The 60,948-nt window shown below is 49.2% G+C and overlaps 2 protein-coding genes across 3 annotated transcripts; both read left to right on the plus strand.

Annotated features, from left to right (window-relative positions):
- Window positions 1–24,088: 24,088 nt before the first annotated feature.
- Window positions 24,089–35,000, plus strand: NICN1 (nicolin 1). Of its 2 annotated transcripts, none has more exons than XM_038772334.1 (6): window positions 24,089–24,520; window positions 26,327–26,509; window positions 30,289–30,402; window positions 31,682–31,753; window positions 34,537–34,641; window positions 34,722–35,000. In XM_038772334.1, the coding sequence occupies exons 1-6, from the start codon at window positions 24,389–24,391 to the stop codon at window positions 34,761–34,763; spliced, it is 648 nt and encodes a 215-aa protein (XP_038628262.1). In that variant the 5' UTR covers window positions 24,089–24,388; the 3' UTR covers window positions 34,764–35,000. The 2 variants fall into 2 exon arrangements, with proteins under 2 accessions (XP_038628262.1, XP_038628261.1); XM_038772333.1 differs by having other exon boundaries at window positions 24,092–24,520; window positions 34,534–34,641.
- A 16,648-nt stretch (window positions 35,001–51,648) lies between these two features.
- On the plus strand, window positions 51,649–60,646 carry AMT (aminomethyltransferase). Its single transcript, XM_038772332.1, has 9 exons — window positions 51,649–51,729; window positions 53,057–53,224; window positions 53,645–53,725; window positions 56,100–56,231; window positions 56,476–56,554; window positions 57,293–57,438; window positions 57,714–57,894; window positions 58,129–58,284; window positions 59,348–60,646. The coding sequence occupies exons 1-9, from the start codon at window positions 51,649–51,651 to the stop codon at window positions 59,524–59,526; spliced, it is 1,203 nt and encodes a 400-aa protein (XP_038628260.1). The 3' UTR covers window positions 59,527–60,646.
- Window positions 60,647–60,948: the final 302 nt, after the last annotated feature.

The raw sequence follows: 60,948 nt of genomic DNA on the forward strand, positions 1-60,948 counted from the left end.
ACTAAGCACTGGGACACATCCAAGATAATCAAGTCAAATCCAGTTCCTGTCTCACATGGAGCTCTCAGTTTAAAGGGGAGGGAAAACAGGCATTTAACCCCCATTTTACAGATGAAGAAACTAAGGCACAGAGAACTTCAATGAGTTGCCCAAAGTCACACAGCAGGCAAGTGGCGAAGCCAGGATTAGGATCCAGGTGCTCTGATTCCCAGGCCCATGCTCTTTACACTAGGGCATGCTAGAAGAAGACAAGAAAACCCCCCAGCAAGAAATGGTAACTTTAGTAAATGAGCAAAATTGCTTTAATTCTAAACACATAGGAACTAGGAGTCATACACCCACTCTCCCCTCCTAGGCCCCCGCCAACTGATCCCAATCCAAACCCTCCCCACCCCTCGCACCCTTCCCCCTCCCTCCCCTCCCTCGACAGCTGCTGCCAAGTGTGGCCTCTGGAACCCCCGCTCCGTTTTAAGTAAGATCCCTTTCATCCTGGACCTATTCCTTTCCAGCTCTCTACTCCTCCTCGCCCTAACTGAAACATGGTTGTCTCCGGATGACACGGTCTCTTCTGCTGCTCTCTCCTGTGGAGGCCTCTTCTTCTCCCACTCCCCCAGACTCACCGGAAAAGGAGGAGGTGTCGGTTTCCTTCTCGCCCCCCAATGTCGCTTTCGCACTATCCCTCCTCCCCCTTCCCTTTCCTTCCCTTCCTTTGAAGCCCACATTATTCGCCTCTACCACCCCCTCCAGATTCTTGTAGCTGTCATCTACCGCCCTCTCGGCCCCACCTCCAACTTCTTTAACGACTTTGACCCCTTCCTCACCTTCCTTCTCTCCTTCTCCATGCCCACTCTGATCCTCGGAAACTTCAACATCCACATGGATATTCCTGACGACTCCTCTTCCACCCGCCTTCTATTTCTCCTCGACGCTGCCAACCTCTTCCTCCACCCCACCTCACCCACTCACCAACTTGGTCATACCCTCGACCTCATCATCTCCTATTGCTGCACTGTGTCCACCCTCACCAACTCTGAAATCCCTCTCTCTGATCATAATCTTCTCACCTGCCTCCTCACTCACACTCCTTTCCCCTGTAAATCCATATTACTCCCTCACAGAGATCTCCGCTCTCTTGACCCCATCCATCTTTCTGAGCACCTCACACCCCACCTCGCCTCCCTCTCCTCTCTACCCAGTCTTGATGATCAGATTACTGCTCTCAACTCTAGCCTTTCTACTCAGTTAGACTCACTAGCTCCCCTTTCCCTTTGCCGCTCTCGTACCACTAACCCACAGCCCTGGATCACTGCCACTGTCCGCCTCCTTCGCTCTTATGCTCGAGCTGCCGAACGCTGCTGGCGAAAGTCTAAACACCATGCCAACCTCGTTCACTTCAAGTTTATCCTTTCCTGCCTTAACTCAGCCCTCTCCTCTGCCAGACAAAACTATTTCTCCTCCCTTATTGACACCCATGCCCATCACCCCCGCCAGCTCTTCTGTACATTCAACTCCCTTCTCAGGTCCCCGGTTCCTCCCTCTCCTCCTTCTCTCACCCGCAACGATCTGGCCTCCTACTTCATTAACAAAATTAAATCCATCAGGTCCGACCTCCCCAAAGTCACTTCCTCCCCTCCTCCAACCCCCCGGCTCTCAACACTTTCTGCTACTCTCCCATCCTTTCCAGCAGTATCCTCTGATGAGATCTCCTCCCTCCTCTCAAGTGCTACTCCGGCCACCTGTGCTTCTGACCCCATTCCCTCTCATCTCATGAAATCTCTCGCTCCATCCCTTCTCCCCTCCTTAACTTCCATATTCAACCGCTCACTCTCCACTGGTTCCTTCCCCTCTGCCTTCAAACATGCCCACGTCTCTCCCATCCTAAAAAAACCCTCTTTTGACCCCACCTCACCTTCTAGTTATCGCCCCATATCCCTCCTACCATTCCTTTCCAAACTTCTTGAACGAGTTGTCTACACGCGCTGCCTCGAAGTCCTCAACACCTACTCTCTCCTCGACCCCCTCCAGTCTGGCTTCCATCCCCTACATTCCACAGAAACTGCCCTCTCAAAGGTCACCAATGACCTCCTGCTTGCCAAATCCAACGGCTCATACTCTATCCTAATCCTCCTCGACCTCTCAGCTGCCTTTGACACTGTGGACCACTCCCTTCTCCTCAACATGCTATCTGACCTTGGCTTCACAGACTCCGTCCTTTCCTGGTTCTCCACTTATCTCTCCGGTCGTTCATTCTCAGTCTCTTTTGCAGGCTCCTCCTCCCCCTCCCATCCCCTTACTGTGGGGGTTCCCCAAGGTTCAGTGCTTGGTCCCCTTCTGTTCTCAATCTACACTCACTCCCTTGGTGACCTCATTCGCTCCCAAGGCTTCAACTATCATCTCTACGCTGATGACACCCAGATCTACATCTCTGCCCCTGTTCTCTCCCCCTCTCTCCAGGCTCGCATCTCCTCCTGCCTTCAGGACATCTCCATCTGGATGTCTGCCCGCCACCTAAAACTCAACATGTCCAAAACTGAACTCCTTGTTTTCCCTCCCAAACCCTGCCCTCTCCCTGACTTTCCCATCTCTGTTGACGGCACTACCATCCTTCCCGTCTCACAAGCCCGCAACCTTGGTGTCATCCTCGACTCCGCTCTCTCATTCACATCCAAGCCGTCACCAAAACCTGCCAGTCTCAGCTCTGCAACATTGCCAAGATCCGCCCTTTCCTCTCCATCCAAACCGCTACCCTGCTCGTCCAAGCTCTCATCCTATCCCATTTGGACTACTGCACCAGGCTTCTCTCTGATCTCCCATCCCCGTGTCTCTCCCCACTTCAATCCATACTTCATGTGGCTGCCTGGATTGTCTTTGTCCAGAAACGCTCTGGGCATGTTACTCCAATCCTCAAAAATCTCCAGTGGCTACCAATCAATCTGCGCATCAGGCAGAAACTCCTCACCCTGGGCTTCAAGGCACTCCATCACCTCGCCCCCTCCTACCTCACCTCCCTTCTCTCCTTCTACAGCCCACCCCGTACCCTCCGCTCCTCTGCCGCTAATCTCCTCACCGTGCCTCATTCTCGCCTGTCCCGCCATCGACCCCCGGCCCACGTCATCCCCCGGGCCTGGAATGCCCTCCCTCTGCCCATCCGCCAAGCTAGCTCTCTTCCTCCCTTCAAGGCCCTACTGGGAGCTCACCTCCTCCAGGAGGCCTTCCCAGACTGAGCCCCTTCCTTCCTCTCCCCCTCGTCCCCTTCTCCATCCCCCTCATCTTACCTCCTTCCCTTCCCCACAGCACCTGTATATATGTATATATGTTTGTACATATTTATTACTCTATTTATTTTACTTGTACATATCTATTCTATTTATTTTATTTTGTTAGTATGTTTGGTTTTGTTCTCTGTCTCCCCCTTTTAGACTGTGAGCCCACTGTTGGGTAGGGACTGTCTCTATATGTTGCCAACTTGTACTTCCCAAGCGCTTAGTACAGTGCTCTGCACACAGTAAGCGCTCAATAAATACGATTGATTGATTGATTGATTTAAACAATCCAAGCAAACGGTTATGCAAATGCAACCAAAACAGGCAGTCCACTTGCTCCCAACCCTTATTTCAGAGATTTTTCATGTAAGTGCCGAAGTTATTCCCAGAGATAATTCAAACTATGATAAAGGGTACATCATGATAGAAATAGCAGTGATAGCAGCTCCTGCCGCTTCAGATTTTCTGGCTCCCTGACAAATGGAGAACTTCAATCTGTCACGAAATCTTGTCAGTTCTACCTTCACAACATCTCTAGACTCCGCCCTTTCCTTTCCATTCAAACTGCTACTATGCCGATCCAAGCACTTATCATTTCCCGCCTTGGCTAGTACATCAGCCTCCTCGCTGACCTCCCTGTCTCCTGTCTCTCCTCACTCCAGTCCACATTTCACTCTGTTGCCCGGGGCATTTTTCTGAAAAAACGTTCAGTCTATGTCTCCTCACTTATCAAAAACCTCCAGTGGTTGCCCATCCACCTCCACATCAAATAGAAATTCCTTACCATCAGATTTAAGGCACTCAATCAGCTCACCCCCTCTTACCTAACCTCTTTGATCTACTACAACCCAACCTGCATGCTCCTCTAATGCCAAACTACTATTTGTAGCTCAATCTCATCTATCTCGCCGCTGACCCCTCGCCCACGCCCTGCCTCTGGCCTGGAACTCCCTCCCCTTTCATATCCGACTCTTCCCACCTTCAAAGCCCTCCAAAAATCATATCTCCTCCAAGAAGCCTTCCCTGCTAAACTCTCATTTACTCACCCAAGCCCCATAGCACTTATGTACATCTCCATATACTCTACTATTTTCCTATCTGTAATTTCGTTTTGTGTCTGTCCCCCACTGTAGACTGTAAGCTATTGTGGGCAGGGATTGTGTCTGCCCACTCTATCGTATGGTACTTTCCCAAGCACTCAGAACATGCTCTGCACATAATAAGCACTCAATAAATACCATTGATTAATTTTTTGTGGTATTCATTAAGTGCTTACTTTGTGCCAGGCACTGGGGTAGGTACAAGATAATCAGGTTGGACCCAGTCCATGTTCCACATGAGGCTCACAGTATTAATCCCCCTTTTACAGACAAGGTAACTGAGACACAAAGAAGTGAAGTGACTTCCCCAAGGTCACACACAGCAGATAACTGAGTCAGAATTAGAACACAGATCCCTCTACTCCTAGGCCAATGCTCTATCCACTAGGCCAGGCTGCTTCGATTGATTGAACTCTACTGTCGTGTACTCTCCTAAGTGTGCTTTGTACAGGGCTCTGCACACAGTAGGTGCTTAATAAATACTATTGATTGATCGATTCAGAGAGCTCTGCAAGAAACTGACCAACTGCTGCTGTCACCAGCTCCCTTGAGTTCATGATTTTGCCAGGACCACAGCAAGAAGTGTCCCCACAGCCCTGGGAGCGGGAACTCTGGTTAAACTGGCAGCAACAGAAGCAGTTTCTTGCCTCAACTCCAGCTGCTGTTGTCCCTGAGTAGTCCAGCTGGGCGCATTTGTGAAGAGGGGCAAGGCTGGGAGACAACTGTGAGAGAAGCTGAGGGTGAGAGAGGGTAGTACTTCAGCTGAAACCTTGAAACGGGGGACAAAATTTATTTTCAAAAGTTTGATAATCACTGGAAAAAAGTCCAGAGCCAATGGAAGGAAACTCTTTGACAGCTTGCTTCCTCCCCCAGGATGGCTGTAGGCAGGACCGGCTTGGTTTCCTCCAAACTGGCTCTTTTCCAGTTCAGCTCCACTCAGCTAAGGGTGTGGCTGCTGTTGAGCTGTTTTGCGCTGCTCTCTTTAGTCCTCCCTTGGGGCCCAGCCCGGAGCTTGTTTCTCCCCATTTTCTACCCGTCCTTCACCCTATCACTGTTATTATTTAAAACAAATTTGTAAAAACTGTGTCTTCATTTCTAAACAAGCCTGTCCTGTGCCCCAAGGCTCCAACAAATAATATTCTTTTCTTTTTTATAGTATTTGGTAAGAGCTTATTATGCGCCAGGCACTGTACTAAGCACTGCAGTAGATACAAGTTAATCAGGTTGGACACAGTCCCTGTCCCACATAATAATAAGAAGAATAATAATGGTATTTGTTAAGCACTTACTATATGTCAAGACCTGTTCTAACCAATGGGTAGATACAGGCTGATAAGGTTGGACACATTCCATGTCCCACATGGGGCTCACACTCTTAATCCCCATTTTACAGATGAGGTAACTGAGGCCCAGAAAAGTGGAGTGAGTTGCCCGAGGCCACACAGCAGACAAGTAAGGGCCCCTTCCTTCCTCTCCCCCTGGTCCCCCTATCCATCCCCCCCCATCTTACCTCCTTCCCTTCCCCACAGCACCTGTATATATGTATATATGTTTGTACATATTTATTACTCTATTTATTTATTTACTTATTTATTTTACTTGTACATATCTATTCTATTTATTTTATTTTGTTAGTATGTTTGGTTTTGTTCTCTGTCTCCCCCTTTCAGACTGTTAGCCCACTGTTGGGTAGGGACTGTCTCTATATGTTGCCAATTTGTACTTCCCAAGAGCTTAGTACAGTGCTCTGCACACAGTAAGCGCTCAATAAATACGATTGATGATGATGATGAAGTAAGGGAAGAGCTGGGTTTAGAACCCAGGTCCTTCTGACTCCCAGGCACATGCTCTATCTGCTAGGCCATGCTGCTTCTCTATCTCTCTCTTAGTCTTCTTGCTTGCCTCTGTACTCTCCCAAGCACTTAGTACAGTGCACTGCACACAGTAAGCGCTCAACAAATACCACTGATTGACGATAGCCCCTCGGAGGCCGTCTAGCCAAGCTCCACCGCTTCCACCACCCCCTGGACGGGGCCATCTGCTCTCTCACCTGTCACTCCAGGGCCATCCCTGACGAGGTCCGTTCCTGTTGTTTGCCGTTCTCCTGGCAACAGGACCATGTGAAGGACAGATTATTCACGGTTGGATCCCAAGAGTTGAACTCCCGTAGCCCCCGCCCTGTCCGGAGAGCCACAATGGCCAATTCATTTTCCCCATTCGGCCACTGCACTCTCCCCACCACAAGAGCTTTCCCTGGCACGATGGGGAGGCAAGGGCAGCCAAAGTCAGACTCCCCCTCGGCCCCTGGGTCTGGAACAGGTCCCCTGCACCTGTCAGTGGATCTGGCCGGGCCAGGTGCAGCAGTTGCCTCAGACTTTGGGCCCCTTCTGCGGCAGCAGTTTCTGTTCCCGCCGTTTTGCCTTGCCCCTCGGTGAATCGCAGGCGGAGCCCAGCAAAGCCCCTTCCTGGCCTCTTGGTCCCTATACAACACAAAGAAAAAGATTTCAGAACTCAGACTTCACCGTATTTTTTGACATGGTGACCTCATTAATTCCTATTTATTGAATACTTACGATACGTTAGGCCCTGAACAGAACATACAGAAGACACTGCCCACTAAGGCACTGATGATTCCCATTTCAACAGGTTCTGCAGATGCTCTTATTAAAAAAAAAAAAAAGCCAATCCATCCTGTCTGGGCAAGTAGGAAAAAAAAAAAAATCTGTCCGTGAGGCCTCAGGGTTTAACATCTCCTTCTGCCGCTTATCAATGGTGTGGCCAGTGTAGCCAAAGCCCCAGGTTAAATTTGTGGGGAAGGGCTAGTCCCGGCAAGCGGAGGCAAAGATTTATTTGGAATTCTCAGTTGCTCAACTGAAAGTATTTTCCAATGTCTCAGTCCCAGGAAGAGGGCTAAGTTCAGGGGTTGGGGAACAAGAGAAATAGGAAAGGAATATGCCTCCTAATAATAATAATTGTGCTATTCGTTAATCAATCGATCAACTGTATTTATTGAGCACTTACTGTGTGCAGAACACTATAAAATATAATATCTGGCAGACATGTTCCCTGCCCTCAAGGAGCTTACATCTAGAGGGGGAGACAGGCATTAACATGAGTAAATAAATTTTGGATCTGGACATAGGTGCTGTGGGGTTGAGGGAGGGGAGAATAAAGGGTGCAAATCCAAGTTCAAGGGCGAAGCAGAAGGGAATGGGAGAAGCCAAAATAAGGGATTAGTCAGGGAAGGACTCCTGGAAGAGATGTGCTTTTGTTAAGTGCTTATTAAGGGTCAAGCGCTGAAGTGGATACAAATATATCAGGTTGGACACAGTTCCTGTCTGGTATTGAATCCCCATTTTACAGTTGAGGTAACCGTGGGGCCCAGAGAAGCCAAGTGACTTGCTCAAGGTCACACAGCAGGCAGGTGGCGGAGCCAGGATTAGAACTCAAGTCCACTGATTCCCAGGCCCACGCTCTTTCCACTAGACCATGCTACTCCTCATAAAGTCTTCATGGTTTGATTAGCAGATCTGGATTTAGGAAGACCCCGTCCAAATTCCATGCTTTTCATACCATTAGAGTCAGCTCATTCTGTATGCTGCTCTACAGACAATTGACTTCTGTAGTTCCCATTTGTCTTTCCTGAGGAACTGGCTCCCTGAAACTTCGTCGGAGGTCAGTTTAAGGTCTGAATGGAGAGACTCCACAATTCTCAGTCGTAATGGAAAGGTCATGGGATTGAGATCGGAGGCCCTAGATTCGAGTCCCAGCTCTGCCCTTGTCCTACCGTGTGACCTTGGGCAAGTCACATAATTTCTCTGGGTCTCTGTTGTAAAATGGGGATGAAATAGATTGTGAGCCCCTTCCCAGATACAGGGTAGCCTTGTACCTACCCCAGTGCTTAGCACGTAGTAAGCACGTAATTAATCCTGCTCGTACCTAGGAGAGATGGAATGGAAGAGCCCGGGCAGGCGGCGTGAATTTGCCAGTGAGCAGCAATGCATATATGTTGCTTTGATTAAGATGGGTCCAGAAATGATTCAACGATTGTGTTTCCTAAATTGATTTGCCAAGACAATCTTAGGGGAGGTTAGAGAACCAAGACATTTCTTTTTTCCCTGCATGTTTTTTTCTGGTACCTCTGTTAACTGAGCACATTGTGGTTACAGTGTCAGCAGTAGGGGCACAAATGGGAAGAGGGAAGTGATGAGAGGAAGTTTTTTTGAAAGGGCTGCCACCATCAAACATCGCTTACGTACTTTGTAATTTATTTATATTAAGGTCTGCTTCCCCCTCTAGACCTTAAACTCACTGTGGGCAGGGAATGTGCCTGCCAACTCATTCATTCATTCATTCAATGGTATTTCTTGAGCGCTTACTGTGTCCAGAGCACTGTACTAAGTGCTTGGGAAGTACAAATTGGCAACATATAGAGACGATTTCTACCCAACAGCAGTCTAGAAGCGGGGGACAGACAACAAAACAAAACATGAGGACAGGTGTCAAGTCATCAGAACAAACAGAATTAAAGCTAAATGCACATCATTAATAAAATAAATAGAATAGTGAATATGTACAAGTAAAATAAATAGAGTAATCTCTACAAACATATACAGGTACTGTGGGGAGGGGAAGGAGGTAGGGCGGGGAGGATGGGGAGGAGGAGAGGAAAAAGGGGGCTCAGTCTGGGAAGGCCTCTTGGAGGAGGTGAGTTTTCAGTAGGGCTTTGAAGGGAGGAAGTAATTGATCTTGTAACTCCCCCGGCAATTAGTACAGTGCTTGGCAGAGAGCAAGTGCTTAACAGACACCACAGTTATTATGCCGGCTTTTTCCAAATCCCCAGAGATTGGGGCAGGGGAGAAGGGTTAGGCAATTCTTTGCTACTATTTGGAACAATGCTCACAATTGGACAAACCTTCTGCTCTTCCCTCAAGCTTCGGCAATTTTTTTTCTTTTGACAAATCAAGGGGCAGAATGGAAGACTTTTGGATCCTTTGGCATTCCAATTTATTTGGCTCCCTAAGCCAGGTCTCATCCCAGTGGCAATCAGCAGGATTCCAACAGAGGTACCCACCCCGCTTCTGGAGTCATGGGTTTTAGCTGTTTCCTTCCCGGTGATCTGGAACCCAGCCCACTGTCCACCAGGCCAGGCTCCTCCTGAGTACTGGATGGGGTGCACCCAGCCCACTTTCCCTCCTGAGCAGCCCAGCCTCCCTACCACCTTCCCTGGCTCAGGGAACACCACCAAGGGGCTCTAATGGCCCCACGGCTGGGATGAAGATTCCGATGCAGATGAAACAGGGGTGGGGCGGGAGCAGAGCAGGAGCAAAATGGGCCTACGGGCTTCCTGGATCGTGGCACTGTGAGGGGACCGTCGCCAGGTGAGGAAAAGAGGTTTCTGGGCTGGGCTGGGGATGTTGCAATTCTCCCCTACAGCCCAATCCCAGCTACCAGATCTCCCCTCTTCTCCGGCCACCTCCCAAGTGCTTAATACAGTGCTCTGCACATAGTTAGTGCTCAAGAAATACTATTGATGGAGTGATCATTTTCTGGAGGAATTTCATCCTCATGAATGCTTCCTGATTGGCCACCTTATTGAGAGACGCCTCCTGGAAGTGTTGGTGATCACGTACACCTCTTCCCCCTTCCCCTCCTCCGCTGCTGACCTCCCCGGAGCAACATAGAAGGAAAGAAGGGGGAAAGAAGGGGGAGAAGGAAGGAGAGGAGGCCGGAGCCAAGGAGTGAAAACTCCAGAAATGTTATTAGTTAGGTGGATGCATTGATCCCAGGGTTCCTGGGGTAGGATTGGAGGTAGGACTAGTGCTATATGACTTCAAAAACGGCAGTCTCATCAACGCTGCCCAATCACCGCTAATGTTAGGATGGTGTTGAATGTTCAGTTTGCCTCAGACAGTTTGGGGATTACTGAAAATTTCTCTTTGGAAAATATGCTTGCCCATGCAGACATATCGTGTAAATGAGGATTCTGTTGGCATTTCTTTTCCTATTTGCTGTATGTTCCTCTTGCTGTACATCTCATTGTCTTTGTCTTTTATATTGTTTTTGTGCTTTCATCATTTCACTGCTCATTTTGAGTCAGTCACCTGTCCTCTCTCCGCTTGCTTATTCTTAGATTCGGAGAATTCTGCATCAAGCAAAAACTGCTCTCCCACTACACCCCGTCTCACATGACTCGTTCCTCTCATACCAACCTACTCACTGTGCCTCCTTCTTGTCTCTTTCACTGCCAACTTCCTGCTCATATCTTCCTTTCCACCTGGAACTCCCTCCGGCTTCAAATCTGGCAGACCACTGCTCTCCTCATTTGAATCAATTGTACTTATTGAGTGTTTACCATATTCACACCACTGTAGTAACCTCTTGGGAGAGTACAGCATATCAGAGTTGGTACACACGGCCCCTGCCCACAAAGAGTTTACAGTAAAGGGGGTAGATGGGCATTAAAGTGCTTAGTACAGTGCTCTGCACACAGTAAGCGCTCAATAAATATGATTGAATGAATGAATGAATTAAAGAAATTACGGATATGGACTTAAGTGCCATGGGGCTGAGGGTAGGGTGAATAAAGGGTACAAATCCAAGTGCAAGGGTGTAATCTATTTATTTATTTATTTACATTAATGTCTGTTTCTTCCTCTAGACTCTAAGCTTGCTGTGGGCAGGGAATGTGTCTTTTGTTATATTGTATTCTCCCAAGCACTTAGTACAGTGCTCCGTACACAGTAAGTGCTCAGTAGATACGATTGAATGATTGAATGGAAGGAAGAGGGAGTGGGGGAAATGAGGGCTTAGTCGGGAAAGGCCTTTTGGTTAATAAGGCTTTGAAGGTGGGGAAAGTAGTGGTCTTTCAAGGCCTTCTGAAATCATATTTCCTCCAGTTGGCCTTCCCCAATTAATTTCTCATTTTTGCACTCTACTTCTCCCTCAAGTACCACTTCAGCATTTTTGCAACACCTACCATTGCCCTTATGTAAATATACTTACACTCTATTGCTTCCTCCTATCTGAGACTGAGAGGCCCATGTGGGATGGGGCTGGGTCTGACCTGATTATCCTGTATCTACTCCAGCGCTTAATACAGTGTTTGGCATATAGTAAGTGTTTAACAAGTACAAATATTATTACTATAGTATCCCCCTCTAGATTGTAAACTCTTTGAGAGCTAGGATCATGTCTACTAATGCTACTGTACCCTCTCCCACGTGTTTAGCACAGTGGGATTTCAATTAATCAATCAATCAATCAATCAATTGTATTTATTGAGTGCTTACTGTGTGCAGAGCAGTGTACTAAGCGCTTGGGAAGTACAAGTTGGCAACATACAGAGACGGTCCCTACCCAACAGTGGGCTCACAGTCTAGAAGGGGGAGACAGAGAACAAAACAAAACATATTAACAAAATAAAATAAATAGAATAGATATGTACAAGTAAAATAAATAAAAAGAGTAATAAATATGTACAAACATATATACATATATACAGGTACTGTGGGGAAGGGAAGGAGGTATGGCGGGGGGGTGGAGAGGGGGAAGAGGGGGAGAGGAAGGAGGGGGCTCAGTCTGGGAAGGCCTCCTGGAGGAGGTGAGCTTTCAGTAGGGCCTTGAAGGGAGGAAGAGAGCTAGCTTGGTGGATGGGCAGAGGGAGGGCATTCCAGGCCCGGGGGATGACGTGGGCCGGGGGTCGATGGCGGGACAGGCGAGAACGAGGCACGGTGAGGAGATTAGCGGCAGAGGAGCGGAGGGTACGGGGTGGGCTGTAGAAGGAGAGAAGGGAGGTGAGGTAGGAGGGGGCGAGGGGATGGACAGCCTTGAAGCCCAGGGTGAGGAGTTTCTGCCTGATGCGCAGATTGATTGGTAGCCACTGGAGATTTTTGAGGAGGGGAGTAACATGCCCAGAGCATTTCTGGACAAAGACAATCCGGGCAGCAGCGTGAAGTATGGATTCCTGACTAAGCGGTCATTTCATCTATTCACCCGCCTTTCTGCATTACTTATGCATTTGGATCTGTACCCCTTAAGCTCATAATATTCACCCCACCCTCAGCCCCACAGAACTAGGGCTCAGAGAAGCGTAATGGCTCAGTGGAAAGAGCACGGGCTTGGGAGTCAGAGGTCATGGGTTCGAATCCCAGCTCTGCCACTTGTCAGCTGTGTGACCTTGGGCAAACCACTTAACTTCTCGGTGCCTCAGTTCCCTCATCTGTAAAATGGGGATGAAGACTGTGAGCCCCATGTGGGACAACCTGATCACCTTGTATCCCCTAAGCTCTTAGAACAGTGCTTTGCACATAGTAAGCACTTAACAAATACTGTCATTATCATTATTATAACTGAATTTATCCTTATACTCGCCCACTGCACTTCTCGGTGGTTTATTTTAATGTCTCTCTCCCCCTGTAGACCGTAAGCTCCTGGTGAGCAGGGATCGCGTCTCCCAACTCTATTATTTTGCATTCTCCCAAGAGCTTTGTACAGTGCCCTGCACCCAAGCAGCACTAAATAAATACCATTCGATGGATGAATGAATGAATGATCTGCACACAGTAAGCACTCACTAAAGACCACCGATTGACTGTTGATCGATTGAACTCGGCTTCCCGCAGCCAGTCAGCATCGCTCCCAGCCTTCCTCTTCCAGTTCTCGTGAAAGAGGAAGTTAGGACATGGGACCCACCGCCGGCATGCGTGGTGGGGACAGAAGCAGCTGCCGCTTTGGTGATTACTAGCATCCCCGCTGTGTATTGACCCGGATGGACCAGAAAAAGCAGAGAATGGCAGCGATGATGGCAAAAGCAGCAGCACGGCATTAGGCCCCGACCGCATTCTCAAATTTTGTGGATGGAGGCCTGCTCGGCCCCTGGACACCTCACACGATTTCCTGCTCGCCCGAGTCCATATTAGACGGGTGGTAACCTTATCGTTTAGCGAGGGGGGAGCAGAACAGGTTGAGTGCTAGAAAGCGAGGAAGTAGCCGTCGGAAGGCCCGGGGAGGTGGGCGGGCGAGCGAGCAGGCGAGGGCTGCTTGCTGGTTCTCACGTTACCCAGTGATGTAGTATGTTCTCTCCGGATTCTTTCTTTAATGGGCTAAAATCGGGCCAGCTGAGGCCTGACAATGGGGCCTTGTGGAAGCCGCGCTTACTTTGCACAATACCGTACAGTCTGCTGTGAGGGGCAGCCGGCAGCCCTGCCTGCTGGGAAAGGATTACGCTTCAGCACAAACATTCCCGCAATCCCCCCAAACTACTTCGCAGAGCGCAGCAGCTGCCCCTCCCCCCGTACTCCCCCCCACCACAACCCATTGACCTAGCTGCCTTAATTTTGCTCTTGCTTTGGCCCCGGCCGAGACAAGCAGACACCAGTCAGTTCCAAGTCTGCCATAGTTCAAAGCTGCCAGAGAGTCTAGAGCAGTGGGAAGAGATGAGGAAGAGGCCTGTCTATCCCTACCGTCCTTCCAATAACTAAGGGAAGAGGAGCAAGAGGAACAAATGAAGAACTAACCTAGAACTAACACGGTTATGTAGGGCATCCTGAGACGCAGCCCGGCAGACAGAGCGTAAGGGCTACGGTCCAGTATGTCCTCGCCTGGGAATGGAATCTGCAGCCCAGAGGGTGAAATTCCCTATTAGAGAGAGAGGGAGAAGTTTGTAAAGCTTAATGAGGATAACCCTCCCCTCCCCTGCCTGCCCTGTCCGGTGAGAAGTGGCTTGGGTTTCGCAGAGGGGAGATTATCTTCAATCAGCCTGGATGTAGCTGTTCAGAATTAACCTTCCTATGTCCCCTGGGGGAAGACAGCCTGATTTTTTTTGAAGAGCGAAAAACGGCTAGGAGTTAGGGGGATCATGGTCGGGGAGGGGGTGCCGTCAATCAATCAATCAATCAGCCGATGGTATTTATTGAGTGCTTACTCTGTGCCAGAAGGAATTCGGGGAGAGAAAATTGGCTGAGCCCAGAGAATATATTTTAGAGAGTTCTCTTTGGAGTGGACAAAATGAGATCAAAGGTGGGCAGGGATCGTGTCTCAGTCATTCATTCGATCGGATTTATTGAGAGCTTACTGTGTGCAGAGCACTGTACTAAGCGCTTGGAAGAGTACACTATAAGAATAAACTGATACTTTCCCTGCCCACAACATGCTTACAGTCTAGAGTGTAGTGTGGCTTACGGTCTACAGTGTCTCCACTGTATTGTTCTCTCTCAAGTGCTTAGTACAGTGCTCTGCAAAGAGTCAGCACTCAGTAAATATCTTTATTTCCATTTCTTAATAATAAATATGGTACTTGTTAAGTGCTTACTATGTGCCAAGCAGTGTTCTAAGCACTGGAGGGGATAAAAGTTAATCAGGTTGGACATGGTCCTTGTCCCACATGAGGCTCACAGCCTATGTAGGAGGGAATAGGAATGAATCCCCATTTTACAGATAACAGACACAGCAAAGTGAAGTGACTTGCCCAAGGTCACACAGCAAGCAAGTGGCAGAGCTGGAATTAGAACCCAAATTCTCTGACTCTAGGGCTTGTGCTCTTTTCCACTAGGCCACGTTGCTCCCTTGTGAAATCTTTCAGAAGAATCAATCAATGGATAAGCAGCATGACCTAGTGCACGGGCCTGAAAGTCAGAAGGACCTGGGTTCGAAACCCAGCCCTGCCACATGTCTGCTGTGGGAACTTAGGCACGTCACTTGACTTCTCTGAGCCTCAGTCACCTCATCTGTAAATGAGGATGAAAACTGTCAGCCCCATGTGGGACATGGACTGTGTCCAATCTGGTTAGCTTGTATCTACCCCAGCACTTAGTACAGTGCCTGGCACATAGTAACCCCTAAACAAATACCTTAAAAAATTAATGTTTACTGAGCACTTACTATGTACAGAGCACTGTACTAAGTGCTTTGAGCCCGGGCTTGGGAGTCAGAGGTCGAGGATTCAAATCCCGGCTCCGCCAATTGTCAGCTGTGTGACTTTGGGCAAGTCTCTGTGCCTCAGTTACCTCATCTGAAAAAAGGGGATTAAGACTGTGAGCCCCACGTGGCTGATCACCTCGTATTCTCCCCAGCGCTTAGAACAGTGCTTTGCATATAGTAAGCGCTTAACAAATGCCATCATCATTATTATTATTATTACAACAGAGTTGGCAGACATGTTCCCTGCCCTTAACGAGCTTATAGTCTAGAGGAGGAGCCAGACATTAATATAAACAATTTATTATACTTTAAAGATATTTATATAAGTGCCGTGGGTTCGAAGATGGGGTAAATAGCAAACGCCCGAAGGTCACAGATCAAAGTACATAGATGTAGATGGGAAAGGGAGCTGGGGAAAAGAGGGCTTAAGTGGGGAAGGCCTCCTGGAGGAGCTGTAACCTTAGTAAGGCTTGAAAGTGGAGAGAGGTCTGGTATTTGTGGAAGGGGAGGGATTTCCAGGCTAGGGGGAGAATGTGGGAAAGGGGTCAGTGGCAAGATAGACAAGAAATGGACACTTGCATTGAATTCTTCCTCCGACAGGTCAGTTCCCTGGCCACTGGAGTCAAGGGAATGTGATCCCGTTGTTGGGTAGGGGCCGTCTCTATGTGTTGCCGACTTGTACTTCCCAAGCGCTTAGTCCAGTGCTCTGCACACAGTAAGCGCTCAATAAATACGATTCAATGAATGAATGAATGAATGAATGGTGTAGTTCTACTTTGTGCCACCAGATGGTGGTGTTGTCCTGCCCGTGCAGTGGCAGGGTTTGGGGAGTGTAGTCTCTGGCCAGATAATAATAATGATGATAATAATAATAATAATAATGTTGGTATTTGTTAAGCGCTTACTATGTGCAAAGCACTGTTCTAAGCGTTGGGGGGAATACAAGGAGATGAGGTTGTCCCATGTGGGGCTCACAGTCTTAATCCCCATTTTACAGATGAGGGAGCTGAGGCACAGAGAAGTGAAGTGACTTGCCCAAGGTCACACAGCAGACACGTGGGGGAGGCGGGACTCGAACTCCCAAGCCCACGCTCTTTCCACTGAGCCACGCTGCTTCTCTTAATGAAGCGCTCAGGCCACTGTGTGCAGAGCACTGCACTAAGTACAGGGAGAGTGCATTACAGTATATAGACACGATCCCTTTCCTCAAGGAACTTGGGCTATATTAATGTTTAAGCACTCACTATGTGCCAAGCACCAGAGTAGATACATACTAATCAATAATAATAACGATGGTATTTGTTAAATGCTCACTATGTACCAGGCACTGTTCTGAGCGCTGGGGGGACACACAAGGTAATCAGTTTATCCCACGAGGGGCTCATAGTCTTGATTCCCATTTTCCAGATGAGGCAACTGAGGCACAGAGAAGTTAAGCGGCTTACCCAAGGTCACACGGCAGACAATAATAATAATAATAATGATGGCATTTATTAAGCGCTTACTATGTGCAAAGCACCGTTCTAAGTGCTGGGGAGGTTACAAGGTGATCAGGTTGTCCCACGGGGGGCTCACAGTCTTTATCCCCATTTTACAGATGAGGTAACTGAGGCCCTGAGAAGTTAACTGACTTGCCCAAAGTCGCACAGCTGACAAGTGGCGGAGTCAGGATTAGAACCCACGTCCTCTGACTCCCAACTCCGGGCTCGTTCCACTAAGCCCCACTGCTTCTCAAGTGGATAGAGCACGGGCCAGGGTGTCAGAAGGTCATGGGTTCTAATCCTGGCTCCAATCACTTGCCTGCTGGGTGACCTGCTGTTTGTCAATTCGCTTCGCTGGTCCTCAGTTACCTCATCTGTAAAATGAGGACTGAGGCTGTGAGCCCCTCGTGGGACAGGGACTGTGTCCAACCTGATTTGCCAGTATCCACTCCAGCGCTTAGTACAGTGCCGGGCAGATAGTAAGCGCTTAACAAATACCACTATTATTATTATTAGCTCCTGTCCCATATGGAACACTCAGTCTAAGGGGGAGGGAGAACAGATATTGAATCCCTCTTTTACAGATGAGAAAACTGAGGCACAGAGGAAATGAAATGACTTGACCAAGGTCACACAACAGGCAAATAAAAGTGAGGCAGACACTAAAAGAATTACAGACTGGAAGAAGGGAAAGGGGATATGTACGTGAATGAGTGCTTTTAGTAATAAGGTAGGTAAGTGTTATATTATTGTTATTATTATTACTATGTGATAGAGGTGGTTGAGAGTACATCAGAAGTGCTGACGTGACACGTGGGAGGATGTAGCCTGTTGAACTGTGTTACTGGATGTCCTGGGGGACTCTGTGCTGGAGGTGGAAACTTTCAAAATATGTGAAGAAATCTGAGTAACAGTGAGCTCTAATAAGAAGCATTGTAAGTGGACGGCCTGGGATGATGACTCTATTTGTAGAAATGGTAGCTAAATCTCTGTTCTTGGAAGAAGCCAGAATTGGATTTAATGCTTTAGATTATCCTCAGTTTGCTTAGGGATGATCGTGCCAGGAATAAATGGAGGAAGGAGTGAAGCCTCTGCCAATACCCCACCCTAGTCCCCAGACTGCTGTTTCTTTCTCTGCTGGGCTGAGGGGTAGCCGAGGACAGAAAGGGACAGAAGGACATTTCTGGACTGGGGGATGCTGGGCAAGACTCTTGCTGATAAAGAAGCAGAAAGACCCCTGTACATTTGTGTCCAACTTTATTGGATGCGTGTTCACTTATGAGTTGAGGACTCGTATTTAAGCCCCGCTGTTGGCCCAGTGGAAAAGACGTGGCTCTGGGAATCAGGAGACCTGGATCTCTATGTGGATGATTCCCAAATCTACCTCTCTAATCAACAGTATTTACTGAGCGCTTACTATGTGTACAGCACTGTACTAAGTGCTTGGGAGAGTACAAGAGAATTAGCAGATATGTTCCCTGCCTGTAAAGACTTTACAGTCTAGACCTCCAGACCCAATCTAGACCCAGCCCTGACCTCTCTCCTCTGCAGTTTCGTATTTCCTCCTGCCTTCGGGACAGCCATTCTTGGATGTCCAGCCGACACCTCAAACTAAATATGTCCACAACAGAACTCCTCATCTTCCTACCCAAACCCTATCCTCCCTCTGTCATTCCCTGGGAAAGACTATCTTCCGTTTCACAAGCCCATAAAACCTTGGAGTTATCCTCGACTCATTCATTCAATCGTATTTATTAAGCACTTACTGTGTGCAGAGCACTGTACTAAGTGCTTGGGAAGTACAAATCGGCAACATAAGGAGACGGTCCCTACCCAACAACGGGCTCACAGTCTAGAAATAATAATGGTATTTGTTAAGTGCTTACTGTGTGCCAAGCACTGTTCCATGCACTGGGGTAGATATAAGGTAATCAGATTGTCCCACGTGGGTCTCACAGTCTTAATACCCATTTTACAGATGGGGTAACTGAGGCACAGAGAAGTTAAGTGACTGGCCCAAAGTCACACAGCTGATAAGTGGTGGAGCTGGGATTAGAACCCATGACCTCTGACTCCCAAGCCCGTGTTCTTTCCACTAAGCCACGCTACTCTCTCTAATTCAACCCACATACTCAATCTGTCACCAGATCCGGTCAGTTCTACCTTCACGGCGTCGCTAAAATCCACCCCTTCTCTCCATCCCAACTGTTGCTCTGCTGATTCAAGCATTTATCATATCCTGCCTTGACTATTGCATCAGCCTCCTCACAGACCTCCCTGTCTCTCCCCAGTCCAGTCTTTACCTCACTCTACTGCTCAGATCATTTTTCTAAAAAAAAAAAAAAAAATTTAGACCACATCTTCAGCTTCAAAAACCTCTAGTGGCTACCCATCCACTTCTGCATCAAACAGAAATGCCTTTCCACCAGCTTTAAGGCACTCAATCAGCTCACCCCCTCCTGTCTTAACTTGCTGATTTCTTATTCCAACCCAGCCCACGCACTCCTCTTCTCTAATGCCAACCTACTCTTTGTAACTCAACCTTGTATAACACAGCCCTGACCCCTTGCCCCCATCTTCCCTGTGGCCTGAAACTCCCTCTCCCATCATATACAACAGACCACCACTGTCCCAAGCCTTATTAAAATCATATCTCCTCCTAGAGGCCTTCCCCATTTTAAGCCTTCATTTCCTCCATTCATTCATTCAGTCGTATTTATTGAGCGAGCACTTACTGTGTGCAGAGCACTGTACTAAGCACTCTATTCTCTCCCATCTGCTTGACTTACACACCTGGATCCGTATCCTTTAAGCACTTGACATTCACCCCACCCTCAACCCCACAGCACTTACGTACAACAACCACAATTTCTTTATTAAGATCTTCATCTGTCTCCCCACCCCCACCCCAGACACTCGGGGAAAGTGTCTACCAACTCTGTTGTACTCTCCCAAGCTCTTACTACAGTGCTCTGCACACAGTAAGCACTCAAAGAATACTACCGATTGAGTGATTCATCAGTGGTAAGCATTTCTAACCAAAGACCCACCTAGGATATTCTGTGAGCTGGTCAGGCCCAGCAGGAATCCTGGAGAACAAAAAAAGCTGGCTAGCATGAGTGGCAAAGGCCATGGTGGTTACCAAGGCAACCGTGTGCTGGGTTACGGTGCTACGGCACAGCATTGACGCTTAAACCGCTGTCACTTCTGCTGTAAATGGGTGTCGCAGGTAGAGAAGAAAAAAACAACCTTTGGTGGGCCTTGGAATTTGCTGCACCCCTGCCCGCCTATTTGCTTGTTGCACTCCGTGTCCCGGCAGAAATACCTCCTGAGAGGGACAAGAATCTGCCCTCACGCCGCTGCCCGGATTGTCTTTGTCCAAAAATGCTCTGGGCATGTTACTCCCCTCCTCAATAATCTCCAGTGGCTACCAATCAACCTATGCATCAGGCAGAAACTCCTCACCCTCAGCTTCAAGGCTGTCCATCACCTCGCCGCCCCCCACACCTCACCTCCCTTCTCTCCTTCTCCAGCCCAGCCCGCACCCTCCGCTCCTCTGCCGCTAATCTCCTCACTGTGCCTCGTTCTCGCCTGTCCCGCCGTCGACCCCTGGCCTGGAATGCCCTCCCTCCCCACATCCGCCAACCTAGCTCTCTTCCTCCCTTCAAGGCCCTACTGAGAGCTCACCTCCTCCAGGAGGCCTTCCCAGACTGAGCCCCCTCCTTCCTCTCCCCCTCCTCCGCCTCTCCACCCCCCCGCCTTACCTCCTTCCCTTCCCCACAGCACCTGTATATATGTTTGTTCGTATTTATTACTCTATTATTTTACTTGTACATATCTATTCTATTTATTTTATTTTGTTAATATGTTTTGTTTTGTTCTCTGTCTCCCCCTTCTAGACCGTGAAACCACTGTTGGGTAGGGACCGTCTCTATATGTTGCCAATTTGTACTTCCCAAGCGCTTAGTACAGTGCTCTGCACACAGTAAGCGCTCAATAAATACGATTGATTGATTGATTACGCAGATTCCCAGCCCTGAGACCCGAGGACCAAGGATCACCTGCAGTTCTCACTGGGAAACTCCATCGTGTTTGCAGAGGTTTTCATTGTGCCTACTTGTGTTTGTTTCTGTTTAGTCAGGAAGATGTTCTGGCCGATCCCACAGAGCAGGGGGAAGCAGGGCACGGTGAAGGGATTAGCAAGGAAGTGGAGAAATTGAGTAGAGAGCAGGGATAAGGAGTAAGGGCAGAGATAGGAACAGGCTCAGGAATACTGAGCCTAAGAGTCAGAAGGACCTGGGTTCTAATCCCAGCTCTGCCACCTGTCTGCTGTGTGACCTTGGGCAAGTCACTTCACTTCTCTGTGTCTCAGTTACCTCATCTGTAAAAATGTGGATTAAGACTGTGAGCCCCACGTAGGATGTGGAATGTGTCCAACTTGGTTAGCTTGTATCTATCCCAGTGCTTAGTACAGTGCCTGGTACAGAGTAAGCACTTAACAAATACCATAAAAAAACATAGCCCTAATTCCACAAGTACAGTATATTTGGTTATAATTACATTCAAGTGGCCACCGAATTAACGCTGTTGTAAATTAGTGTACAAATAGAAATATATCTTTAGGCTTCTAACAAGCAAAGAAAAAAGCAAAAAAAAGGAGATGTTGGAACTCCCTCACTCCCTCAACCTTCACCATTCATTATTATTCTCCTAAATTCAGTGATTTTACAATCTGTCCCAATCAGGTTTTGGTTGGGCTTAGGATGCTGGGACCTGGCTTTCCTTCATTTAGAAAAAACTGAGCGCCTTTCGGGTGAAAACACCGAAGCCACGGCCCAAGCCGCAAAGGGTAAGGCAGTCTTTTGTCCGAGTGAGACTTTGTTTTGTGTGAGTTGGGGGAGAGGGCGCTTCATTAATTCTATCGTATTTATTGAGCACTTACTGTGTGCAGAGCACTGCACTAAGTACTTGGGAAAGTACACTACAACAATAAACAGTGACATTTCCTGCCCAACATGAGCTCACAGTTCAGAGTGGGAGCTGTTGCCAGCAGGGTAGAATCAAGAGCACCTCTCATCCCTTCCTGTCCCAGAGAGACACAGGCCTCTCCGCTCTTCTCCACTTGAGTACAGGTAACCAAAAGAAAAATACTACACACCTTGGGAAGAATTTGTCAGGCCCAAAATTGGGCCTTATAGCCAGAGCATTGGCCCCTCCCCTGCTACTTTTGAGAGGGGGGTGGGGGGAATGCATTATTTTATTTAGGGTCTTTGTTAAGTGCTTACTATGTGTCAAGCACTGTAGTAGATACAAGTTAATCAGGTCAGAGGCCCTGTCCCATAACGAGCTCACGGTCAAAGCAGGAGGGTTTTGAATCCCCCTTTTCCAGTTGAGGAAACGGAGGCACAGAGAAATTAAGTGACTTGCCCAAGGTCACACAGCAGGCAACTGGCAGAGCCGGGATTAGAACCCAGGTCCTCTGACTCTCAGGCCCACGCTCCTTTCGCTAGGCTGAGCCGCTTGGCATGTTTGAAGGAGACACACACTCACATACGCCACGGCAGCAGAAGCCCAAATCCCCGCTGCTGTCAACACCCTCCTACCCCTTCCCTACTGAACACAGTATCACTCGGCTTGGGCAGTGACATTCCAGATGAATCACCAGGAGGGAGAATAGAAGGGGCTGGGAATAAAACCTCGTTCTCATCAAAACCTCCACTCTAAATTGAGTTCGGTTTCTTCGCTGTACAGATGGGCCGTCAAAATTGCACTGGAGACTTTGTCACCAAACACTGAGGCATCGGGCTTGCCGAAAAGCCTGTCTCCTCACCTGTCAAGCTAAAATTGGGCAACCATGATAATCACTCTGCCTGCATCTTCTGGAGTAAAATGTAGGAGGAGAGCGCTCTCCCAAATAAAATACCTTCTTTATGGCTACCAGATTTGTAAGCCTCCATTAGGACTGATTTACCACTGATGAATCACTCGATGGTATGTATTGAGTGCTCGCTGGGGTCAGGGCAGCGTACTAAGCGCTTGGGAGAGTCTGATCTGAAATAGTCGGCAGATACGTCCCCTGCCCACCAAGGGCTTACAGTCGAGAGGAGACAGGGTAGCACGAGTCCACCCTGCTCAACGTTGTCAAGTTTGCCTCCTGAAACCAACCGGGTCGAAAGCCTAATGGATCTCGAGCCAACCACACCCAGAACAATGCGGGTGCCCTGTTAATGCCAAACATTTCCTTTACAACTGGCCAGTCGAGCTCTCAAAATGGGTGAATTTACTTAGTTTAGACACGCTCATGTGGTGGGAATGGCGCCGGCCCCGCCTGGCACCCAGCCCTTAGAAAGCGCTGGCCCACCCCGGACGGCTCGGCTGGGCTCTCTCCCCCTCCCTCGCCCCCTGGGAAGACAAGGGGCGGGGGGGGGGGGGGGGAGGCCAACTTTCCGCCACGGTCTGAGGGCGTTGGGATCTCAGGAGCGGATAATTCACCCGCTGTCCGAACTGTCCTACCCCGGGAGGGGCTGGCCCTCTGTTTCCTTTGGGGATCGGGAGGCTCCAAAGCCAAGGACGGAGAGGAGGAGAGGGGGAGAGAGAAGAGAGGGAGGGAAGAAGAGAGGGAGGAGAGAGAGAGGGGGGAGAGAGAGGGGAGAGAAAGGAAGAGAGAGGGAGGAAAGAGGGAGAGGAGGGGGGAGGGAGAGAGGGAGAGGAGGGGGAGGGAGAGAGGGAGAGGAGGGGGGAGGAAGAGAGAGAGAGGAGGGGGGAGGAAGAGAGAGAGAGGAGGGGGGAGGAAGAGAGATAGGGGGAAGGAGAGGAGGGGGAAGGGGGGAAGGAGGGAGGGGGGGAAGGAGGGAGGGGGAAGGGGGGAGGAGGGGGGAAGGAGAGGGGGGAAGGGGGAGGAGGGGGGAAGGGGGGAAGGAAGGAGGGGGGAAGGGGGGAAGGAAGGAGGAGGGAGGGGAAAGGAGGGAGGGGGGAGGAGAGGGGGAGGAGGGGGGAAGGAGGGAGGAGGGAGGAGGGGAGGGGGAAGGAGGGGAGGGGGAGGAAAGGGGGGAAGGGGGAGGGGGAAGGAGGGGAGGGGGAGGAAAGGGGGGAAGGGGGAGGGGGGAGGAGAGAGGGGGGAAGGGGCGGAGGGAAGAGGGAAGGGGGAGGAGGGGGGGGAAGGGGGCAGTGGGGAGGGGGAGGGGAGGGGAGAGGAGGGAGAGAGAGGGGAGGAGGGAGAGGGAGGGAGGAGGGGGAGAGAGGGAGAGAGAGAGAAGGGGAGGGAGGGGGAGAGAAGGGGAGGGGGAGAGAGAGAGAGAGAGAGGAGCTAGGAAGGGAGGGGAGGAAGCCGCAGCCTGTAGGTTGGTGCTCGGTTCCTCACGGAGCCGTTCCGTTGCCGATCGGTGGCTCCCGGCACCATTTCCCGAATCGGTCCCGAGCGCCCGGCGCGTAGATTCCAGCGGGCGGAGGGGCCCAGTGGGAAGCAGCGGCTGCCGGGAGACGGCGTTTCTCTGCGGCCCGGCGAGGCGGAGCGGGGCCTCGGCCGTGAAATCGAGCGCGGCGCGGCGCGGCGCGGCCCGGCCCGCGAGCCGAGTGGCGGCGAGCGGCCCTCGGCGGCGGGTGCCCGCTTTTCCGCCCGGGCGCCATGGCCCGGGTGCCCGTTCCTTGTCACGTCAAGGGGGCGGTGGCGCTGCAGGTCGGCGATGTGAAGACGGAGCAGGGGCGGCCGGGCGTCCTGGTCCTGGACGTCACGTTTCCCCAAGCCGGCCCGCTCGATGTGAGTAGCAGAGGTTAATATCGATAAATAGCTAAATACCATGTATATACCTATGTGCCGTGGGGGTGGGAGGGAGGGTGAATGAAGGAGCGACGCGGAAGGGAGGGGAAGGAGAGGAGAGCTTAGTCAGAGGAGGCTTCTTGAAGGAGATGGGCCTCCAATAAGGCTTTGATGTGGGGGAGGGCGGGTAGCCGTCTGAGATGTATTCCGAGATGTGTTCGGTAGAAGACGCCCACCTCCTTGGAGAGCCAAGTCTCCTCGGAGGCCCGAAGGATGAGGGGATAGGCCCAAATTACAGCGAAACTTGGTTAAACGGGGAAAATTGTCATCACCGAAATGGACTTGCAAAGCATTCAGCGAATTGTATCTGTTGAGCGCATACTGTGTGCAGGGCACTGTACTAAGCGCTTGGGAGAGTGTAATCAATCAATCGTATTGAGCGCTTACTATGTGCAGAGCACTGTACTAAGCGCTTGGGAAGTACAAGTTGGCAACATATAGAGACAGTCCCTACCCAACATCATCATCATCATCAGTCGTATTTATTGAGCACTCACTATGTGCAGAGCACTGTACCAAGCGCTTGGGAAGTACAAGTTGGCAACATATAGAGACAGTCCCTACCCAACATCATCATCATCATCAATCGTTTTTATTGAGCGCTTACTATGTGCAGAGCACTGTACCAAGCGCTTGGGAAGTACAAGTTGGCAACATATAGAGACAGTCCCTACCCAACATCATCATCATCATCATCATCAATCGTATTTATTGAGCGCTTACTATGTGCAGAGCACTGTACCAAGCACTTGGGAAGTACAAGTTGGCAGCATATAGAGACAGTCCCTACCCAACAGTGGGCTCACAGTCTAAAAGGGGGAGACAGAGAACAAAGCCAAACATACTAACACAATAAAATAAATAGGATAGATATGTACAAGTAAAATAAACAGAGTAATAAATATGTACCAACATATATACAGGTGCTGTGGGGAAGGGAAGGAGGTAAGATGGGGGGATGCAGAGGGGGAGAGGAAGGAAGGGGCTCAGTCTGGGGAGTGTAATATAATAGATACATTTCCTGCCCACAGCAAGCTTACGGTCCAGAGGCCTGTGGAATCTAACTATTGGGCTCGCTTAGACTATGAGCCCCACATGGGATTGGGACTGCGTCCAACCCAAATATCTTGCATCTACCCTAGTGCTTAGAACAATGCTTGACGTATGAGAAGCAGCGAGGCACAGTGGCAAGAGCCCAGGCTTGGGAGTTAGAGGTCGTGGGTTCTAATCCGGCCCCCACCACTTGTCAACTGAGTGACTTTGGGCAAGTCACTTCACTTCTCTGGGCCTCAGTTACCTCATTTGTAAAACGGGGATTAAGACTGTGGGACAATCTGATGACCTTGTATCTCCCCCAGCGCTTAGAACAGTGCTTGGCACATGGTAAGCCCTTCACAAATACCATCATTATATAGTACACGCTAACATATCATTACCATTATTATTATTCTAAGATAAATGTGGTGATGTGCTTCTAAACCATCGTTAGGGTCCATGATTTTAATATAGTTAAGCTCTAGTAATAATGAAAACCACGTTAGGTGGGATCACAGGATTTCAGATCCAGGCCTTTTTTTTTTTTCTTTAGTGGCAGAGTGGTTGGGAAACGTATGTGAGGATGTGTAACTAGAACCTTTTCATACTTGTATCTCTTTCATTTGAGCAAGTTCAAAACCCACTGTAAGAAATTAGCTTCCCTAAGCCGTTCAGGCTCTTCTGATGGTGGCATGTCGGTGTGTGCTTTAGTTGCAGGAGATCACGTTTAAGAATTATTACACGGCCTTCCTGAGTGTTCGGGTGCTGAAGCGTGGCTCCTTACCCCACTGTCGTCCTCCTAAATGGGTCACCTGTTTGAGAAACTACAGCCTAATGCCCAACCCCCACACAGAGGAAGGGGCCCAAGACTACATATCTGTGTTCAAGCATCAGGTCAGTTGAATGTTTTCTATTGGAACCGTAACGGTCGAGGAAAATCAGCCTGGCTTCTTCCGTCTGCATTAAGAATTCTCTCCTGTTTGTCGTTTCAAGTTCTGCAGGGTCTAGCTCGTCGGTACCTGAAAAATGTTTAAGAAATGTCCTATTCATTCATTAGGTTGTATTGTGCTATAGGACACTATAGCAGTTTTGAGCATTTAAACAGATGAAATACATCCCACGCTGGGAAGAGACGGTGGAATTCGTGAACGTAGTGGATTTGACAAGGGAAGTAGAAGGAAAGCCTTCCTGGGCTTTGCTACTTGTGGCCAGATTCTTGGGCGCATTCCTTGGGGTGCCCCTCCACTATTTTCATTACCATCAGGAGTATGAACTGAATACCTGGTTTGAACAGAGTACTGTACTAGGACAGGAACAAAGAGAAGCAGCATGGCTTAGTGGATAGAGCACGGGCCTGTGAGTCGGAAGAAGCTGGGTTCTCTTCCCAGCTCCGCCACTTGTCTGCTCTGTGACCTTGGTCACCACTTCTCTGGGCCTCAGTTACATCATCTGTAAAATGGGGATTAAGACTGGGAGCCCCGTATAGGACACGGACTTTGTCCAACCTGATTAGCTTGTGTTTATCCCAACGCTTAGAAGAGTGCTTGGCACATAGTAGATACTTAACCAATACCATCATCGGCATTATTATTACTAGGAACCTTATCTAATTCCCACCTTGGTATTCTTTCCCAGTGTTTAGTACGATGCTCTACAGATAGTAAGGACTTAATAAATATTATTACTGCTACACTGTGGAGAGTTTCCATGGCTTCAATTACTATCTCTGTATGGATGACTAACAGATCTACCTCTCGCACTCTTTTCTGCAATCTTGCATTTCCTCCTGCCTCTGGGACATCTCTACTCAGATACCCCATTGACACCTCAAACTTAACAGGTCCAAAACAGGACGCCTGTCTTCTGCCCCCCAACTTTCCCGTCACCACACCACCATCTCCCGCAACCTTGGCGTGGGCCTCGACTCATTCAACCCGCATATTCTGTCAGTCCCCAAATCCTGTCAGTTCTACCTTTACAGCATCTCTAATATCCACCCCTTTCTCCACATAGACTGCTACCACCCTGGTCCAAGCACTTATCCTATCCTGCCTTGACTACTGCATCAGCCTCCTGGCTGATGACCTCCCTGTCTCTCCCCACCCCTGCCCAAACTTCACTCTGCTGCCCAGATCATTTTTCTAAAGCACTGTACCTATCTCCGCACTCCTACAAAAACCTCCAGTGGTTGCCCATCCATCTCCACATCAAACAGAAACTCCTCACTATCTGCTTTAAGGCACTCAATCAGCTTGCTCTCCCTCTCCCACTATAATCCAAACCGCCCACTTTGCCCTTCTAGCATCAGTCTAGTTACTCTGCTAATTACTATCTCATTAGTCTTGCGGTAAGCCCTTGCTCGTGCCCTCCGTCCTTCCTATAACTCCCTCCCACTTTGGCTCCAACAGACCACCATTTTCCCTGTCTTCAAAGCCATACATAAATGACATCTCCTCCAGGAAGCCTTCCCTGGCTCACCTCCCCACCCTATTCGCCCTCCCTTTGGAATTGCCTGAGCACTTAGGTCCAAGCCCTTTAGGCATTTTGATCCTCATCCTACCCCCATGTCACTTAAGGAACATATATCCTTATGCTCCACTGCTTCCCCTCTCTGAAATTTACTTTAACATCTGACTCAATGGATTGTAAGCACCCTGAAGGCAGGGATCCTGTCTACTAACTCTATTGTACTCTCCCAAGCCCTTAATACAGTGCTCTGCACACAGGAAGCACTCAAATACTATTGATTGATATGGTCCCTGTCCTCATGGAGTTAACTTTATGGCGACAGACACAAATATACATAAAAGAGCCCAGTGGTATAAAACTCATAATTTACAGAAGTATATGTAAGTGCTGGGGGAAATGGCATCATTGGGGTTAAGGATAGTTAATCTAAGAAGGTTAAGCACAAGAGTAGTTAATCTGGGAAGACCTCATGAAGGAGATGAGGGGTTTTAGTAGACCTTTAATCAATCGATTGTATTTACTGAGCGCTTACTGTGTGCAGACCACCGTACTAAGCTCTTGGGAGAGTACAATACAACTTTAAAGGAGGGGGTGGATGTAGTTGAGTGAAGAGTGAGGTCATTCTGGACAGGAGCAATGGTATGTGTCAAAATTCAGGAGATAGCAAGCCCAGCCCCGTGGCCTAGTGGGAAGAGCATGACTGGGATTTAGGAAGCCTGGGTTCTAATCCCAGCTCTGCCAGTTGCCTGCTGGATGACCTTGGGCAAGTCACTTAACCTCTCTGTCTTTCGGTTTCCTTATCTGTAAAGTGAAGATTAAATATGTGGTCTCCCTCTCCCTTAGATTATGAGCCCTTGTGTGGAACAGGGACTATGCCTGATCTGATTGTATTGTAGCTACCCTGTGGGCTAGTGCAGTGTTTGGCACCTAGGACCTGCTTAACAAATACTAAAATCGTTATTAAGGCCACCAGCTAGGGTCTGGCTGGAGAAATTGACAAATAAGTAATGATGGGGAATCCATGGTCAAGAGTGTTCATTTGCTATGACTGCTACAGGAGGTCACTGTAAGTATGATTATAATATTAATTGTGGTATTTGTTAAGCACTTACTATGTGCCAGGCACTGTTCTATGCGTTGGGGTAGACTCAAGGTAATCGGGTGGGACACGGTCCCTGTCCCACATGGGGCCCACAGTCTTAATCCCCATTTTACAGATGAGGGAACTGAGGCACAGAAAAGTTAAAGGATTTACCCAAGGTCACACAGCAGACAAGTGACAGAGCTGGGATTAGAACCCATGCCCTTCTTATTCCCAGGCCCGGGCTCTTTCCACTAGGCCACGATGCTTCTCAGTATGATCTGATTGATCAGTCAATCAGTGGTATTTATTGACCTCTTACTGTGTGCATAGAGCTGTACTAGGCGCCCGGGAGAGTACAGTGTAACCGAGTTGGTAGACAAGTTCCCTTCCCATAACGAGCTTACAGTCTATGTTTAACGAAGATCATTTTCCCCTCTGCATTTAGACTGGGCAGAAATGGGAAGAACCCAGAGATGGGGCCATTGGATGAAAAAGCTATTGCCTCCCCCAGTTTCCCTGTGGTTAAGACTAAATTATCATACCAAAGGTTCTATGATTCCAACAGAGCTCTGGCACAGATCAAGCCAGCTCAGCTTAGTTTATTACTCGTCAGGAAGAAGGTTGTCTTTTCAGAAGTAGAGAAACTTGCCCTCCTCAACGTTCCCCCTTTTCCCCGGCCTTCCCAGTGAAAATGTCAGCAGCAGAGCCTAGTAGAAAGGGCCTGAGTCTGGGAGTCAGGCTACCTGGGTTCTAATCCCGGCTCAGCCTTGTGCCTGCCCCATGACCACCAACTTGTACTTCCCAAGCGCTTAGTACAGTGCTCTGCACACAGTAAGCGCTCAATAAATGCGATTGAATGAATGTGGCATTTAACTTCTCTGTGCCTCAATTTCCTCATCTGTAAAATGGGGATTCCATACCTGTTCTCCCTCTGCCTTAGACTGTGAGGCCCACTTGGGAGAGGGACCGTGTCCGACCTGCTTATATTGTGCCTTCCCGATGCTTAGCGTAGCTTTGGGCACATCATAAGCACTTTAAAAAGAGCACAGTTATGGCTCGCGGGGAGGGTGTCAGGGGCCAGAGCTAGCCCCGGCTCCTGGACCTGTTCTCTGTGCGTCAGATGCTGTGCAACGTGGATAAGGTGTTGGAACTCCGCCTGATCCTGCGGCAGCCGTCCCCTCTGTGGTTGACCTTTACACTGGATGAGCTGCGCATCTACCAGCGAGGACAGCAGGTGAGTGATGATCCCGGCCCCTCATCTCCTCCCTGCCATTCTAGGCTAGGACAATGGAAACGAGGACGATTTCTACGCGGGTTTGTTTGGCCAGTAAACTCGAATGTAGGATGGAAAGGTTCCTCCTTCCCCTCCTCCTTTAGTGATATTTTTGAGGCTTTTATATGGGTGAAGCAGCATGGCCCTAGTGGAAAGAGCACAGACCTGGGAATCTGGGGACCTGGGTTCTAATTCCGGCTCTGCCACTTGCCTGCTGTGTGACCTTGGGCAAGACGTTTCACATTTGTGTGCCTCGGTTTTCTCAGGTGGAAAATGGGGATTCAGTACTTAGTGAGCATCATGTGGGACAATCAGTCAATCGTATTTATTGAGTGCTTAATGTGTGTCGATCACTGTGCTAAGTGCTTGGGAGAGCACAATATAACAGAGTTGATAGCCACATTCCCTGCCCACAAGGAGCTTAAAGTCTAGCAGGGATGGGAATTATGGCCTATTTGCTTCTATTTTATGTATCTACCCCGGTGCTTGAAGCATAAGAACTTAACAAATACCATTAATATTATTATTCACTCATTCAATTGTATTCATTGAGAGCTTACTGTGTGCCGAGTATGTGTGCGTTATGTGACTCTTATCTGTGTCTGAGCGAGCCACAGACATAGTGAGGGGCAAATAGCCTTCTGGCTGCTGTTCTTTGGGCCTGGCATGCTAGGGTGGTGCTTACTGCCTTTTCAGTGGGCTCAGATCCAGATAAGAGCCACCCCAGTGTCTTAAAGTCAGCCCCAATCTGGCGTGTAGGCTGAATCTGCCCATCCCAGTCTACGGGAAGTCCAGGGAGAAGTTACCATTACAGAGCCCTGGTGCACCACAGCGGGAGAGAGGACAGGGTGGGAGTTGCCTGCTGCTCCTGGGGTCTTGGGAGGAAAGACCTGACTTCAAATAATGGGGGCAGTTGTTCTCCTTTTTCTCCCAACCCACATTTTCCCGTGATTCCGCTGTATAGGGGTGAACTCCAGCACCCCACAACTCCTTTCTTTGAATTGGGAGCTCATGGCTTTACTGACCGCCAACGTGTGATTCCCCCACTTGCTGCTTGAAGGCTGTAGCTACCGCTCTGGAGGCGGTTTCTGCTGGGAATACCGTGCAGAGGTTAAGGATCGTTTCGTGGGTTCCGGCCACTTCTGGCCGTTTATCCGTCACCCCCGTGCGTATTTAGGCTTCATATTTCCGAAGAGGGGCTCTCCCCTTCCTCCCAGAGTGTGCTCTTTTTGTCTTTCAGAGCCCACATGTGCCAGTTCCCACATGGCTGTCTCATCCAGCCGTCTTTGAGAAAACAGCCTTCCTCCCTGAGGTAAGCAGTCTGTGACCGAGTGCTGAGCCTTTCCGCGCTAGTGAGCTGGGCTTCTTGGACCGGCAGGGAAGGTGGGATTGAAAACACCTCATCCATTACCCCCTCTGGAGCCACGGCCCCCTGTTTACGTGGAACAGAATGTCAGGGGTGATAGAGAAGTAGCGTGGTGTAATGGATAGAGCACGGGCCTGGGACTCAGAAGGTCGTGCGTTCTAATTCTGGCTCTGCCATTTGTCTGCTGTGTGATCATGGGCGAGTCACTTCACTTCTCTGGGCCTCAGTTACCTCATCTGTAGAATGGGGATTGAGACTGTGAGCCCCGTGTAGGACAGGGACTGTGTCCAACTCAATTTTATCTCATACCTATCCCAGCGCTTAGTACAGTGCCTGGCACATAGTAAGTGCTTAGCAAATACCACTATTATTATATGATATATTTCATTCATTCAATCATATTTATTGAGCACTTACTGTGTGCAGAGCACTGTACTAAGCGCTTGGGAAGTACAAGTTGGCAACATATAGAGACGGCCCCTACCCAACAACGGGCTCACAGTCTAGAAGGGGGAGACAGGCAACAAAACAAAACATGTGGACAGGTGTCAAGTCATCAGAATAAATAGAAGTAAAGCTAGATGCACATCATTAACAAAATAAATAGAGTAGTAAATATGGACAAGTAAAATAAATAGAGTAATAAAACTGTACATATATACAGGTGCTGTGGGGAGGGGAAGAAGGTAGGGTGGGGGTAGTGGGGAGGGGGAGAGGAAGGAGGGGGCTCAGTCTGGGAAGGCCTCCTGGAGAAGGTGAGCTCTCAGTAGGGCTTTGAAGGGAGGAAGAGAGCTAGCTTGGAGGATGTGCGGCGGGAGGGCATTGTAGGCCAGGGGGAGGACGTGGGCCGGGGGTCGATGGCGGGACAGGCGAGAACGAGGTACAGTGAGGAGGTTAGCGGCAGAGGAGTGGAGGGTGCGGGCTGGGCTGTAGAAGGAAAGAAGGGAGGTGAGGTAGGAGGGGGCGAGGTGATGGACAGCCTTGAAGCCGAGGGTGAGGAGTTTTTGCCTGATGCGTAGGTTGATTGGTAGCCCCTGGAGATTTTTGAGGAGGGAGTAACATGCCCAGAGCGTTTTTGCACAAAGATGATCCGGGCAGCAGCATGAAGTATAGACTGAAGTGGGGAGAGACAGGAGGATGGGAGATCAGAGAGGAGGCTGATGCAGTAATCCAGTCGAGATAGGATGAGAGATTGAACCAGCAGGGTAGTGGTTTGGATGGAGAAGAAAGGGCGGATCTTGGCGATGTTGTGGAGGTGAGACCGGCAGGTTTTGGCGACAGATTGGATGCGAGGGGTGAACGAGAGAGCAGAGTCGAGGATGACACCATGGTTGTGGGCTTGTGAGACAGGAAGGATGGTAGTGCTGTCTACAGTGATGGGAAAGTCAGGGAGAGAGCAGGGTTTGGGAGGGAAGATGAGGAGTTCAGTCTTGGACATATTGAGCTTTAGATGGTAGGCAGACATCCAGATGGAGATGTCCTGAAGGCAGGAGGAGACACGAGCCTGAAGGGAGGGAGAGTGAGCAGGGGCAGTGATGTGGAGTCCTGACTGTTAGGACAGACTGAAAGGGAATTGAGGCCCCAAAGGTGGGGTCAGCATCTGCACGGTGCAAAGCAGAGAAGGGTCCTGTATGCGTGGACAGCTGAGGGCCCCCCCCCCCCCGCCCTTCCCTTTTTGGAAAATGGGTCGTTATCCTATCACTGCCTGCTGGACTTTCTGATGTTTCTGAACTTATTTGAAGTCAATCAATCAGTGGTGTTTATTGAGTGCTTACTGTGTGCAGAGCATTGTACTTAGCACTTGGGAGAGTGCACTATAACAGAGTTGGTAGACATGCTCCCTGCCCACAACAGGCTGAACTACAAGACTTTCCAGGGCTGTGAGTCGGCTGTATCGATACCAACGCTCTGCAGAAGGAAGTTCTAGACGCTTGGATCTAATGCTTGATTTGTCCCTAAGGAGATGTTGGGGCTCTACAGGTTGGCTCTTCTCCCATTTGCCTTCCCCTCTGGGAGGATTGGGGCATTTAATAACAATAATAATAATAATAGTGGTATTTGTTAAGTGCTTACTATGTGCCAAGCACTGTTCTAAATGCTGGGGTAGATATAGGGTAATCAGGTTGGACACAGTCCCCATCCCACATGGGGCTCACAGTCTCAATCCCCGTTTTACAGATGAGGTAACTGAAGCCCAGAGAAGTGAAGTGACTTTCCCAAGGTCACGCAGCAGACATGTGGCAGAGCCGGCATTAGAACCCGCGTCCTCTGACTCCCATGCCTGTGTTTTAGCCACTAGGCCATGCTGCTTCTCTTAAAGATTGGATTGAGCTGGCACTAATCCTTCGATCCTTCTGTTTTCAGGATAGGATACTAAGGGGTACCCAAAGGTGTCAGAGAGAGCAGTGCGGCCCAGTGGAAAGAGCAGAGGTCTGGGAGCCAGGGGACCTGGGTTCTGATCCCGGCTGTTGTGTGACCTTGGGCAAGTCATTTCACTGGGCCTCAGTTTCCTCCTCTGTAAAATGGGGACTCAGTTTTCCTACTTAGATTGTGAGCCCCACGTGAGACAGGAACTGTCTCCAACCAGATTATCGTGCATCTACCCCAGTGCTTAGTACAGTGCCTGGCACATGGTAAATGCTTAATAAGTACCATAAAAAGCCGGGTAGCAGAGGGGAGGCAGCATAAATTCAGTCCTGGCCTGTTCCCCTCTCATCATTTCACAGCAGGAGGTACCAGACCCCGCCAAGGTCTCTTCCGAAGTGCAGCAGATGTGGGTACTGACGGAGATGATCCGAGCCAACCACTCCGTAGCACGCATCGGACGCTTTGATGTGAGTTGGAGCCCTTTGCCTGCGGATTTACCTCTCTCGATCTCGTCGGTCAAGACTGAAAGGCTGTGTTTGTGTTGCAGGTGGATGGCTGCTATGATCTGAACCTGCTCTCCTACACCTGAGCTACTCCGTCTGCTTTGCACCTGGCTTCGGCTCGGAGGTGAAGCCACTCTCCTCTCCTTTTCCTTCCCTGCTGAGGACTTGAACTGTTTCACTTCTGGATTCAGGCGGGTCGATAATCAGAACCTCAGTCGGACACCTCAACTGTCAGACCAAAAATCGACGGGGCCAATGTAGTGTCTTGAGGGGACTCTGTGATAAGTGTCCAGCGGTAATAAAACATTGCCCCAAAACATTCATTCATTGTTGGATTTATTGAGTGTTTACTGTGTGCAGAGCACTGTACTAAGCACTTGGAAAGTACAATAAGAATGCAAGAGACACTATAGTAGTCACATCTACATCACTTTTGTGATGTAGATTTACCTACTATAAAATAAGGGCAAACTGTAAATCCCCAGGCCAAATATTATTCTGGTTCTCCCAGAGAAAATGTATTTTCTCACCAATGACCTCCTGCTTGCCAAATCCAACGGCTCATATTCTGTCCTAATCCTCCTCGACCTCTCAGCTGCCTTTGACACTGTGGACCACCCCCTTCTCCTCAACACGTTATCTGACCTTGGCTTCACAGACTCCGTCCTCTCCTGGTTCTCCTCTTATCTCTCCGGTCGTTCTTTCTCAGTCTCTTTTGCAGGCTCCTCCTCCCCCTCCCATCCCCTTACTGTGGGGGTTCCCCAAGGTTCAGTGCTTGGTCCCCTTCTGTTCTCAATCTACACTCACTCCCTTGGTGACCTCATTCGCTCCCACGGCTTCAACTATCATCTCTACGCTGATGACACCCAAATCTACATCTCTGCCCCTGCTCTCTCCCCCTCCCTCCAGGCTCGCATCTCCTCCTGCCTTCAGGACATCTCCATCTGGATGTCCGCCCGCCACCTAAAGCTCAACATGTCGAAGACTGAGCTCCTTGTCTTCCCTCCCAAACCTTGTCCTCTCCCTGACTTTCCCATCTCTGTTGACGGCACTACCATCCTTCCCGTCTCACAAGCCCGCAACCTTGGTGTCATCCTCGACTCCGCTCTCTCATTCACCCCTCACATCCAAGCCGTCACCAAAACCTGCCGGTCTCAGCTCCGCAACATTGCCAAGATCCGCCCTTTCCTCTCCATCCCAACCGCTACCCTGCTCATTCAAGCTCTCATCCTATCCCGTCTGGACTACTGCACCAGCCTTCTCTCTGATCTCCCATCCTCGTGTCTCTCTCCACTTCAATCCATACTTCATGCTGCTGCCCGGATTATCTTTGTCCAGAAACGCTCTGGACATATCACTCCCCTCCTCAAAAACCTCCAATGGCTACCGATCAATCTGCGCATCAAGCAGAAACTCCTCACCCTGGGCTTCAAGGCTCTCCATCACCTCGCCCCCTCCTACCTCACCTCCCTTCTCTCCTTCTACTGCCCAGCCCGCACCCTCCGCTCCTCCACCACTAATCTCCTCACTGTACCTCGCTCTCGCCTGTCCCGCCATCGACCCCCGGCCCACGTCATCCCCCGGGCCTGGAATGCCCTCCCTCTGCCCATCCGCCAAGCTAGCTCTCTTCCTCCCTTCAAGGCCCTGCTGAGAGCTCACCTCCTCCAGGAGGCCTTCCAAGACTGAGCCCCTTCTTTCCTCTCCCCCTCGTCCCCCTCTCCATCCCCCCGTCTTACCTCCTTCCCTTCCCCACAGCACCTGTATATATGTATATATGGTTGTACATATTTATTACTCTATTTATTTATTTATTTATTTATTTTACTTGTACATTTCTATCCTACTTATTTTATTTTGTTGGTATGTTTGGTTCTGTTCTCTGTCTCCCCCTTTTAGACTGTGAGCCCACTGTTGGGTAGGGACTGTCTCTATGTGATGCCAATTTGTACTTCCCAAGCGCTTAGTACAGTGCTCTGCACATAGTAAGCGCTCAATAAATACGATTGATTGATTGATTTGGCAGCTGAAGGGGCATGGTCTCTGTCTCCTTCACTTCCTCTCTTTCCTCCCCTGTCCTAGACTCTATTAACAAGTGAGCTTTTCTTTTTTCCTCAAAATATTTTGATCACTGGGCTGGTAATTATTGTCCCATCTGCCATAAATACTAGGAATACTAGGCCTCACTTTTTAACCTAATTTTTGCAACCCCAAAACAGGGGAGGGGGCTATCCTATGGGGAAATGGGCCTAATAATACGGAGAAAAGGAGAAGAGTAAAGGATAGATGAGGAGCAGCATCCCATAGTGAAAAGGGCCCAGTATGGGCTTGGGAGTCAAAGGGCCCGGGTTCTAATCCCAGATCTGCCAAGTGCCAGTTGCGTGACTTTGGGCAAGTCGCTTCTCTGTCTATTTCCTCATCCATAAAATGGGGGTTCAATGCCCGTTCTCCCTCCTACTTAAATTTAGAGTCCCATGTGGGACAGGGACTGTCTGACCTGATTAACTCGGGTCTACCTCAGTGCTTAAACACAGAGTAAGCACGTAACAAATACCATAATAATAGAAGGAAGAGGAAGGTAAAAGGGTACTTGAGACCATGTGGCTTACTTCTAGTGTACCCTCCCAAGTGCTGCATATACAATAGGCATTCGATGAATTCATCCCATCTTCCCCCCACTCCCCAACCCTGCTGTGTTGTCGACGTTCTCACCCTTCTGTTCCTCCAACCTTGCTCAGAAGCAGCATGGCCTAGGGGAAGAGCCCGGGCTTGGGAGTCAGAAGATGTGGGTTCTAATCCCAGCTCTTCCACTTGTCTGCTGTGTGACCTTAGGCAAGCCGCTTAATTTCTCTGGGCCTCAGTTCCCTCACCTGGAAAATGGGGATTAAGACTGTGAGCCCCACGTGGGACAACCTGATTACCTTGTATCTACCTCAGTGCTTGGCATATAGTAAGTGCTTAACAATACCATCATTATTATTAATAATAATTAACTGCCCCCACCTCATCATCAATTGTATTTATTGAGCGCTTACTGTGTGCAGAGCCTACCTGCCTGTGACCTTTTCACCCTTCTGGTGTGGTGGTTTTAATGAGTTAAGTATTTCCACCTGCTTTGTGGCAGGCTCACCCTTCTGCTCTTCCTGCCCATCATAATGAATTATCTTCCCCATCCTCCTGCTCCGCCTACCCTGGCACTGGCAGTCCTAATGAATTAACTACCCTCACCTGCCTTGGGGCTTGCTCGCCCTTCTACCCTGGCCCACAACAGTCCCGATAATAATTGTAATAATAATTGTGGTTTTTGTTAAGTGCTTACTGTGGGCCCAGCAATGTACTAGAGAAGCAGTGTGGCTTAGTGGAAAGCCTGGGCTTGGGAATCAGAAGTCATGGGTTCTAATCCTGACTCCACCGCTTATCAGCTGTGTCCTTAGGCAAGTTGCTTAACTTCTCTGTGCCTCAGTTACCTCATCTGTAAAATGGGGATGAAGACTGTGAGCCCCACATGGTACAACCTGATGACCTTGCATCTACCCCAGTGCTTAGAACAGTGCTTGGCACATAGTAAGTGCTTAACAAATACCAACATTATTATTATTATTATTACTAAGCGCTGGGGTGGATATAAGCAAATCGGGTTGGACACGGTCCCTGGCCCATGCGGGGCTCCAGGTCTCAATCCCCATTGTACAGATGAGGGAACTGAGGCCCAGAGAAGTGAAGTGACTTTGCCTAAGGTCACCCAGCAACCTATTAGAATCCATGACCTTCTGACTCCCGGGCCTGGGCTCTATCCACTATACCATGCTGCTTCACTGAATTATCACTTCCACACCTGCTATTTCATCCATAGGCTCATCCTTCAATCAATCAGTGGCAGTTATTGAGTGCTTAGTGAGGGCAGAACACTGTTCTAAGCACTTGGGAGAGTACAGCAGAAGTAGACACGACTCTGGCCCTCAAAGGATCTTACCATCTTCAGCTCCTACTCTGGCACGCTTAATGAATTAACAATACCAAGATGCTTTGTGCCACTCCACCCTCCTTTTGGCCCACAGTGGTAGGAATAGTATTTATGAAGTGCTTTCTGTGTGCAGAACCCTGTGCTAAGTGCTGGGAGAGAAGACGCAGGTGGAAATTAGACACCACTCCTAATGAACTAATACTCCCACCCCTGTGTGTTTTCACCCTTCAATCAGTGGTATTTATCCACCCCTTTACTGAGTGTAGACGTTGAGCCCGTTGTGGACAGGGATTGTCTCTGTTGCTGAATTGTACTTTCCAAGTGCTTAGTACAGTGCTCTGCACACAGTAAGTGCTCAATAAATATGATTGAATGAATGAGAACACTAGATGCTTAAGAGAGTACAGTAGAGTAAGGAGACAGAATCCTGGCCCTCAAGAGTTTTACTCCCTACCCTGGTAATCTTGATGAATTAGTGACATTCATTCAATCATATTTATTGAGCGCTTACTGTGTGCAGAGCACTGTACTAAGCGCTTGGGAAGTACAAGTCAGCAACATATAGAGACAGTCCCTACCCAAAAACAGGCTCACAGTCTAGAAGGGGGAGACAGACAACAAAACATGTAGACAGGTGTCAAAACCGTCAGAATAAACAGAATTAGAGCTATATGCACATCATTAATAAAATAGAGTAGTAAATATGTACAAGTAAAATAAATAGAGTAATACATCTGTACAAATATATACAAGTGCTGTGGGGAGGGGATGGAGGTAGGGTGGGGGGGATGGGGAGGAGGAGAGGAAAAAGGGGGCTCAGTCTGGGGAGGCTTCCTGGAGGAGGTGAGCTCTCAGTAGGGCTTTGAAGGGAGGAAGAGACCTTGTTTGGTGGATGTGTGGAGGGAGGGCATTCCAGGCCAGGGGAAGGATGTGGGCAGGGGGTCGATGGTGGGACAGGCGAGAACGAGGCACAGTGAGGAGGTTAGCGGCAGAGGAGCGGAGGGTGCGGGCTGGGCTGTAGAAGGAGAGAAGGGAGGTGAGGTAGGAGGGGGAGAGGTGATGGACAGCCTTTAAGCCAACAGTGAGGAGTTTTTACTTGATTCGTAGGTTGACAGGCAACCACTGGTGATTTCTGAGGAAGGGAGTGACATGCCCAGGGCGTTTCTGTACAAAGATAATATGGGCAGCAGAGTGAAGTATAGACTGAAGCGGGGAGAGACAGGAGGATGGGAGATCAGGGAGGAGGTTACCTCAGCATAACAAAGTTGTGAGTTCTAATCACACTTGTTGAATAAGGATCTTTTTTAGATCCTAACTCCACAACCAGGAGTAGAACCCAGGCCTCCCGTCTCTCGGGGCCGTTACTTTTCTTCTAGGCTACTGCAGCCCTCTCACGGGAAGGCTTCCTTCATCCTATTTCAAGCAGAGGAGAGAGAAAGAAGAAGAAAGAAGGAAGGAGAAGAAAGAATTTGCAGACAGTGCAGCTTCTCCTTTCTCGTAGTTTCCCCCCGCCACCCAAACTCCCCAACACTGGCTTCACCAGTAAGAATGGGTGTACAGGCAAAAACCTGACAGGTTGACTGTTATACTCTGCCCCACACTTAACGCTGGACCCCAGAAAGCCTCACAGCCGTCAGTACTCCTGGAGCCTGAGATACCCAGCAAGGCTGCAGACTGGACAGAAATCCGTTTCCTGTATGCCTGCCTTCTCTGCTCCCTGATTCCCCAGCCGTCCCCCCTGCTGACTGCCTCATCCTATACCCCCCCATGGTTTTGCCTCTCAGAAAGGGGGATGGAGTGGACACAGTTACTGTCACCACCTTACCGCAGACTCATCTGCTTTGTTCTATTCTCACAATTCTACTGCTTCTACCCTGATCCTGCTGCCATTTTAATGAATTAACTACCCCCACCCTTCAATCAGTGATATGTGAGTGTTTACCAAGTACAGAGCACTGTACGAAGCACTTGGCAGAGTACAATAAAACAGACATATCTTGCTCTTTGAGGACTTTGCAATCTTCTCCTCTGCCTACCCAGGCACTGGCATTTTGTTTTTAATGGTATTTGTTATGTGCTTACTATGTGCCAGGCACTGTACTAGTAAAATTATGGTATTAAGCACTTACTGTGTGCCAAACACTGGGGTAGATACAAGGTAATCAGGTTGTCCCACATCGGGCTCACAGTCTTAATCCCCATTTTACTGATGAGGTAACTGAGGCCCAGAGAAGTTAAACGGCTTGCCCAAGGTCCCAAAGCAGACAGGTAGTGGAGCAGGGATCAGAAACCATTCTCTGACCCCCAAGCCCATGCTCTTTCCACTAAGTCACACTACTTCTGGGGTAGATAAAACCTAACCAGGTTGGACACAGTCCACGTGGCCTGTTCACCCTTCTGCTCCTTCTGTTCTGGCCTATGGCACTCCTACTCTGCTGTCTGGGTTCAGTCAATCAATGGCCTTAGCATTTACAGAGTGCAGAGCACTGTACTAAATGCCAGGGTGACTACGACAAACACCATCCCGGCCCACGAAGATTTTCCAATCTTCTGTTCCTCCTACCCTGGCGGTGGCCGTTTTTAATAAATTAACTACCCTCAGCTGTTTTGTGCCACTCTTCTGCTCCTCCTAGCTGGCATGTGGCAATCTGAATAAACAAACCCTCCCTACCCCTTGCTGTAATGTCCGTTTTCTTGCCTTTCTGTTCTGCCTACCCTGGCGTGCCAGTTTTAATGAATTAGCCACCCCCACCTGTCTTATGACTAGTTCACTCTTCCGCTTCTACCCTGGCCCCTCTGCAGGCCTAATGAATTACGGCTCCCACCCCTGATCTTTTTTCCATGCTCTCACCCTGCTGCTCCTCCTCCCCTGACCCGCTGCAGTTTTAACGAATTAACTCTCTCTACCCCTGCTGTGAAGTAGATGTTCTTACTCTCCTGTTCTTCCTCCCCGGCCCGCTGCAGTTTTAATGAACTCCACAGATGCTTGAGTTATTCTTCCCGCCCTTCTGCTTCTCCCACCCTGGTCCCGAGAACTCTTAATGAATTAGCTCCCCTCACCCCTGCCATGTTCTCTGTCTCCTCACCCTTCTGCTTCTCTACACTGGCACCGGCAGTCTTAATGAATTAACAACCCCCAGCTGCTCTGTCAAGTTTTCACCCTTCTGTGCCTCCTTTCTCCTCACCCCCTCCCCCAGCTTATGGCTATCACTTCTTACAATTATGTGGTTAAACAACAAAAAAAAAAAACCCCTTTTTATTTCCTTTCAAAAATTGATCAGGCCAATTATGCAGCGGAGGCAATTATGTGAGTAGATAATTTGCAGACCTATCGAATTATTGCGACTGATAGGTGTGTGATTATTTTTTTGTGACTCCAGTGTGATGTTTCCCTCCTCCAAGAATCCTTTATGACTAAGACAGCTGGACTTGTAAAGATAATATTTTTTGGTTTTACCCATTTAACTCTGCGTTCTTAGGTTATCACTTCTTTTTACACCCACACATACTTCAGCATTGGCATTTCTGGTCCTCTAATGACCCGTTGGTCCCATATCTCATGCTTTTTCTGTATGTGTCTATTGTTTGCTGCTTGGTTCTTGTGGTTTCTGAGACCTGATGCCTTTCTCTTTAGCCTTCTTTGAGTGCAACGTGTATCACGCGGGGCTTGTGTTTCCACAGAGCCATTTATGAAGCAGAAGAAACTGTGTCCCAAGTCCCATACATCCAAGCGTCTATCCCTTCTTGGTTTCCATTTGGGCAACGTGGGGAGGTTTGATTGTTTTTTGGGTGTTTTTTTTTCTGGATTGCTGAGCACGTGCTCTGGACTGGTTCTGTGCCATCTGCTCTCTGAGCATCCTGAACTCTTTGAAATCATTCCTTCTTCCTCTTTCCCCACCTAAGCCTCTCCATTTCATGTACTATTTATTAAGGAGTCAAATGTGCAGGATGCTATACAAAAGAAGTCAAAAAACATGAGCCCCCTTTTATCTGTGTCTTTTCAATTTCAATTTCAATCTGTCTGCCTTTCTGCCCCCTCTCCCTAATGGTTTATCTGAATGGGACCTCCGATTACTGACCCCAAGCTGGGAAGACTCCACTCTTGTCCTTGCTATAGGACCAGACGATTCTTGAGAAGCAGCATGGCGGAGTGGACAGAGCACGGGCCTGGGAATCAGAAGGTCATGGGTGCTAATCCCGGCTCCACCACTCATCTGTTTTGCAACCTTGGGCAAGTCGCTTCACTTCTCTGGGCCTCAGTTACCTCATCTGTAAAATGGGGATTGAGACTGAGCCCCATGTGGGACAGGGACTGTGTCCAAATGATTTGCTTGTGCCCACCCCAGTGCTTAGTACAGTGCTTGGCACATAGTAAGCACTTAACAAATATCACTATTATTACCATTATTATTATTATCCTTCAAGCCACTTCACTTCATTGGATGGTCTGGTTCCTTGGGAAGTAGCTCCTCCTGTTTGTTTCCTTCAGAAACCTGGACCTGCTTTGAAATTTCTGGTGAAAGTGAAATCTCAGCTAACATCTGTGAAACTTGGACGTCTAAAAGTCCGATGCCCTGGAAGCTATTGGGAGAGGAACTCCAGTTTCTTCTTTAGAACTGACCTACAGCATTCTGAATATCTTCTAGGGAAAAGGAGACCCTTTTTGGCAGTTTAAACTCCAACCACATTGGAGAAGGGTGACAGGTGGAAGCAAGGAGGTTTATACTCCACAACACTTTTGGGAGATTGCAGGGGTGGCGGGATGGGAAGGGTATGTTCAACATTTTCCAGCATTCTCCTGGCCAAGGTTTTTTGGACTTGCCTAGTGATATACGGTCATGGTCTCTAGAGAGCATACTTTGCTTACGACTCTACTCAGATCGAGATCCATGTTGCCTTGCATCTGTCCCCTGTGTCCAAACTTAAACGGTTTTGCCCGAGAAGCGGATGACAGAGCTCATCCCCTAGACTGTAAGCTCACTGTGGGCAGGGACCGTATCTACCCACTCTGTTGTACTATCCCAGGCACTTAGGACAGTGCTCTGCACTCAATAAATGCCATTCGTTCATCCAATTGTATTTGAGCACTTGCTTTGTGCAAAGCACTGTACTAAGCGCTTGAGGGCATACAATATAACAATAAACAGACACATTCCCTGCCCACAACAAGCACCACTGATTGGCATAGTGAGGGGAGAACTATAATTGGACCTCCTGAGTTCACCTTAGGCCTAGACTTCCTAGCTTTTCTTCTTTTTCATGTGTCGAGTTTAACCTGTTAGTCCCCGGGCAGGGAACTTGTGTATTGAGCTTCTGAGGCACCCAAGCTGTATATAATGCTGAAATTCAGCTTTCCTCGCCCAGCCTCGCTTTTGAATCGTCACAGTTTATATTCTAAACACCATTTGGACTATCACGATCTTCAGCTTTGAGTAGCTACACTTTTTCATGGCCACCTGCCATTTCAAATCGCCCATAGTTCCACTGACCACCTATGAAGTTCCCGTCACCATGAGCTAATACCCACCTCGCCCACAGAGCTCCCATCGTGAGGGGGTCTTCTTGGCTCCCGCTTTCTCCCAAGGTGCTTCATGCCCTTCGGGTCAATCAATCAACCGTATTTATCGAGCACTTACCATGTGCAGAGCACTTGACTAAGCCCTTTAGGCAGTACAATATAACCAACTTGGTAGACACGCACCCTGCCCACCAGGAACGTACAGTCTGTTCATTCAATCATTCAATTGTATTTATTGAGCACCTACTGTATGCAGAGCACTGTACTAAGCGCTTGGGAAGTACAAGTTGGCAACATATAGAGACAGTCCCTACTAGTCTAGAGGGGGAGGCAGTTATTCAGATAAATTCTAGCTGTGGACCAAAGTGTTGTGGGGCTGAGGTTGGGGTGAAGAAAGGGTACAAATCCAAGATCAAGTCACCTTTTCTTTTCCTCCAATTTCATTGTGATTTTTGGACTGACGAGTGGGTAAGCGAGAGTAAAGAAAGATTGCTTAAGGTATTGCAATTTTTCTAGGGTAAGTGTATGATTGGTATGATAAGCCATCAGTATTATAGATAAGTAAAGATGATGCATATAGACTGCATTGTTATTATTATCATCTTGTTTAGGGCAAGCTTAAGAGAGTACAGCAACAAAGAGACTTTTAAGAACCTAACCCTCGAGGTTTCCTAGGGAAATCTGCATTAGCAACATGGGTACAGGACCTACATTGTTACATTGTTTTTCTGACACTCTCTAAAAGAGGGGGATCTTTGGGTGTAACATTTCAGTCCCTGCCCCTTTTTTATAATCGCATAATTAGTGTTATGACTTCTCCCTAGTGATTAGCACCGAGCCTGAGAATAACATGAATGGGCGCTTGTGCTTAGGAAGTTCAGTGTAATTTACACCGATGGGAAGTAGAACGGAATATACGGAGAGAAATTATGGGTTATGGCTAAAAGAGGTAGCCCTTTCCTCCCGTCAAACAGAAGTACGTCTGTATACCGAAACCCACACATAGTGGTCACCTAGCTCAGGTTCTTTTTGGAGCTGCATGTTTCTAGTCATTCCTTCATTACTGAGTGCTCACTGTGTGCAGAGCACTGTACTAAGCGCTTGGGAGAGTACAGTACAACAATCAACAGCCCCTTGCGTGTGGAGGCCTGGGCAAAGGATCCACTTGTAGACATTGGTGCCCAGAGTTAACAATTCTAACTGGCATCATGACCCTAATTACAGTCTAGCACCTTGACTGTAATTAACTATTATATCTTCCCCCTCCCCTCCACACCCTTAACTCTGCTTTCCTCCCCTCAGTCATAAGTGCTGGCAGGCAAGGGGGCAGGTCAGTGTCCCGGGGAAAAAGCATGGCTTGGTGGAAAGAGCCCGGACTTGGGAGTCAAAGGACATGGGTTCTAATCCCGCGCCGCCACTTGTCTGCTGTGTGACCTTGGGCAAGCTGCTTAACTTATCTGTGCCTCAGTTACCTCATCTGTAAAATGGGGGTTAAAACTGTGAGCCCCACCTGGGGACAACCTGATTACTTTGTATCTACCCCAGCTGTTAGTGCTCGGCACATAGTAAATGCTTAACAAATACCAGAATTATTATTACTATCCCCTTGAGGGACCTACCCAGGAAAGAGATGTGCATCTCGTTGTGGGGAGGGAACATGTCTACTAACTCTGGTGAATTGTACTCTCCCAAGCGCTTAGTACAGTGCTCTGCACACAGTACGTGCTAAATAAGTATCATTGATTGATTGTGTGCCTGGGCATGCATATCCTCCTAGCACTATTTTTTCGCACTAGACAGTGTTCAGTTCGATGGGGTGCCTAAAAAAAAAAGTGTTAAGTGGATGCACATCCAGGAGGTCTGGGACAGTCATGTCAACATGCTTGCCCCTGACTGGCTAAGGTCTCTCCAGGGGTTGGGGAGGTGAAGGGGTACCCAAAAGGGAGTAATAACATTCACTGAGTGCCCATTAGGTGCCATGCACTCTATTTATTACCTGGGAAGTACAAAACAAATAAATGACATGTTCCCTGCTCACGAGATGGTGACACTTTAATGGGGGACACACACAAAACTATTTACAAATAGAGCAATCGAAGTAAAAAACTGAATGTGCAAGGCAATAGATACAAATGCTGCAGATGGATATAAATAAATACATAAGCGCTACAAGAGGCTGGTGGGTTTACCTATCAATCAATTGTATTTGAGTGCTTGCTGTGTGCAGAGCACTGTACTGAGCATTCGGGAGAGTACAACAGAGTTGCTAGACACGTTCTCTGCCCACACTGATCTTCCAGGTTAGAGGGGGATACTCTTGGGGCTGGGAATTAATTAGAGAAAGCTCGCTGAGGGAGGTGGGATTTCATGAGGGCTGTGGTCTGTCAGATTTAGTAAGGGAGAGAGTTCCAAGTCAAAGGAACAGCGTGAACCAGGGGACTGAGGCAGGAGAGGCCAGAGCAAAGTACAGTTAGAAGGAACAAAGAGCAAACGGGGGAGTAGTGACTGAAAAGCGCAGAATTTCAGACTACAAGGGAGGTAGATTTGGGGGTAGTCCACATATAGATGGGAGTTGAAGCCACGTGAGCAGATGAGCTCTCCAAGAGAGTGAGTAGAGAATGAGAAGAGTAGTAGACAGAGCAGGAGGAGAGCCGTGTGGAATGCCCTCAGTAAGAGAATGAAAAGCAAGAGAGGGGAAGCCTGCTCACCTGGGGCCCTGCAGTGCCCCGGTGGGGGCATTCTTCCAGCCCTCCCTCCACCTTGCTGGAGTCTCAGGTGTGGTAGCGGACCAGACCGGTAGTGTTCCCGGGCTTCGGAGTCCCCCTCTGGCTCGGGCCCATCCTCCTCCTCCTCCCTCAGTGCTATATTGTACTCTCCCAAGTGCTTAGTACAGCACTCTGCACAGAGTAAGCTCTCAATAAATGCCGATGATGCTGATGGTGATGATGAGCCAGTGAGTGAAACCGAAGAGAAGAACCGGGTTCGAACCATGTCAGAAAACCAAGAGCTAATAGTGGGGTTTTTTTTATGGTATTTGCTAAGCGCTTGCTGTGTATTAAACACTGTTCTCAGCACCGGGGTAGACACGAATTGATTAGGTTGGACAGAGTCCCTGTCCTGTGTGGGGCTCACAGTCAAAGGAGGAGGGAGAATAGGAGAACTGAGGCACCAAGAAGTTGTGACTTGCCCAAGGTCACACAGCAAGCAATTGGCAGAGGCAGGATTAGAACCCAGGTCCTCTGACTCCCAGGCGTTTGCTCTTTCTGCTAGGCCACGCTGCTGCCCTTTAGCAGGAGGAGGGAGGCGGCCATGGTGTCAAAGGCAGCTGAGAAGTCAAGGAGGATCAGGACCAAGCAGAGTCCTTTGGATTTGGCTATAAGGAGGTCGCTGGTGACCTTAGAGAGTACAGTCTCAGTGGAATAAAAGGGTCAAAAGCCCGACTGTAGTGTGTTGAGGGGAGCTGGTGGAGAGGAAACAAAGGCAGCAGGTGTCCGTGACACACACCAAGAGTTCGATAAATAGTTGTGGGATCGAGAGAGGGCTTTTTTTTTAGTTTGGGGGTGCTCAAAAGCGAGGGTTCTATATTTGGGCCTCAGTAACACTGGCTCTCTTAATGCTGCAGGGCCAGTTAAACAAGGCAGGTTCCTGTGCGGTTGGACTTCAGTTCTTTCAACATAGAAATGTTTGTTTGGCAGGATGTTACCATGGAGCAATGACCCATGGGGACTGAACTGTGGCCCCTTCACAAGGCGGAGATCTTTTGGCTTGAGAAATCCACAAGGATGTAGGTCGGTCAAAGGACATCGATTAGGCAAGATATTTTGCCGGTTGCTACTGTGCATGTTTGAATGAGATTCAGGAATTTCCTCACAGTCCCCAGATTTGTCACTTTAGTCTTACACTGTTTCCAGGGTTAAGTAAACGATGGCATTTGTTAAGCACTTACTACGTGTCCAGCACCGTTGTAAGCGCTGGGGTAGACACAAGCCAATCAGGTTGGACACAGCCCCAAAATCTGCTACCTCTTCTTTCATGGGAAGCAGTGCGAAGAGATCATCATCATCATCATCATCAATCGTATTTATTGAGTGCTTACTGTGTGCAGAGCACTGTACTAAGCGCTTGGGAAGTACAAGTTGGCAACATATAGAGACAGTCCCTACCCAACAGTGGGCTCACAGTCTAAAAGAGATGGGAAAGGAGGAGGGAAGGAGATGGGAAAGGAGATGGGGAAGGAGAAGGGAAGGAGAAGGGAAAGGAGGAAGGAAGGAGAAGGGAAAGGAGGAAGGAAGGAGAAGGGAAAGGAGGAAGGAAGGAGAAAGGAAAGGAGGAGGGAAGGAGATGGGGAAGGAGGGAAGGAGATGGGGAAGGAGATGGGAAAGGAGGGAGGAAGGAAGGATAAAGTAAAGCGAGCAGGAGTCTGGAGCTGACATCATTTGCTGACATCTCCTGCCATCACATTCTGACCAATAGCCTAATTACTAATTCGCTCCACCTATCCCACATGCCTGAAACTGCCTTTCCAGCTTTATTCCTCTTGAACACTTCACCCAGAAAGTCCAACCCGAATTCTCTCAAAACAACCAAGATGGGGTCAGTGCTGCTGGCAAGTCCTTGGCCTCTACTCAACCCTGCCTCCCTCCTTTTCTTAACCTTAGCGGCAGGTGGTCTGCTGAGTCTTGCTCGTCCCGGGGTCTTCAACGAGACCCAAGAGCTTCTGGGCAGGGTTGAAAAGCCCCCACATTATGCCAGCTCTTTAAAGCCTACTTGCCATGCCCAGACTCCTTCCCAGTGCCTCCCCACAAGTCCCCCCTTATTTTTTTCCCTGGACCTGAAACAAAAAGTCGGCACCCAAACTTCCAATAGCACCAGAATTCTTGTGTCCAAATGTTGCCCAATTCTCAAATCAAACTTGTGCTGACTCTTAACCTTTCATATAAATGTGTATCCAGTAAGCAGCTATCCTTTGTTTTTGAAGATGATCCTACCGTCAGGAAGAAGTAGCATGGCCTAATGGATAGAGCAAAGGCCTGGGAATCAGGACCTGGGTTCTAATGCCACCTCCGCCACTTGTCTGCTGTGTGACCTTGGGCAAGTCACTTCACTTCTCTGGGCCTCAGTTCCCTCATCTATAAAATAATAATAATAATGGCATTGATTAAGCGCTTACTACGTGCAAAGCACCATTCTAAGTGCTGGGGAGGTAACAAGGTGATCAGGTTGTCCCCCTTGGGGCTCACAGTCTTAATCCCCATTTTCCAGATGAGGTAACAGGCCCAGAGAAGTTAAGTGACTTGCCCAAAGTCACACAGCTAAGTGACGGAGCCTGGATTTGAACCCATGACCTCTGACTCCAAAGCCCGTGCTGAAATGGGGATTAAGGCTGTGAGGTCTATATGGGATAGGGACAGTGTCCAACCTGATCAACTTGTATTCATTCATTCATTCAATCGTATTTATTGAGCGCTTACTGTGTGAAGAGCACTGTACTAAGCGCTTGGGAAGTACAAGTTGGCAACATATAGAGACGGTCCCTACCCAACAGCGGGCTCACAGTCTTGAAGGGGGAGACAGACAACAAAACAAAACATATTAACAAAATAAAATAAATAGAATAGCAAATATGTACAAGTAAAATAGAGTAATAAATATGTACAAACATATATACAGGTGCTGTGGGGAGGGGAAGGAGGTAGGGCAGGGGGGATGGGGAGGGGGAGGAGGGGGAGAGAAAGGAAGGGGCTCAGTCTGGGAAGGCCTCCTGGAGGAGGTGAGCTCTCAGTAGGGCTTTGAAGGGAGGAAGAGAGCTAGCCCAGCGGATGTGCGGAGGGAGGGCATTCCAGGCCAGGGGGAGGATGTGGGCTGGGGGTCGACGGTGGGACAGGCGAGAACGAGGTACAGTGAGGAGGTTAGCGGCAGAGGAGTGGAGGGTGCGGGCTGGGCTGGAGAAGGAAAGAAGGGAGGTGAGGTAGGAGGGGGCGAGGTGATGGACAGCCTTGAAGCCGAGAGTGAGGAGTTTTTGCCTGATGCGTAGGTCGACTGGTAGCCACTGGAGATTTTTGAGGAGGGGAGTAAGATGCCCAGAGTGTTTCTGCACAAAAATGATCCAGGCAGCTGTGTGAAGTACAGATTGAACTGTACTTCACGTATGTCACATAACATTCATTCATTCAATCGTATCTACCCCAGCGCTCACTACAGTGCCTGGCACATAGTAAGCGCTTAAGAAATACCATAAAAAGGGAGAACTTATCCTTGTAGGCATTTCTGAAAATAGTGCAATCGTGATTTTGTAGGCCCTCCCATTTCCCCAGACCCACGCGGTTTTACATCGGGCGCTACCTAGACGAGGACTGTGTCCCATTCCGGCTTGCTAAGCTCTAGCCCACAGCTGACTAGAATTTATTGCTTAATAAGTAATTAATAACTTCATACTTCACTAAGTATTAAATGAACCGGGGCTTCCTTCCTTCCGTCACCTTTTTTCCCAGGGTTGCGAGCTGGTAAACAGGGAAAATGTGGATACGTCCAGTTCCTTCCGGGCCTCTTCTGCTTCAGCCGGCCTCCCTGGAAGTATTCTAGCCCTTGCCATTACGGCCTATTACCATTACCAAAAATCTCCAGTGGCTACCAATCAATCTGCGCATCAGGCAGAAACTCCTCACCCTGGGCTTCAAGGCTGTCCATCCCCTCGCCCCCTCCTACCTCACCTCCCTTCTCTCCTTCTTCAGCCCAGCCCGCGCCCTCCGCTCCTCTGCCGCTAATCTCCTCAATCAATCAATCAATCAATCAATCAATCGTATTTATTGAGCGCTTACTATGTGCAGAGCACTGTACTAAGCGCTTGGGAAGTACAAATTGGCAACACATAGAGACAGTCCCTCACCGTACCTCGCTCTCGCCCGTCCCGCCATCGACCCCCGTCCCACGTCATCCCCCGGGCCTGGAATGCCCTCCCTCTGCCCATCCGCCAAGCTAGCTCTCTTCCTCCCTTCAAGGCCCTGCTGAGAGCTCACCTCCTCCAGGAGGCCTTCCCAGACTGAGCCCCTTCCTTCCTCTCCCCCTCGCCCCCCTCTCCATCCCCCATCTTACCTCCTTCCCTTCCCCACAGCACCTGTATATATGTATATATGTTTGTACATATTTATTACTCTATTTATTTTACATATACATATCTATTCTATTTATTTTATTTTGTCAGTATGTTTGGTTTTGTTCTCTGTCTCCCCCTTTTAGACTGTGAGCCCACTGTTGGGTAGGGACTGTCTCTATATGTTGCCAATTTGTACTTCCCAAGCGCTTAGTCCAGTGCTCTGCACATAGTAAGCGCTCAATAAATACGATTGATGATGATGATTAAGGCTTGGGTGTCAGGGGCAGGGCGAGTCCTCAGTCTGTCTGGTTTGGAGGCTTCTGGGAGATGTAGTCGGCCGGACTACATCTCCCAGAGGCCTCTGCGGCCCCGGCCAATTCTGCCTTTGTGCGGCTGAAGATGCAGCGGGTGGGGAGGTCGGTGGTCCGGCTCGCCGGTGCGGGACGAACCGCGGGACAGAGGACGCTCAGCTCCGGCCAGGTGGGTTCTCCGGTCGGGCCGGGATGAGCGGAGAACGGGGTCAGGGGGGTTAGCGCCGGCCGCCCGCAAAGGGTGCTGGGAAATGGAGGCCCCCCCCCCCCCCCCCCCCCCCCCACCGTGGCGGAAAGGCACCACAATCGTGCGGGCCGAGGAAGAGGGGGTCAATCATCATCATCATCAATCGTATTTATTGAGCGCTTACTATGTGCAGAGCACTGGACTAAGCGCTTGGGAAGTACAAATTGGCAACATATAGAGACAGTCCCTACCCAACAGTGGGCTCACGATCTAAAAGGGAGAGACAGAGAACAAAACCAAACCGACTAACAAAATAAAATGAATAGAATAGATATGTACAAGTAAAATAAATAACTCGAGTAACAAATATGTACAAACATATATACATCATCATCATCATCAATCGTATTTATTGAGCGTTTACTATGTGCAGAGCACTGTACAAAGCGCTTGGGAAGTACAAATTGGCAACATATAGAGACAGCCCCTACCCAACAGTGGGCTCACGGTCTAGAAGGGGGAGACAAAACCAAACATACTAACAAAATAAATAGAATAGATATGTACAAGTAAAATAAAGAAATAGAGTAATAAATATGTACAAACATATATACAGGTGCTGTGGGGAAGGGAAGGAGGTAGGATGGTGGGGATGGAGAGGGGGAGAGGAAGGAAGGAGCTCAGCCTGGGAAGGCCTCCTGGAGGAGGTGAGCTCGCAGTAGGGCCTTGAAGGGAGGAAGAGAGCTAGCTTGGCGGAGGGAGGGCATTCCAGGCAAGAACGAGGCCCTGTGAGGAGATTAGCGGCCGAGGAGCAGAGGGTGCGGGCTGGGCTGTAGGAGGGGGCAAGGTGGTGGAGAGCCTTGAAGCCCAGGGTGAGGAGTTTCTGCCTGGTGCGCAGATTGATTGGTAGCCACTGGAGATTTTTGAGGAGGGGAGTAACATGCCCAGAGCGTTTCGGGATCACCAAGAAGGGAGAGGGGTGGGGCGTCGAAGCAGCAGTGGATAGGGCATGGTCCTGGGAGTCGGAAGGACCTGGGTTCCAGTCCCGGTTCCCCCACTTGGCCACCGCCTCACCCCTCTGGGCCTCAGTAACCTCCTCGGGATAATGGGGATTAAGACAGGGAGCCCCACGGGGGACAAGGGACGGCGTCCACCCCAGCATTTAAAACAGTGCTGGCGCAAAGTAAGCGCTTAACAAATACCGGGAGTAGTATTAGAAAAGTAGCAGCCTGGGAGGAGGGTACTCGTCTGCTCTCCGAATTTCTCTTCTGGCTCCATCTTCACGTAACTCCCCTTTCCCTTGGTGCAGGAACCCTTGAAGAAAACACCACTGTTTGATTTTCACCAAAGCCACGGGGGAAAGATGGTGGCTTTTGCTGGTTGGAGTCTGCCCGTGCAGTATCGAGACAGCCATGTGAAGTCTCACCTGCACACCCGGCAGCGCTGCTCCCTCTTTGACGTGTCACACATGCTGCAGGTAACAGCCGGCGGACAGAAGGCTCCTCGGCTGCAGGAGAACAACCCGGGAGTTGGGTGTCTTGGGCACAGAGGAAGTGTACCTAGAACTTTTTTCGAGGCGCTGGAAAGGGGTGTGAAAGCAGAGGTGGTGGGGGAGGGTGTTAAATTGACTTGGGCTGGGTCAGGATTTCCCCCGAGACAGAATTGCAAGAAAGGGGACTTAAGCAGAAAGGGCCAAGGCATCCCCAGGGACTTGGAATAAAGGAGGAAATCTAGCACGACCCCAGAAGCTAAATACCTTGCTGATCCTCAGAGATGCCACTGGGGCTAGGTGATTCTATGCCATTTTACACAGTCTCCCCTCCGTGACACCCAAACACAAGGGAGGAACGGGATGGGCGATGGGGCAGCTGCTGAAATCCCACGTTCTTTTCTCTAGACAAAGATACTCGGTCGTGATCGAGTGAAGCTGATGGAGAGCCTAGTTGTTGGAGACATCGCAGAACTGAAGCAAAACCAGGTGTGACTCATCACTACCTCCCCTTAGACCCCATCTGTAATCAAACATATTTACTACTACTAATTATTATTATTGTGGCATTTGTTCAGTGCCTATTATGTGCCAGCATGCTTACTGTGTGCAGCGCATTGTAGAGAAGCAGCGTGGCTCAGTGGAAAGAGCCCGGGCTTTGGAGTCAGAGGTCATGGGTTCAAATCCTGGCTCCGCCACTTGTCAGCTGTGTGACTTTGGGCAAGTCACTTAACTTCTCTGTGCCTCAGTTACCTCATCTGTAAAATGGGGATTAAGATTGTGAGCTCCACGTGGGACAACCTGATCACCTTGTAAACTCCCCAGCGCTTAGAACAGTGCTTTTCACATAGTAAGCGCTTAATAAATGCCATTATTATTATTAGTAGTAGTAGTAAGCGCTTGGGAGAGTACAATACAACAGAGTCGGTAGATATGTTCCTTGTCCAAGAGATTATCATCCCCAGAGAAGCACCAAGCCCTCAGAACACAAATGCACACCCTTGTTCACTTGCTTCTCACCTGATGCGCTGGGACTATGACAAAAGAGATTTCTGTGAGGTGTTCCCGTACTCTTGAGTGGACAGTGTTTATGTTTTGATGTAGGATCCTGCTGTGTGCCTACTGAATTGAACACACGTATTGATTAGGCACCCCAGACAAAAGTGCCCTCTGTCATTGTTTTCTTGCCTTTCTGTTATTTCACCAAGTTGTTTCCATTCCATTGAGTGTAACTGGTAAATGGCCGAGTTCACTATTTTCCCTGGGGCTGAGCTGGTGCCCTGGATCTGGTCGCTCTGTGAAAGGCCAGTTAGTAACGTCCCTGCTTTTAGCGCCAAATGGGAAAGCAGGAGATGAGAGGCTAGAAGCAAGTAAAAATGATATTTGAGTACCCACTGGGTGCAATGCAGTGTACTTTATATGTGGGAAAGTATAACAGAAGCATGACACACAGGGGAGGCAGACATGATATTTACAAGTACAGTAATCAAGGAGGCAGGGTGGCTTAATGGAAAGAACAGGAATTCTAGTCCCTGCTGTGCCACTGGAAAAGACTCTCAACCTCTCTGAGCTTCCGTTTCCTCATTTGTATAATGGGAATAAGATAGATTGTGAGCTGTATGTAGGATAAACTGTACTCCATCTGTTAACTTTATAGTAAGCATTTAACAAATACAATCATGATTACAACCTATCCCAGCGCGTAGTACATAGCACTCCCATGTCATAATAATAATAGTTTTTGTAGATGAGGTAGATTTGGGAATCATTCATTCATTTAATCGTACTTATTGAGCGCTTACTGTGTGCAGAGCAGTGTACTAAGCGCTTGAAAAGTACAATTCAGCAATAGAGACAGTCCCTGCCCACAATGGGATTACAGTGTAGAGGGGGGGAGAAGGACATCAAAACAAGTCAACAGGCATCAGTCGCATCAATATTAAATAAATAGAATTATAGATATATACACATCAAAGCAAGTAAACAGGCATTAGTGTTAGTAAACAGAATTATAGATATGTACATATATACACGAGTGCTGTGGGGCCGGGGGTAGAGCAAAGGGAGTGAGTCGAGGTGATGGGGAGGGGAGGGGGAGCTGAGGAAAAGGGGGGCTTAGTCTGGGAAGACTAGAGATGTTTAGAGGTGGTAGCTGAGGCCACATGAGAAGATGAGTGTTCCCTTAGGGAGTGACTTTAAAGCGAGAAGACTAGGGGACAACAGAGCCTCGTGGGAGACAGAAGAGTGAGAAGATGAGGTAGAAGAGGAGCCAGCGAGGGAAATAGAGAATGAGCAGTCAGAGAGGTAGGAGGAGAGCCAGGATAGTATTGTATCAGCAAAAATGAGACCTGAGAGTGTTCTGAGGTGGGAGAATGGTCCTCTGTGTCAAAAGCAGCTGAGAGGTCAAGGAGGATTAGGACAAAACTAGAACCCTTTGGACTTGGCTGCAAGAAGTTCATTGGTCACCTGAGAGAACACGTTTGGGCAGAGCGAGGGGGCCAAAAGCCTGACTTTTATTGGGTCCAGAAAATTGGCAGTGGAGAGGAGACGAAGGCAGCGGGGGTCCATTCCACGAGTTTGGATAGGAATGGGAGCGGAGAGAAGGAGCGATAGCTGGGGAGACCTCTTCAGATATGGGGGAGGGGAGACGAGCATGTTTGAAGGCGGAGGGGAAGGAGCCAACAGGGAGTGAGAGGTTGAAAGTAACAATGAGAGGGGTGAGAGAAGAGAGGGAGCGGGCAATTTTAGAGGGTGAGAGGAGGTAGCATCAGAGGCACAGGAGATCCTTTTAATTGGAGGGTTTTACTTGTTGCTTTAGCCTAACGTTGGGTTATGCTTTTTGCGCTCTTGGTTCTGGTGATAGGGGATGCTGTCTCTCTTCACTAATGAAGAAGGTGGCATTATAGATGACCTGATAGTGACCAACACCTCAGATAATCACCTGTATGTGGTGTCTAATGCTGGGTGCTGGGAAAAGGACATGACCCTCATGCAGGTATGTACGTTTAAAGCTTCAGTATCTTCGCTTTCCGATCTTCTAACTCTATGGGGAAAAACAGGCAAACGACAAAAAAAAACTGCTCTTTTTTCTGCGGGGGAAACAGCAGTTCTTGGGGCCCTTATTGAGGGAAATAGCCGAAAGTTATACTCCTTTAGGCAGATGGGTTGGGAGAAGTAGTTGAGTTCAGGATTCATAGATTTTGGCTGGAATTTGTGCATCTTGGTCCTTTTGCTTTCAGAACAAAGTAAAAGAACTGAAAAGTGCTGGTTACGACGTTGACCTGGAGATGATTGAAAATGCTCTGGTAGCTCTGCAAGGTAAGGGGGCTGGGATTAGATCCGGATTTGTTTGGATTTTTTTTCCCTGCCTGACGACTCCATGGCAAAGAAATTCTGTTTGAGAATTTCAACAGGAAGGTGGGGAGAAAAAATTTCCCATTGTAGCCAGTGAGGGGAAGAGATTAGAGAGGCGACTTAGAGGAACCTACGGAGGCTAGTTTCTCTAAAATTGGGAATGTTGAGAAACTTGGCCAGAAAGAAGCTTTTTCCTGCATTTCTTGATGTCCGTTCTGAGTCAGCACAAGTGAGGGGGATGGAGGGATGGGGACAAAAAGTAGTCATGGGGACCAAGTCACCTGCTTGGAAGGAGACGTGGGGCTTGTGACAGTACCGGCAGCTTGGAGATAACACCTTGAATTTGTGTATTTTCATTTTTCTGAAGCACTTTCGCATCAGATTCTTCATTTTGTCTGCACAACAGCCCTTTGAGGTAGGGAGAGTAAGTGCTCAATAAATACGATTGAATGAATAGGGAGAGGCCTCCCTGTGTTTCAAGTGAGAAAACAGATCCAGAGAGGTTAAGTGACTGGCCCAAGGATACACAGCGAACCCGTGGCAGAGCCAGGACTAGAATCCAGGTCTTTTTCCCAGACCTGTGTCTTTTCCAGTACACCTCACTGCCTACCAGGGCTGGGGGGTAGCACAGATTTTGGGGTATTCCAGGAGTAGGCTGATCTGTGTTTTGGGTTTTTCTTTCGCTTTTAAACTAATGCCTAGGACCCTCTACGGCTCAAGTGCTGCAGGCCGGGGTGTCAGATGACCTGAGGAAGTTGCCTTTTATGACCAGTGCAGTGATGAATGTGTTTGGTGTCCCAGGCTGCAGAGTGACCCGCTGTGGATACACTGGGGAAGATGGTGTGGAGGTACTCTACTATCAATCGGTAGTATTTATTGAGAGCAATACACTAAGCGCTTGTGAGTGTCCAGTACAGCTGAGTCGGTAGACACATTCCCTGCCCACCATGAACTTAGAGTCCGGGGGGCGGGGGGAGAGAGACATATGCCAAAGTACTACCCCCGTGGAATTTTCTCTGTTTCCAGAACTGTCCTTCCATCACCGAGTCCTAGCGAGACCTTTAGCCCGCTTGGGGGTTTGAGGGACTGACCTTCACGCACCATTCCTTTTCTCTTGCGTCAGATCTCGGTACCGGCAGAACGAGCTGTGCAACTGGCTGAGCTACTTCTGGGGAACGAGGAGGTGAAGCTGGCAGGGCTTGCCGCCCGGGACAGCCTCCGGCTCGAGGCCGGCCTCTGCCTCTACGGAAATGACATCAACGAGAGCACCACCCCCGTCGAAGGCAGTCTGGTCTGGACCCTGGGTAAGTCTGGGAGGAGCCCGAGATTTGGCAATGGGGGCAGGAGCCGCATTTGCCAGCCGTCTCCGGTACCCGCGATTCGCCCCGCCTTTAAAGAGGAGCAAGAAGGCCGAGACACGCTTGACTGGTCTCAAGGACGTAGTATTCGGAACAGAGTGTGCCGTGCATTTGATTCGGTGTTCTCTGATGGGAATGCACAGTGAACTTCCTAAGTGCCTCCGTCTGTGGGTGTCCCAGGGAAACGCCGCAGAGCTGCCATGGATTTCCCTGGAGCTGCTGTCATCGTCCCCCAGATTAAAGGGAAGCTGAAGCGGAAACGAGTGGGACTGATGACCACCGGAGCCCCGGTGCGACAGCACAGCCCCATCCTGAATGCAGAAGGCGTGGTGATAGGTAGGTGGGACCGAGCGCAAGATCTCAGTGACCGCACCTCTGGAAGGGGGCTGGGGTTCCCCTCACCCCCCACACCCTTAGAGCAGCCGTGTTCCGGTGCTGTGACGCAGGCTGTTTTGAGATCGTCTACAAGTAACGGAGTGAATTTTAAGTCTGAGGCGTGGCTTCTTGCCCTCATGTTGCTGGCCCTGGGAGGGAGGAGCTCTGGTTTTGCTTTCTAATTCTGGCGGAATCAGAAGTTGACACGGGCTCTTCTTGAAGTCTCGAGTAACAGCAGTAATAATAATAATGATAATAATTGTGGTATTTGTTAAGCGCTTACTCTGTGCCAGGCACCGTACTAACCTTTGGGGTGGACAGAAGCAAATTAGGTCAGACACAGCCCTTGTCCCACATGGGGCTCCCAGTCTCAATCCCCATTTGACAGGTGAGGCACAGAGAAGTTAAGTGACTTGTCCAGGGACCCACAGCAGACAAGTGGCAGAGTCAGGTTTAGAACCCATGACTTCCAACTCCCAAGCCCGGGCTCTGTCCACTACACCACGTTGAGCGGTAGGGTCTAGTAGATAGAGCCCGGGAGTTGAAGGACCTGGTTTCTAATTCCGGCTCCGCCACTTGTCTGCTGGGTGAAGTCCCTTCACTTCTCTGCGCCTCAGTCGCCTCAGCTGCAAAATGGGGATTAAGACCATGAGCCCCATATGGAACAGGGATCGTGTCCAACCCGATTTGCTTGTATCCACCCCAGTGCTTAGCCCAGTGCCTGGCACATAGTAAGCGCTTAACCAATACCACAATTCTTAGGAGAAGAATGTGAAAATGAAGCATTAGCTCCTCTGGAGTGGGACCTAACTCTCTGAGGTTGCTATCCTGGAAGAGGAAACTAGAACTCCACACTAACTCGTCTTGTTGGATGAGCTCTCTGAACCCGCCTCCCTCCCCCTCATCCCCCTTTCCTTAAATTGTCTCTAAACAGTCAGGAGAAGCTAAGCCTCCAGTTGGCTTTCTTTTGCTGATGAGATGAGTTCTCACTGCTGACCGCGCTCGTATCCCTTACCGTGTCCAGGGGCAGTTACCAGCGGCTGTCCCTCGCCGTGTCTGAAGAAGAATGTGGCTATGGGCTACGTAGATGGAGATCACAGCAAACCGGGGACTCCGCTGCAGGTGGAGGTGCGAAAGAAGAAACAGGCAGCTGTCGTCAGCAAGATGCCCTTTGTGCCTACCCGCTATTACACTCTGAAGTGAGCTCACCTCCCTCCTGGAGGGACCCGGGCAAGCACACGATCTTCATTCCAATCAGTTATTTGGGGAGAGAAGTATCCATGCAGCAAATCACAGCTGCTGATCTAGGGTCTTAGCATAGGTCTTCCCTGGGGAGCCTGAGATACTAGCCGGTGCCAGGGCATCACGTTACTAGGGTGCAGGTGGTCAGGGAAGAAGATCAGGCAGCTTCTTGGAGGTCGGGGAAGCCACAGAAAACTCTCAGTTCTGCCATCCCTGTCTAGTGCACTAAGTAGTTGGAGCAGTTCTCCCAAAGGGTATCTTAGAAGAGGTCAGTGCTGAAACGGTGAATAGAGATGAGTAAGAATTCAAGTATTAGAAAGGAATAAGAAATGGAAAAAACAGATCCAGTCCCTGAGGCCCCGACAGGCCCTTTCCGAGTTGGCTGGACCATGGCCTTGATGCTCTCGAACTTTGGATCATCGGCCCTTTTTACTGCAGTTTACCCGAGCTGGGCCTTTTCCTCTTGTTTAGCGGAGGCGTCTCGAGGAAGGGTCCACCTTTGGCCGTCATTTCCAGGAAACGTCTTGTATCAAAACCGAAACGAGGCACAGATGAACTTAAGATGGTAGTGTAGGATCCCATTCCTGCCCCAAATAGCTGGGTCGTGGCTAGGCCGCAGTGGGGTGGCGTCATAACTCAGATTTCAGGAGTGAAAGTGACCCTATGTCGTGTTTTTAACCTCTCGGCACGGACCACCTTGAGGGCCGTAAGCTTGGCATCCTAGAATACTCACACAGTTCTCCCTGCCAGTTTGGAGCAAGTAAAGCGGGGTTGCTCAACGGTCCGTCACATTTGCGCAGCTGTGCCTGCTCGGTTCCTGCCCGGAAGGCTGGACCAGTGGCATCGGGGTCGCCCAAATGTCAGTAAATTCCGGGACAGACCATCAAATAAGCTAAAATTGGGAGCGTCCAAAAAGCCAGGCAAACTATTTCAATAGCCATAAATACAGTGGCCGCGGCAGACTTGGGTGAGAGGCGGTGGAGCTTAGCGGAAAGCATGTGTCTCAGAGGCAGGAGACCTGGATTCTAGTCCTAGTTGTGCCCCTGGCCTGCTGAGTGACCTTGGGAAAATCAAAACCTCTGTGGGCCTCAGTTCCCTTGTCTGTAGAATGGGAATAAAATACCTGCCCTCTTAGAGCGTGAGGCCCCCGTGGAACAAGAGTGGGTCTGACCTGATGATCTGGTATCTACCTCAGCACTTAGCCCATAGTAAACAATCATTCGATAGCATTTGAGCACCTACTGTATGCACAGCACTGTACTAAGCGCTTGGGAGAGTACACCATAACAGAGTTGGTGGACACGTTCCCTGCCCAGAATTAGTGTACATATCTGCTCTCGTTCTACCGGGGAGAAAGGCACCTAAATAAATTCCGGAGGGGAA

This window comes from Tachyglossus aculeatus, chromosome X1, assembly GCF_015852505.1.
Source record: "Tachyglossus aculeatus isolate mTacAcu1 chromosome X1, mTacAcu1.pri, whole genome shotgun sequence".
Taxonomy (NCBI): Eukaryota; Metazoa; Chordata; class Mammalia; order Monotremata; family Tachyglossidae; genus Tachyglossus; species Tachyglossus aculeatus.

Coding starts and splice junctions, on each gene's coding strand:
- AMT (XM_038772332.1), top strand. CDS start 51,649: ATGCAGCGGGTGGGGAGGTCGGTGGTCCGGCTCGCCGGTGCGGGACGA. Junction 51,730..53,056: donor GGACGCTCAGCTCCGGCCAG/GTGGGTTCTCCG, acceptor CCCTTGGTGCAG/GAACCCTTGAAGAAAACACC. Junction 58,285..59,347: donor TGCAGAAGGCGTGGTGATAG/GTAGGTGGGACC, acceptor TACCGTGTCCAG/GGGCAGTTACCAGCGGCTGT.
- NICN1 (XM_038772333.1), top strand. CDS start 24,389: ATGGCCCGGGTGCCCGTTCCTTGTCACGTCAAGGGGGCGGTGGCGCTG. Junction 24,521..26,326: donor CCCAAGCCGGCCCGCTCGAT/GTGAGTAGCAGA, acceptor TGTGTGCTTTAG/TTGCAGGAGATCACGTTTAA. Junction 26,510..30,288: donor TATCTGTGTTCAAGCATCAG/GTCAGTTGAATG, acceptor TCTGTGCGTCAG/ATGCTGTGCAACGTGGATAA.